The 60,948-nt window shown below is 41.2% G+C and overlaps 2 protein-coding genes across 7 annotated transcripts; one reads left to right on the top strand and one right to left on the bottom strand.

The window, feature by feature from the left end:
- The first annotated feature begins 2,821 nt into the window (after positions 1 to 2,821).
- Positions 2,822 to 22,076, top strand: vrk2 (VRK serine/threonine kinase 2). Of its 6 annotated transcripts, XR_003986989.1 has the most exons (15): positions 2,822 to 3,028; positions 3,769 to 3,903; positions 4,339 to 4,394; positions 5,045 to 5,114; positions 5,892 to 5,979; positions 8,579 to 8,687; positions 8,933 to 9,025; positions 9,257 to 9,389; positions 13,638 to 13,758; positions 14,602 to 14,660; positions 15,775 to 15,953; positions 17,650 to 17,799; positions 18,940 to 19,119; positions 19,454 to 21,239; positions 21,335 to 22,076. XR_003986989.1 is itself a non-coding variant. In XM_030442502.1 (14 exons), the coding sequence occupies exons 2-14, from the start codon at positions 3,774 to 3,776 to the stop codon at positions 19,760 to 19,762; spliced, it is 1,674 nt and encodes a 557-aa protein (XP_030298362.1). In that variant the 5' UTR covers positions 2,822 to 3,028; positions 3,769 to 3,773; the 3' UTR covers positions 19,763 to 22,076. The 6 variants fall into 6 exon arrangements, 5 of the variants coding, with proteins under 5 accessions (XP_030298362.1, XP_030298361.1, XP_030298365.1 ...); XM_030442502.1 differs by having other exon boundaries at positions 17,653 to 17,799; positions 19,454 to 22,076; XM_030442501.1 differs by having other exon boundaries at positions 19,454 to 22,076.
- On the bottom strand, positions 20,201 to 43,807 carry fancl (FA complementation group L). The gene is made up of 15 exons (XM_030442506.1): positions 43,680 to 43,807; positions 43,375 to 43,572; positions 42,812 to 42,870; positions 42,573 to 42,633; positions 41,993 to 42,049; positions 41,560 to 41,657; positions 35,738 to 35,834; positions 32,632 to 32,700; positions 27,027 to 27,177; positions 26,766 to 26,849; positions 24,763 to 24,808; positions 23,134 to 23,215; positions 22,221 to 22,337; positions 21,079 to 21,150; positions 20,201 to 20,671 (listed from the first exon to the last, which is right to left on the bottom strand). Exons 2-15 carry the CDS (start codon positions 43,459 to 43,461, stop codon positions 20,636 to 20,638), a joined length of 1,116 nt encoding a protein of 371 aa, XP_030298366.1. The 5' UTR covers positions 43,462 to 43,572; positions 43,680 to 43,807; the 3' UTR covers positions 20,201 to 20,635.
- Positions 43,808 to 60,948: the final 17,141 nt, after the last annotated feature.

Here is a 60,948-nt window from a genome sequence, read left to right as displayed (position 1 = left end):
CAAAATAAAATACATTAACAGACTCTTCTTATGCAGGGGGCAGAGTTGCCACATTTTGCAAGTGAAAGGACACTTCCAGAGAATATAATGTCACAGATCCATAAACAAAGAAACTGTCTGTGCACTTTAGTTTCGGGTTGGTTTATATTTAAATGAGGTTTGTGAGATTTATTTCAATTATCATGGCATTGAGAAAAACCCTCATGCTGAGAATTGCAGTACTAATGTCAATGATCATGAGGATTTTGCACCAACCACTGAATGGGATCTGATGTCATAAGCAATATTATTGAAGACAGTCTTGGATGCTTGAGAAATAATAAAGCTGAGATATCAGCTGGATGCCTTTTATCATGGATGCTTGGTTGAAGTCCACTGATTTCTCTTTGGCTGGACAGTGAGTTCTTACTGACAGTGGTCACACATATGTTTACCATTACATCCAGTGAGCTGTTTGCATGCTGCTAGACTGGACCACTGACTGTAAAAAAAAAAAGAGCCATGTTGATGTCACTTGTAGGGTTTTGGAGAGCCAATGTGACGCCCAAAGTGGGTGGTACCGACCGTCGTCATCTTAGCAGTGAGGTGGAACATGCATGGGTGAAGCTAAGAGCCGAATGAAGCCTGGCCACTGAAACATACCCATTTGTGTTTACTGAAGTTAGCCGCAGTTTGACCGTGGGTTTATATGCCCAAAATAGCCAGGACACCTCACTGTACATATCCTGTAAACTAACTAGCGAGCAATGGCAGGCACCAAGGGTGTTGCGTATTTGTGTTTAGTTTAGTCTCCGACTCTTTCTTTCTGTTATCTTCCTGCGTCTTTTCTTTTTCCCATATATTTGTACGTTCATTTGGTAAATTACATTTCTCCTCCATTCAGCAGTCAAATAAGACAGAATTACAGTACAGTGCAGCAGATTTTGGCAGCTCCTCACTTGTTGCTGCAGAGGTTGAGAAATGAGAGTGAATATAAATACATTTTAATCCCAAAAGTTTAAAGAATTAACACTGAGCTCTCCTCCCACAAAGGTAAACAGCTCTGGTTGTCTCTTCCAGAGCTTGCCAGCTGTAGCAGCTGTCTGCCAACAGGGTCGCTCGATAATCCAAAACACCAGTGTATGTCCCTTAGTCTGTTAGAACAATTAACCGCACAACAAGCCATTTTATTTGTCCGATATTTGAATGAAAAACTCTCCAAAAGCCTCAAGTGGCCATTCCAGGATTCACAGTTTTTGGCACTTCTGCACTGACTTCATTTTTTAAGCCTTGACAAAAGGATTAATCATCCCTCTGGCTTGGATAAAAAGAAATGTCTCGCCATATCTTGTGTGTCCTGGTCAAGATCAAGATGAAAATTTAGATGCACATTAAAAATTTAGATGCACATTAAATACACCCTAAACATAAACTTATTCATCTTCCAGGGTGCTGAGCTTGAGCAGACCCCATATAGCAATATAAATATAGAAATTTCAGCACTGGCCAAAAATGTCTATTTTGTCCTGATTTATAGTCCAGCCCTATGCAATTACAAATTTATGTGTGAAGAACGCTTTGCATTGTGGGTTCTTAAGGTCTGTTCCTGTGCTTTTGAAGCACGAACATTGACAATTCTTAATACATCCTCTACATAAGGCAGAGGTATCCTTCATGAAGTCTATATACACATAAGATTTATGGATACAGCATCATCAAAATAAAATACAAATATAATGTTATATGAAAACATTTATCCAAGCTTGCCATCTGATAGTCGAAAAGTTTGCTATACGTCACATCTGATTCTGACAGCAAGGGAAGGGAGCCAAAAGAGATTTATTGTCTTTTTTTGTGTGTGCAGATGCTCAGGACAAGTTCCCAGGTGGTCAGTGATGCAGACATAGTAAATGCCAATTAGTTCCCAACTGTATTCAACGACTGAGTGAGAAGAACCCATGATGAATGGAAACCTCTCAAACACAGTTGGATGCAGTTAATTTGCAAATGTTAAATCAACAAACACAGTTTTATGGTCAGAATCCAAGACAAATCATTGGATGCCGCTTTCCTCTTCTTTACAGATGTGCACTTTTTCTGTTCAGATGCGTTTATAAAACTGCAGGTTTGGTGGCATGGGATTATTTAGTTCTTCTCTTGCCTTGAGCTATGGTTTTCCTATACAATATGATATTGGCTTCCGAAAATGTGATGGCTTGTAATCCCTTAATTAATGTTTTACCTTTAACCCCTCATCACAAGTTGGGGCAAGAGAAATTAAAAAATTTCCTTTTAACAGATTGTTTTTCCTTATGTCTCTAATCATCTGTTAATCCCTCTGAGTTATTGCAGTTGGAGATTTCCCAATTCTCACATTTGAAACCACTGCATTCATTCTGGTGTAATGATTTTCCATGAAACCACATAAATCCCCACTGTCTGTCATGGCTGATCTGCTTTTGCCTTTTTCTTCACATCTTTATATGTATGCTGTTAAAGAGCACTTTAAAATCTCTTTTGATAAGGAGTAGTTTTTAACTTTTAATGTAAACAGTTCTTATAAGGTGGTGTTTATGTTGCTCTTGTTTATAGATTACCAGATCTGTATGACAAGAATATTCAATCTCAAATAACAAAGACAAATATATCGATACAAATCATGAAGATATCAGGTTTGAGCCCTGACTGGTTTTAGGGCAAGTCCTCTAATAATAAATTACATTTCCAGCACGTTGATTTGTCGGCATGAGAGTCAATATAGTGCATGTTCCCGCCTCTACAGATTTTCTATTGGATGAAGGAATGTTGAGAAACTTTTTCTTGCGAGCTAATTGGCTGCGTGGCGTTGCCCAATGACGAGTTTCAGGAAGTGAATACCTTCGTGTTTTGGTTTCTCTTTCGCGCCGGGTGCGTGATGACCAGTTTCCCAAGAAGACTTAATATTTCCTGAAAACGATAAAGTATTAACTGCGACATCTTGTTCTATGAAGAACTCAACTGAAGACATACGACTTGGGTTCCCTTCGGAGGACGGTGTACACTCTAGCATGTGAGTCTTCTAATGGAGCTACTCCTCTTGCTACTTGGGTTAACTGTTTATTAGTGCTACTTTAGTTGTTCTTAACTGCCCGAAAATCAGTTAACTGCACTGTGTTTAACCCGTTTCTTTTGTTTTGCGTTCAACTGTAAAGCCATTTCAGATGCTATTCACGTATTCCATCCGGCTACAACAAACAAGCTAGTTACTTGTATTGTATTGTAAATTGCTAGCTTAAATACTAGACATTCATTCACATTCATTTAATACTGAAAAGCAACACTACAAGACGACTGAAACTACACCCAGTGTGATAAAAGGGCTTACACTAACCAACGGCCTACTTTCAAACTAGTGTGTGGCTTTTAACAACAGTTTTGTAGTTGTTCAGATACTGTCAGCCACACTGGACACTAATACTGGATTAATAATCATAACATACAAGGCTGTTAGGCATTGCAGTAAGTACTGTGCTTTTGATAACACCCATATTTATGTCAGTTTCTTAGAGATTATATATTTCAAAATGTTTGCGGATTTTGTCCTCAAATTGCGCAACAGAGAAATTTGATGAGGTAATGACAGAGTTCACTGTTTGCTTGCCTGCAATTAAATTATTATTGCCCTTAGATTGTGTCTCAATAGCCTACAGTTTTGTTGAGCAATTCGGGATCACAGTCATATCAGAAAATGTCATGTCAATCTGTTTTGCATGTTTTGCATGTAATTTACACATACATTCTGATCCTCAGTTCTCATGGCGCCACCAAAAAAGAAGGCATTACCCAAACCTCTGCCAGAGGGCTTTATACTGGCTGACACTGAGAAGAAGAAATGGAAGCTGGGTAAAATAATCGGTCAAGGTGGCTTTGGACTGATCTATCTAGGTACACACCCTGTACATTCACACTCTGTCACATACTGTATGTACGTGCATGCATGCAGACTAGTAGAATAAGTCCCTGTCTTACTCTGACAGATACTCACTTAGTTTCTGGGAGAATCTGATTGATCTGTTTTTCTCTTGGTTGTGAACAACTTTTGAACTCTTCAAGATTGCTGCAGGAATGTCAACACTTCATCTTGTCATGTGCTTTGTAACAGTTCCTTACCCTCTTAATCTATGAAGACCTCTCCAATCAGTTATAACTCCCAACATTTGTTAATTCATTAGTGCCTAATGCAGCATTTTGTAATTTTCTGGCTTGGTTGAATTTGAAAAATCCAGAAGTCATGATCTAGTACAAGACTTCACATAATGTATCACAACTTTATAGGCTGTATTTTTTTTTCATCTTTCCTTATCTCCTGTGGTCCCACAGCCTCCCAGGATGTGGGTGGACCTGTTGCAGCAGACACTGGCTTTGTCATTAAAGTGGTGAGTACATCTGTACTGCGCAGAAAGCCTATCTGTCTCAGTGGACACAATAATTAATGCTTGTTGTAAAGTTAGTAAACTGCAGATAGCACCTGTTATCGTGATTAAGGACAATAATGAATTAGAAAATAGTTTATCTGTATGATATGAGGACTTTTACAAAGGTCCAGTCTATTTTGGCTGATCCAAGCGACTCCCTGTCCAAAGAGTTTATGTTACTTCTGTCAGGCCGCAGATGCATTTTTTCTGTTTCATTTGACTCAGAATTGCGGTCTTCATTTCAGTATTGTACACATGCAACAGGTGGTGCTGCCCACCCGCTCCGCACCTCAGGAAACTGATAGCAGCTCTTCTAAACTAACTTGAGTTTGCATCCCTTTTTTTTTTGCCTCTCTGCCTTGAAAGTGTAAGCCATTTGGTTTCTGGGAATTTCCTCAAAATAACTTTCAGCCCCCTCTAATTAAAAGTACTTGTACTTAACTTGAGTATTTCTATTTTTTGCTCCTTTACTCTGCTACTGCACTGCATTATGCTCCAAATGGTTTTGTTTGCATATTAAAATCACTCCAGTTGTCTTCCGGGGGAAGAATCCCCCTATCTTGCATATCTAGAGTTTTCAGGTGTGAATAAAAATGCCTTTGTCTGTGCAGGAGTACCAGGAGAATGGCCCCCTGTTCTCGGAGCTCAAGTTCTATCAGAGGGCAGCCAAACCAGAGAGCAGTGAGTAGCGCTGCCCGTCCACCATCCCGGCAGGTCGCTGGAACACGAGTGTGTTTGACTGATGAAGTGGCCGCAGACACAGAGGCTTGCTGTCTGCCGCACAGTAATTAATAATAAGCCAAAGCAAACATGCCCCTCAGTGGCAGTTAGCCCCCTCTCTGTGCTTGTCTGAGCTCTCCAACGCCTTCGTTTGGAGAGGGGCTAGAAAGAGGAAGCCACTCAGACGTAATGATGGCTGGGCCTCCGCTGAGCCCCTAACCACCTGCCAGCCTGGTTGAGCGCCAGTCAGGCCAGCCGCCATAGAGCCCTGAGCCAGGCCCACTGCTTTGTCTGGGGCCTGTGTGTGTGTGTGTGTTTGTAGTTGTGTGTTTGTTCCCTTTATACAGTAAGATTGATATTTGCTTGCATGCATTATTACACTTACGAGGACAAATTAGGGTTCTGGACAAAAACATTTTCTCCTGGAAAATAAGAGGTGTTAGCTCTGTTAGTGGGGGTTAGGTCAAGGTTAGAGAATCATAAGACTCTCATCAAAACTTTTTATAATCACAAACCATTCCCTTCAGAATTGTTGTCAGTTCAGCTAAGTGGTCCAAGACTTCAGGCTTTTCTGCTTTCTCAATGTAGATATTGTTTTGGAGTTTTAATTCCGTTGTTGTTAGTTTAATTGAGCTGGTGGTTTGAATCTGTTCATTCATTCTTTTCAGAAACCCAGGATTGTGAAAATGGTGTATGTGCATGCACATACTGAATTTTTTTTGTCCTCTAATCTTCTAGTTGAAAAATGGAAGAGAAGCAGGAAACTGGATTTCCTGGGCATCCCAAGATACTGGGGATTTGGGCTCACTGAATATAATGACCTCAGGTAATGACGTGGCCAGCACATAGTGAACAACATGTTATTGGATCATTAGATAATGAAAATAAACAGCTCAAAAAAATTAATGGAACACTTTAATCACACATCAGACCTTGATGAAAGTATTCAGGTTGAAAACATTTACTGATGTACATTGCATCATTTGTTGAGAACAAAATTACATAACGGTCAATAGAAACCAAAATCATCAACCCACTGAGGGCTGGATGCAAGATCACACAGAAAATCAAAGTACAAACTTGGAGAGAGCAATTGTCTGTGGCCATCACATGCAAAACCAGCCCACCTTTTTGGGGATTGTCTTGCTTTTGCCTCTGCATTGCACCTGTTGTCACTTTCATTCGCACCAAAGCAGGTGAAACTGATTCACGGTCACTTGTGCTTCCTAAATGGACGAACTGATATCCCTGAAGTTTAACTGACTTGGTGTTTTCTCTGCGCTCTACAGTATTATGGAGTATATGGAGTATAACATATATATATATATATATGTATATATATATATATGTGTGTGTATATATGTATATATATATATGTGTGTGTATATATGTATATATATATGTGTGTGTATATATATATATATATATATATATATATATATATATATATATATATATATATATATATATATATATATATATATATATATATATATATATATATATATATAAATATATATATATATATATATATATATATATATATATATATAATTGGAGGATAATTTATTTCTTGTTTTTGTCTTGTTTTGTCATAGACAAGATAAAAAGTCAGCAGGTGCAAATTATAAAAGCAGATTTAGTTCCTTAGACCCCATTTACACTTTGCATTAAAATGTGATTTGTGATCAGAACATGATTGTATTAGCTAGACGCTGTCTGGAAGTGACTAGCCTCGCATTGCTCAAGGTGTAAATGCAGTTTGTACTTCGTGACCACATTCTTCAGGCAGCCAGCTAACAAGAAACACTATGGTAATAAATCTAAACAGTAGCTAAAATGATTTTCTGCAAACATTTTAGGAAAAAAGGGTCAGTGAACAGGCATTGCCTTGTTTTATAGTTTGATCTGAGGTCGGCCTCCATTTTCACAAGACAGGAAACATTATGGTGTCCACTTTCGAGTCAAACATTTTATCTAATCCAGTCAAACAGTACACTGAGATATGTTTCTGGAAAAATTTAAGGTAACAACGGGCAGAAGTTTGGTTTTTAGCTCATTAGCACTGCCTAGTTTAAACAGTTAATTCGAGAGAGAAAAAGAAAGAGGGGCGTCTCTCTCTCGATCCAACTGTTCTCTTTGCGTCCGTGGATGTTGGCATACAAAAATGCAAACGTACTATCTGTAGTTGATACAACAGCCCTGGAATCCACCAAATGATACGTTTTTGTGTCATTTAGAGGATTTTTTCTGGCAAACGAGTTGGGGGGCTATGGATGAAAGAAAAGTTGAAAGTTTATCAGTGTTCATTTGCGTATACTGCCAACACTGTAGTGATATAAAGCTGGTGGAAAATCAGCAAGAAGCTACACATTATGGAAGAACACAAGTGTCACGGAAAAAGTATAAGGAATAAATATTATTTGATATTTTAATATACAACTAAAAGGAATTATAAATGGAATTTGCGTATGAAATATGAATCTATCAATAAATTGTTTAAATCAAAAGGGATTTACAAAAACAACATTTAACATTCAATAAGTATATCATTTGAATAAACATTAATTCATAAATGAATAACTCTATTTGAAATGCAGTTTAAAAAGACAAACAAATAGCTGGATTCACAGATTGAATTAAGAATACAGATTTTAATCAGGCATTTAAAAATTTCCTTTTCTATTTGCTGTTCCTTTTCCTGTTAGCTGTTCGATTTGCTTAGTCATTTAGCTTCTCCTTTAAGCCTCTCAATTTAGCCTTTACATGACATTTTGGTCCTTCAGCTGATAAAACAAGGTAAAACAATACACATTAGCTCTCTGATCGGTTATTATCCTCTGCAGACGTATGACATGCCTGGATGTGCATTTGAAGCGAGCGCACTGGAGACTTCCGCTGACCGAGCCGGCTAACTTCCAGTTTAGTACGTGGCTAACTTGTATGGGGACTGTATTTATGTATTTCATGTTGTAGGTCAGACAAACTGTGGGTCCTAATGTGAAATGTGTGCATCTAGGAACCAATAAAAGTATTATGTTTACCTGTACTCTCTGAAGACTGTGTTTATCGACTTTAAACACAGGCTTCAAAGTCGCATTCCAGCCACAGCTGGGTCAATGGGCTAACTTTCGGGCTAGCTTTTAGTTACTCAACCTTTTGCGTTCCTTTTGACCACTAAGAAGTTCAACTGAAGATCTATCTTATTTGTTAAGTCATTCTATTTCAGTTGACATACATCATTGCCTTTGAAGGAGGGCTTCAAAGGTTGTCCAAACTCTACTGTTTATGTTTTTTTGGCATGAAATTTGTTTCCCCTGTCAAGTTTCATCTTTTTGGGTTTATCCCAAATTATATATTTATTTTTTTATATAGTAATGTAAGTTACATGTCAGGATTTTGACCTCTAACCTTTTCCCTCTTAGGTATCGTTTCATGGCCATGGACCGACTGGGCAGTGACCTTCAGAAAGTCTGCGAGCACAGTGGAGGTCGACTGAAAAAGGCCACCGTGCTCCAGCTTGGTCAAAGACTGGTGAGATTACCTTATTGGAAAAAAGGCAGACACTGGTTCTTTTGTGTTCATTGATTGTTGTTTAAAGAAGCTGAATAGAGCTGGAGCTGGAGCAGCTTAGATAAAAACACAGAGTCAAAGGCCACTTTGACAGATAATGACCCCTCTTTACAATCAGAGCATGCCTATGACACTGTGCCTTCACCTCTATTTTATCACAGTCTGCTCATCATATTTGCCACTCTTGTTTTTTGTGTCTGTGCCAGGTCGATGTACTGGAGTATATTCATGAGAATGAATATGTCCATGCAGACATTAAAGCTGCCAACCTCATGCTGGGTTACAAAGACTATGAACTGGTGAGTCAACTGTGGACATCCACTAATTATCACACATGTGCGTAGAAGACAGGCTGCTCTATTGTACAGATGCACTTGACGTATATAATGCTATTACGGGCTAAACTTATGTTTTATAGTAAAGCAAGTGGTCGGTTATCATTTATCCATTTTAATGAGGATTTTGTTTCTTTAGAAGACAAGCCACTGTTAAGTGGCTGTGTAATTCCTAATGTATATGTATTCTGGTAGGTCTACCTAGCAGACTATGGGCTGTCCTATAGATACTGTCCTGATGGAATCCATAAAGAATACAAGGAAAACCCCAAGAAGGGCCATAACGGAACCATTGAGTACACCAGCGTTGATGCCCACAAAGGAGTTGGTAAGGCTTCCAATTCATAAGAAGATCAATACTAGAGACAAAAGAAGCCCTGATGGTGTGTTCATACAGAAAGTGAAGTGGTTTTCCATGCATGGTGTATACATAAAAAAGTCAATGCAATAACATGAACAGATGCGAATTTCTCTTTTGGGAGATTTAAAAAGCAGCTAGTAGCAGTTAGCTAACTCAAAGAAGATAAACAGCAACTTAAAATGTATGAATACTGGGGGGACCAACAGGTCCAGGAGATCCTTTCCCTCCGAGCAGAGGATGAGTTCAACTACCATGTGACAGGAGCGGCAAATGATTATTTCTAATCTACTGCCATTGTTTGGAAAGTGCTGCCTGTTGCGTAGGTAAAACATTTTTGCTTGTGGAATGCCAGCATGCCACAGTAGCATGCTATCTATAATCATACACTTGGGCATCATTGATTGTTCAGTGTAAAATATAAAACATAGGTTGCATGAAGAGGGGTCTTCATTGCGGCGGTTTTGTGCGATCATTGCAGGCTTCAAACTCCAAATTTTTATGAGTGATCTTAGTACTTCTTTGTGTTACTTGTGGGACGAAGGACATTTATCCACAATTTGCTGTATTCAAGTATTTGTACAGTACCAAAATTACTCTAGGCTCTGCTCTCATTGATTAAATTCTTTGTTTGTCAATACATGTAAAACAGTCTCTCCACCCTGCCACCCTCTACCTCCCTCGGCTGATATTGGGAACACATTAACTGGCAAATTGCCTACATGCTCCCTCTCTTCATTGACCATCGATTCTCTATCCACAGCCACTGCTGAATTCTCCGGTACCATCTCTGTTTAACAATTCCCTAATTAGCTGAAGTCATAACCTGCATCGTGTATTCATCCCCCATTAATTAAGGGCTTTGATGTTTGGTTAGAGCAAGGCCCCAGCCACTGATAACCTCTATGAGCCCCACACCAGCCAACTCCACTACCCTCCGGTTCAATATTGTGAGTTAGCATGGCTCAGACTGCCTAATCGCTATGGTAGTGTTTCTGTCAACTCAATCGATGAGTAAAAGAGAGGCAGAAAATGTCCTGTCAGCAATCCCTATCAAATGGAAGTCATGCTGATTTTACAGTTATTGAAAGGGAAGGGAAAAAACAGGAGAAAGGTGAGCCGGAAAAATTGTGATGCACCGTTTTGCTATTTAAAGTAAAAATAAGCATATTATCACTATGTGCTCCTATTGGAGTTACAACAGTGTTGCAAGTCTGACAGGTAATGGTCATTTAACCACAGATCCATGCCTATATTACACTAGTCAAGACCTGAGGAAACCGCCACATGTGTGAAGAAAACATTTTTAACACCTGCCTAAAAACGGACAAGTGCTGAAGCATTTTCCACTGCGCATGGAGATCAGGGCAGACGACCAGACCCTTATCTGCCCTTCCCTAACCCAATGACATCAATCCCAGTAAAGATGTTGACAAGTTGCCATGGTGAGGTTTGGTGAACACAGCTGCCGACTGGCAGGCCTTTGAACCTAGAGCTAAACGGTGTAATTACCAACATTCAGTGGGCGTCCAGCGGACAGAGGACCGTCTTTAAACGACAAGACTGTGAAGCAGAAGGGTTAAGAGTGTGACACTGCAGCATGCTTTAGGGAATCTGAATAACAATAGGAGATAATTAACAACAACACCATCGCCGCCTCACCTCCCTGTCTAAAGCATGTAGAGAACATGAGTGTGGTGTGTTTGTATGTATTTATGTCGGTGCTCTGTATTTACGTATTGTGCATGCCCAGCCTTCCTTTGAGAGCTGTTTAAGTGTGTGTGTGTGTGCGTGTGCGTGTGTGTGCGCGTGTGTGTGTGTGTGTGCGTGTGTGTGTGCGTGTTTGTGTGTGTGGACGCACATGCATATCTGTCTGCACTATCCTGTGTCATTCCTCATATGAGGGCAAAACGCATTAAGTACAGAAGAGCAGACACACAAAACACTATTATGAGCTTCAATAACGTGCCCAGAGCACGTACAGAGGGCAGCAATACTTAATGTAGTTGTTGATCTTTTTAATTGTTAATCTATTATGGTGATCTGGGAGTTGCAACACTTTCTCCAGTGTCAGTATCACATTTATTTTTCATCTTTATTCTCCTTTAACAGGCTCTCAGTAGCAATGAAGTGTTGTGTAATTATTTAAAAACAATAGTAAGCCACACTGTAATGCTGAGTAAGTGCGTACTTTACACCCACTAGGGCAAACAAACATAACTCTTATTATTATTATTGTTATTATTATTATTATCATTATTGTTATTATTATTGTTATCAGAGTCATTGAGATGTAGTGTGTCAATCACAGTTTCATATTTTAAAATAATGTATAGTTGACACTCAAACTGAATTGACTGAACTATTGGTTCCATGTTCAGGGGAGCATAGTAAAAGAAGTTTAACTTCTGGTTTCAATGTCGTTGCAACATAAAGCACCCTCTATCCTAATGTGGAAATCAGATTACACACTATATTTGAAATGATTTCTAAGCAGATTAGTCCCATTTGGCAATGGTTGGATTCATATACTGCCATAAAGAGGGCATACGACCAATGGACCACCTCCTGATCTTATCATTCTCATTGATCGTCATCATTTTTGATGTGATTTCCTTTCATCTCTTGCACTATTCTCACTTCCTTACATCTTGATATCATGTACCTATGTTAAAAAAAAATGTGATCACTTTTATTTCACGAACTACATATTTGTTAAGGTGTAATCCGATTACTGTTCATTGCCCAACCATTCAGTATAATCTGGTCCTGTGTGGCAGTGACCATGCTCCCTCTTTAGACCAGCCTGTTGGCTGGGAAGGATCAATGCTGGCCGTGGCTCAGGGAGGAGATTTCTTCCCTCTGATGGAGCCAGTCGATAGGTAATTTCTCCAGAGATGTGTGGTGGCCGTTACACTATTGAGTTGCTAAAACTCCCTGGGCTTGACCCCTCCGGATGGACTTGGTCGACAAGTATTGATAGACCTCACACAATAATGCAGAGCCATGCAATCACACACGCTCTCAATAAGATGCAAACACACTTTTGCACTTAGCAAACACACTTCAAGGAAGGCTTAGAAGATGGGGTATCACAACAGTATTATATAAACAATTTTGCATTTCCTTAAATACTAAATGCCCTATATTAAACTTTGTCAGTAGCCCTTTGCTGATCCGATTCCTTAAGTAGTGAAAGTCTTTTGGTTATGATGTGGTGAAAAGCTTTTTTAACTCCAGGAGACATCCAAAGTACAGTTACACAGCTGTTTACAGTTCTCTTAATAATTAAATACTGAGGTGTGAAGCATATTTTGAGTACATGAGTTCTTCAGAGTGCTGTTAAACACTCCACAGTACACAGCTGATCCTTCTGAATGGTGCCCTTCAGCAGTGATATCATTCTTTACAGATGAACGGGCAATAAATAATACATTTGTCATTTTACTTACACTCAATGCACATAGTGACAAAATCATAAACGATTTCAACAAGGCATAAAATAGTTTGAAAATATTGCCCCTTGTAAAGAACTTCAGTGCTATTATGAGAAGTGAGAAATATTTTCCGATAATTGTGAGACTGCTAGGGGAAATTAGACTGGACAAGTTAGATACTGAGACATCGGACAACTGGTAGATTGTTGTATGCTTTCTGAAAAAGACCATAATACACTGAATTGACAAGGCTAAGTGCTTATTTGCTAATGGTAGCATGCTGACACAATAAACATGTTTACTCATAAATACTGAATTAGATGCAAATTGTGTTGTTAATCTTTGAAGTGAAAACATAAAAATGGCTTCAGCTGTTTCAGTAAGTGTCCTGCAAAGACAGAAGTTTGAAGGAGGTCAATAGTGCAGTGTTTAGCTCTGTAAGATGGTAGTGATTTGGCTTCAGACATTTCTATGTTGTACAATATCACTGTAAATTAGTATCTGTACTGCAGACTTTTTGCTCTATTCATCTTTGTGAATCACAAATCGGCTTTGACTTGTGAATGTCCAGCCTTGACTGCTCTGGGGAAAGATCTGTTGTTCGAAAATACTATACAGTTACTCATGTACGAGTGAAACCACTACTGCAGCTTTTTAAATGTTCTTATAGTCTTCGTTGAATTACTCTAGAGATCTGAATCGGATCTGAATATTAACGGCAGCTGAATATTAGGTGTAATATTTATTCTGACCTTCTTCTTCATGTCTTGTGTCTTAATAGCTCCATCCAGACGTAGTGACCTCCAGATTTTGGGTTTCTGTCTTCTTCACTGGTTATGTGGGACTCTGCCTTGGGAAAGAGTTCTCAATAACCCAGTTCAGGTCCAGGAGGCCAAGGTCAGGTAGGTAGTCGCTTTAACTGTTTTCACAGCAGAGAGTTAACCCAATGTGAACTTGTGTAAGTGCATCAGCGCTGCCCTATAACTGTGGCCCTCCAGCAGGACAAAGCTCCCTGCCACACAGCAAAAAACTTCTCAGGAACAGCTCAAGGAATGTGACAAAGACTGTAAGGTGTCAATATGACATCCAAAGATCTGATCCCCGGGTCCCAATGTGATTGAGAATCCATGGGATGAGCCAGAAAAAGTCAGAACCATGGATCGGACCTCTGGTAGTGTCTTGGGATGTCTGGCAGCATGAGCTGGCAGTGGATCCTTTAAGCCATGTGGGTTGCGAGGTATGGCCTCTGTGGATCTTATTTCTTCCATCAGACTCCCGGATGCTGGACTGGATCCAGGGAATTTGGAGCTCAGGTTGACGCCTTGAGCTTTTTGATATGTTTCTTGGGTCATTCCTGAGCAGTTTTTGCAGATTGTCCTCTGGCTGGGGGGCTACTGGTGTTGCAATGAGAAGGTGGGTGGGGATGTCCATGGTTTCTTAGCAGAGCATTGTCACAAGATGGAAAAATAAATCCACTTGGTCTTGCAATACTTTATGAAATTCTTAACCTTCAAAAGACTGTTGGAATGATGTTGATTTGACTCAGTATCTACAAGAATAATACGAACAGCAATATTTTAACTCTGATAATTGCAACAAATAAATGGATGTTATTGTTTTCGTATTAACATAATTTAGGACAGCTTTCTCTGCTGCGTTCTTCCCATCCTGCTTTCTGCTACATCAGTCATGCTGTTTCTGTCCTCACACTCTCACTGTTTTATCTCCCTTTACTCCTCCATCAGCCTGATGGATAATCTACCCGACTCAGTCCAGCATCTGTCGGTGAGCGGAGCCAGCACAGGTAAGCCAGGTCCGCAGGGCATCCTCGGGGTTACAGGACAGGATCATTTACTCCTCAGATTCAACAAGGAAGTTGGAAAGTAAACACTCTAACCAACTATTTTGATAATACAGACTAATTTAAAAATGAATAGCCGACAGGAAATGTATCACTTTTGAAATGTAATCCATAAATTAGACAGTTCATCAGATAGTACAACAGATTAATATACCTTTTTTAAGAGGAATTTTACAGCCCAGTGGTTATTGTGGCTACAATGAGTTTATCCTTCATCTTGATTTTTATAAAACTGAGGTCCAAAATGAGCGATGTACCCTTAAACTGGACACAGGGAAAATTGTGATATGGGCACATGAGACCCTCAATAGTCTCTTCAAGGAGTCTGTGGAAACAAGGTTAAACAACAGTCCAGACTACATGAAGAACAAATCCTTTATCTGCTGGAGCTTTCCACCCAGAATAAACCACTCCATCTCTCCTCAGTTGCCTGAAAGTCCTGAATAACTTTGTACAAATTAAACAGCTGTCCCATTGACATGCCATTCAAAGTTTGTCGTGTTTTATCTCTCCTCTTTATAAGGAGAGGTCATACCTGTGTGAGGGCTTAGTGTGTGATGTATGGTTGGGACCGGGTGCTCCTTTGCTGACAAGCTGCCCGCCTCAGATAAGAGCCAGGGTATGCATCAACTATGTATGTGTGTGTGTATGTGAGATACAAGTGTACCGCAGTATGTGTCATACACGTCGCCTGGCCAGTGTGTGATGCATCGCAGCCGGCTGTGTATGACACTGCCACATACACACACAATGCATGTCCATAGCTGTGCGCATGCCTAATCTACTCTCTGCGGGAAGATACATTGCCATGCAGGGTATTATCTATACTGTGAGACCTTCAGGTTCATCCTGCCTTTGTTGCTGCATGACTCAACTAAGAAATTCACACTGAGGATGCAGCACTGGTGAAGCTAGTGCCTGTCTAAAATAGTATGTCAATTGTAAAATCAAACCAATGTCTGATAATAGCTTGTGCAACAGATGACGCACGGTTCACAAACATATTGACTTAACTCTGGACTTCGTTGTTTGACATTCACTCTGTTCCTGTCATCAGATGAACTGGCTGAATTCCTCCTTTATGTGAAAACAATGGGCTACCAAGATAAGCCAGACTACCAGTATCTCAAAGTGCTGTTGGCCAGCACTGTCACAGGAAGACTTGACTTCTCTGCGCCTCAAGGACCTGCAGGGGCGTCAGCCACCAAAGTACAAGATCCCCAAACAAAGGAGAAGGTGAGAACATGACAGGGTCAGGGGCTGAGTGTCTTAGACTTAGTAAGCTGTCTCAATTTGAAAAAAGTTTTTTTGTGCAAAAGATTGTGTCTTCAAACCATCTAGTTAAACAGAGTTGCCTTAGATTTATACATTTAAAACATTAGACTGCACTGGTCACTGCTCCGACTGACAGAATGTTTTACCCAAAAGACTTCAACAGCTCAAGTTTGGAATCTCCCCTTTTGTGTCTTAGGCTTCCCACTTACAGACCGGTCCAGGCAAAAGTCAAATAGGTGGCACCTCATAATTATCCTGCTGTGAGAATTTCTCGAACACAAATATTCTGAGTGTCTGTTGCAGTGACAGAGGTGCATAGATTCAGTTTGAAGTCATCCAGTTTGTCTGTGATGCCTACACCTGGTCCAATGAACAGTCACTTACTGCTCATCAGTTGTTGTAAATTCAAACAGATTGGCAGCCCGATTTAAAAGTCACATTTACAGTACTGCACGCCACCCTCGACTGCAGATAGTCAGGAAACTAAAGAGATGGCTGAAGGTATACTGGTATAGGACCGGAGCTCCTCTAGCTGTTTGAATTTTTCTTCTCTTGGTATCAGAGAGGTGAACGTGTTTGGAAGTGTTGTTGGACTTATACAATTAGCATTGATAGTATTTCTACCCTGTATTTATTTTTAACTTGATTTCAAAGGCCTCACTTTAGACTTTAAAGTACAATAATCACAGTGTGTAATGTACAGTACATAGATTAGTGGAAAGGGCCAATGTGTTGATGATAATGTGTTTGAAGGTGCATGTGTGCCTTTGCTACAGAAATAGTTTGATAGGATTTCTGCTTTACATCAAAATGGTTCAGTCAGTGTGGAATATTTGACACGAAAAAACATTCAGCATTCAACATTTACATTCAGTGAACATCCAACAACTTAAGTGTTGGTCACAAAGATTCTTGTTCCCTGTGTTGAGTCTCTTAACCCCGGAGTGGAGACACGTGAAGGGGAGGGTTAACCTGCCCCCCACCCCACAAGTATGTCAACCAGGGGTTGGCAGGTCTAAAGCTGGAGGAGGACTTTGATTCTCATCAAATTTACCAGAATCACTTCTTGACCCGTCGGGCCCTGCGAACGCCCTCTCGATGGTCCAATTTGAAGAAGTTGATGACACACACTTTCCAGAGCACAGGGTGTCTCCAATTATGCTCCTGATTTCCTCTCCTCTCCTTGTGTCATTTAATTTCCATGCTAAAGTGCTGGCCAGTTTGATAAACAGAAGTGGCCATTTACTGGCGGCTTAGTGAGGAGAGTAAATGTCAGCCGAGATAAAGGCCACTCAGTGGGCATGTTCTCTAAATCATTTGCCACAAGTACGTATAAATATACGATTACTTTATAGATGATTATTGTTATGCAGTGAGGTGGAATTGACTTAAAGTAGTCAAATATAGTTTAAAATCCTACATTTTGGTTTCATCTGAATTAAGTTGTTATATTTAAAAGCAGCTGTCACTTGTTTAATTTGATGGGGACATTTAAAGAAAGGGTAAGGTACCAGCTGCTAATACAGCTGTACAATGACTTAATAATGCAAGTGAGATTCCTGTAGCTTATGGAGCATGAATGTTGAGAGAAAACTAAGCTCTGACTGCAGTAAGTACATGAAAACATGCAGTTGAAATCATCCAACAATTGTCTCAGCAGAAACCAGGACGAGCCAGAGGGAAGCCCAAAGCCAAGGCTTTGCCCAGAGAGGAGGAGGATGATGAAAAAGGAAAGGAAATGAAGTCTAAACCAGTGCCACCTCGCTACATAAGAGGACCACCCATCACTAAACCCCATACACACCAGGTAAGGTCTGAAATAACACTATGTTAAAGTGACTTTATTTCATTTGTGGTCTGTGGTGCTTTCAAATGACACAGATTAAGGAGTATTTGGCAAAAAATCTTAAGGTGCCCTTCATCATACACATCGTGTGCTCCTAAGCAGCTAAAAGGAAGAAGAAATAAATCACATCAAACATTTACAGTGGTAAGAATGAACAGTGTTCATAGACTTTACTTAACAAAGGAAAAGATCCCTGTTGAAGCTGGCATGTCTGCATTTGGGACTTTTCTACATTGGAAATGGGAACGCCACTCCTGTTTTAGAAACGTGTGGATCCCTGCAGTAAGTGAGGCACTGTTTTAAAAAGGTAATGACTGTTTGTTAGAGGTGGATAAAAAAATCGATTCACATAAGAATTGAAACTTTTATCTTCATCATTTTCTAAATTTTAATTAATACTGTGTCGTGATGTTGATGGGCGGAACTCAACAGCAAGGGCAGTGCAGCACTGGATAGTTTACAGCGCGTACACCCTAGAGTTATCTTGTAGTTCATCTTTAGAAAGGGCCGCAGTTGCATGCATTTCTTGTATTTAATGATTCAATAATTACCATTGTGAAGTACATCATGAGTCTGAATCATTTTTAAGACATTACCATTCAGCAGCTTGTACAAACTCTGTGCTAAAAAATAAACTATGTTCTCTTGAATCGAAGACCCTGCACCAGCTCAGCATTCTGTACAACAGTGGCCCCCTGGAGCTAAGAGTGCAAGAAAGAGGCTGCTCTCCACTGTTGGACTTTTAACATTAATAACACAGAGGAACACACCACCTTATTTTGTTATTCATGTGCAGGCATAACTGTGGGATGCTGTCAGATTCCTTCATTAATTAAGGCCTTTAAAAAAAAAAAGAAAAACGTATATATTTCCAGTTGCATTTCAGTGGATGAAGGAAACCAGTGAATGGTTGCGCAAGACAAAAAATAGTGGACCCTCATCTAGTTATCAAATAGAGAACTGATCGTGTGTCAAAAATCTTATATAAATCAATTCCGAATTGGATTGGACACCCAAGAATTGCAATCGAATCGAATCAAACCCTGTCAAACATCTTTATTAATCAGTTATGAACAGCACATTTTTGTTGATTGCTCCTAGAAAGAAAGAGTTTCGCCTGCTGCCCCAAGATCACTGAGGCCGAGGCCTGGGCATGTAAATTACGAAGAAGATGACAGTGAAGATGATGATGAAGAGGAGCAGGTGGAGTCCAGGTCCAGACTCATTCCTGCATGCAATTTGAGACGCCCTCCAATAGGCCCCAGATCTCAAGCTAAACAGGTGTGAGGCAAAGAGACTCGAGCTGCTGGGCTCCTTATGTACGATTGTCTTTTTTTAATTCATTGTGTAAATTTACATTAATACTCGTTGTCTGGTTTCAAATTGTTTTGCCAAATGGCTCCGGCACAAGTATTTCTTGTAAGCCTCCATAAAGATGTTTGAAGATGCTCAGACTTCTTGTTTTGACTTGAATTCTCAAGGAAGTTACAAAGAAACACACAAGCATTTAGTCGGCAAACAAGATTTTATTTTATGTTTTTTACATCATAGAGTACAATAGTTATATTATTGTCAGTTCTTAAAGTGCCACCACTTGCATTACCTTCTTCAACAGAGACATTCAACATCGAGCGGCAGGAAATCAGACGACCTCATCATGACCTCCGAAAGACGGGAAGGACGACAGAAAAAACATACACAGACACACACACACTTGGTGTACGGGGATAGATGGGGGGATAGGTGGGATGGTGACTGGGAAGCATCTGCTTGCAGAGGTCCTCAACAGACAGCTGGTCCCACACAGGTGATTGGACAGTTCTCCTGGTTTGTCACTGCAGGCGTCTTCCTTTTCCTTGGTGCTGTTCTCGGAGTTAGTGCATTTAAAGCTTCAAATCAGCTGTCAGGATTTGTATGGTTTTGATTTCAAAACTATACAGTCACCACCCTCATGGACCATATTCACACTGCAACCATTTTCCTCTGACATCACGCTTAGAGTGGGGAAGCTCAAATGATGTACAGTTGTTTCAGGTAGTAGGACAACCTGACAAATTATTGATTGATTAGCAACTGAAATAAACAATGGGTGGGAATCCAGAGGGACCTTGGTTTATATTTCCAGGGTTAATAAACATATTTGATAACCCTGTAGCTTCCGTTACACAACAACTAACGTCAGATATATTTGAGCCAGGAAGTGAAATGTTCTGGATGTAATCAAACAGTTAGCTCGGAAGTAGTTGAATGCAAATGTTAGCAGAAGCGTTATCAAATGTCTTGTGTTTACATTGAAATATGGGCCGATATCCCTCCAGATTTCCACTATCTGCATCCATGCATTGACTGATGAATCAGAGAGTAGTGAAATAACAATTTATTTAATACATTTACAAGACATGTAACATCCCAGCATTCAAGCTTCTCACCTGAGCACACTGTCAGAGAAAGATATCTACTGACTATGGTCTATGCCTCCTGCATTGCTCATGCAGACACAGGATGATCAGGCCTGTGAGGGCTGACCAATCAGAGAAGACCGGACTTTTTGGCATAAGACCTTAAAGAGACAGGCACTAAAACAAAGCATTCAGACAACATTCGGGGTATTTTCAACATTTGAGCATGTGAACAATTTGAGTAGACAACCAAAGTAAAATAGAATGTTGGCACTTTTAAACCTTTAAGAAAAAAAAACAGACTTTTGAGTGGATAAGGGACCCACAAGGTTAACATAGTCTTTTGAAGCCGTTTCCCATTGTAGAGATAGGAGATCACAGGAGCACAAAGCCACATCTCAGGACTTCTGGGCTGCCATTTTCACAGTAATGGGCTGAAATAAAAGGAGTTTGTTCTGCTTATTAAATGTTCATTATAGTTATCATTTAATGTCGTATGAAGGCTCACTTTGTGAAAAAATAAACTAGACTCATTTCTTACTGGACTGTAGATGATGGACTCCCAAATGCACTCAGAAATCATACACACAAAGAGTCTTCACTGTATTCACAGATATCGAGTATCACATACTTTACTCACTCCTTTATCACACAAGGAGACGCTTCAGTAAAACTGACTGAATGCAGTATATTGTTGTGAGCAGCCTTTGAGCAAATGGAAGGCTATGTGATGCATAGAGCCATTCTAATTAAGTATGCCGAATGTCTATTGACTCTGCTGTGAAGGCCTTTATGAAGAACCGTGAAGGCGGCTGTCAGTCACTGTGAGGTGCACACGTACCTTGCTGCAGTAAGGACACTCTCCAAAAACAATGTTGAAGCTCTGCCTGCTGGAAGGGAGCGCTCGCAGCCACTGAAGGGAAAAAAAAAGACTACTTCATCAAATCACTACCTTGGATCTGATGTGTCCGTGTCAAGTGATAATAATGCTTGTTTCAATGCGTGAGTATTACTGCACACTTTGAAGGTATATTCAAGTATTATAAGGGCTTTATTTGGACATTTTCCTCCTGACATTTTTTTATATCTATGGTCAGTATGGTCAGTATGCTCTGTCTCAACGAACGCAGAGGATATGAATGACGTCATCCCTGTTCAGGCAGATGGAGCTCATTTCCTGTGTGTTGTCAAGCTACACCAGTCCAATTCAACGATCCCTCCCAGTGCCAAATGGAGAGGCCTGTTAGGACCTGTGACAGTCTTACTTTTCGGTTACCCGCAGCCTGGTTTAAACTGCTACATTCAGACCTTCCATGACCAGGATAACATCAACATTACAGCTGTGACCGTTTTTGAACTGCGGCATTGAATTTTTTACATCTGCAACAGCGATGTTAGCGACATGCGTACGAAAAGGGCTATTAATTTGTTTCACATCTCTTGTGGCTATGAGGAGCGCCTTCAACTCTGAGAAGTAGAGCTGCTACAGTTAGTTGACTAACTGATTTGTCGATCAGTAGATTGAAAAGAACTTCATCACCAACTATTTTGATGATCTATTGTTTGAGTGATCAAAAATGTCAAACATTATCTGGTCCCAGCTTAAATGAAAGCCTGTTTTTGCTGCTTTTCTTTTATAACTTTTAATATCGGTTAATGGAGAGTTCGATGACATGTTGGTTTTTGTTGTCTTTTTTACAAAGAAAATGTGCTTTCAAAGGGTTTTGGAAATCAACAAGACAGGATCCCCTCAACCTCTGCTGTTCTGATTGAATATGTTTTTTCTCTTGTGAACCCCCTAAATTTATTCAATATTAAATCATCAGATCACCCCTTTAACTGCTTCTGTTTTTTTTGACAAATCACATACTGCTGCATTTAAAGCACCCAGGTTTGTTCTGTTTCCCAACTATGGAAGCCCATGCAGGTGTGTGTGTCAGTCAGTCAGTGTGAGAGTGTGTGTGTCTGTGTCTGTTTCCATACCTCGTACAGACATGCTTGATGGAAGGGCTGGCCACAGCGTGGGTCGTTGCACACGTGATCGGGGATCGCAGCTTCGAGACGATAAGAGTAACAGATGCCACACTCAACGCTGAAGGTCTACATGCAAACACAAAAAACATTCAGCACGCTTTCACACGTGCACTGTGTCTGCAGTTGCTTAAGACTTAGGCGGGGCCTCTGTAACCACTTAGTGTTAAACAACCTTCTAGTTACAACTCCCATGCCAACATCATCCTGTACCACACCTCTCCCTCCCCCTCCCCCTCTCCCCAGTCCCATCATCACACACTCAATACACACTTTCCTCTGTGCTCTCGTTTGCATTTTGGCGTAATGAGAAGCTCCTGTTTTTCTGGGGCTATCCATTAAGAGAGAGGCAGGTAAAAAAAAAAAGAAAAAAAAAAATCAACATCTGGTCAACTCAACTTTTTTGCACTCCTCTGAATGTTAATGAAGCTGAGGCATTAATCACCGCGGCGACAGCGAATAAACACGACGCCCTTTTAACCCGTTGGCAGAGAGGGGAGGGGAAACGAACGAGTGTTTAAAAAAAGAGAGATAAATGGTTTTGCGTGATTAAAGCGATTTGATAGTGCAGAGAATTCTGCCATCTTTGTTATTCTAATGATCTTTTCTGTAAACAACCCAATTAAAAGGAGAATTTGTGCCCACCTCATGGAAAAACAAAACACGGAGAAAAAGAAAAAATATGGAAAAATAGGCAATAGCGTATGTCCGCCCCCTTATAACTTGAAGCTCAAACAGACACACAAACAGGAGGATGCATGCATAGATATAAACGCGCACGCACACACACACACATACCACCTTGAGGTAATCATGATGGGAATGGACATGTTTGAAATGGAAAGGGGGCAACTGTGTGACATACAGATTTTTCGTGGGTGGCAGGTGACGGGAATTCGATCTCCAAAACATCCCGGAGGTTGTGCAAGACGCTGGAGTCCGGGTTCCTGCCAGCAGACCACAGACAGCTCCTTCACACACTAATTAACCACATGCAAATGAGACTGCAAAGACACTGGGGGATGAGGAGGACACGGGCACCACGGGAGAGAAAAAGAGGAAAAGAAAAAAAGAAAGGGGAGGGATAGAGAGAGAGAGAGAGACAGAACAGGGAGGGGGGCGGGGCAGAGAGAAAGATAGAGAGAGAGAAAGAGAGAAAGAGAAGAGAGAAAGAGAGGAGAGAGAGAGAGAGATGAAAGAGAGAAGAGATGAGAGATAGACAGATAGAGAAAGAGATGAGGAGAGAGAGAGAGATATAAATATATATATATATATATATAAAAATATAAATATATATATATATATAATAAAAATATTATAAATATATATATATATATATATAAAAATATAAATATTTATATATATTATAATAAAAATATAAATATATATATATATATATATTATATATATATATATATATATATATATATATATATATATATATATATAAATGAAGAGTGTTTGTGCTGCTTCACACTGCAAAGTGGTGGAGGGAAAAGACGTGTCATGCAGCGAGGCTAATGTAAAAACCTGTGGTGAAATTAAAATCTCTACTTTTAAAAATCAAGCGTGATTGCGTGTGGTTTTTTTTTTTTGGTTTTTTTTCCCAGCAGCAGGACCGGTGTGCATGGTTTGTCTCATCTCACACTGATAACTCCACTGCATATAATGGTGGGAAAAAATAGAAATGGTTGATATATATATAAATTCAAATCACTGGAGACAAAACTTGTGAGCCACCACAGTACAAGAAATGGTCTGTTTACTCTGTGTATAGAGGCAAACATAACCTGTCTTTGTAGTGTTGGATTTTGGCTTCACATTAACACCTGTGTATGCCTTTCTGACATATTTGTCTTATTTGTATTTTATTGAGTGAGTTAATTTTCTGTCCTTCTGTCTGAGAGATCAATAAAGTCTTTTGAATTGAACTGACAAATCTTTATACCTACTCTACTAAAACATCAATGAGCCACACACTGTTTCACTAGCTAACATTTTTTCTGCGTTACCATAAACACACACACACATACTGTAATTTACTTGAGCTCAATCCCACATACATAGTCCTGCTGTCACAAACACTCACTAGCTCTTGAAATATGGAAGAAGCCACAGCTTAAAATAATTAGTTTTAATATTGTTTTTGGTTTTGTCTTTTTTGGTGTATTAGCAAAAAAATTTGCTTTTTTTGCACATTGAGCTAATACGGAGCAACATTAGCCTTCACTTCGAGTCATGCTTTTGACCACCACATGAATCCTAAATCCTTATAGACACTGGGGGTGCTTTTTTTTCTACCATTTTTGTGCCTGTACAGGAATATCAGCCGATATATCAATGTCAGAATTTTCTTTACTCTGCAATTTTGGTATCTGTCCCAAAAATCCTGTATTGGTCAGGCTCTATTAGTAACAAATTGGCAAAGAAACAGCAATAAATAATTATATTGTATTTTCACCGAGTGAAACCTTGGTGAGGCAGAGAATCTTACCACAAGTGCATGTTGGCGTTCAGTTTATTCCTCAGTGGGGTCACCGCTGCAACAGCAAAAGAAAGAAATTATTTGGTAAACTGTGCGACTAATAAAAGCTTTAATTTGATTCTAAGTCTCTTTTCATTTGTTTTCAAGCAACCTGCAGATGCACTATTATTGTACGTAAGCCCTCAGAAAATTAGACTGTCTTAAAAAAACATACTCTGCATACCCACAAACCCCGTCTGTTATTTGACAACAGCCCGGTCCAGCACAGACAGCGGCATCACCACTGTCAGATATGAGCCATCATTGCTTCCTCTGTTCCACAGGGGAGCTTTGTCTCCGTGCAGCACTCATCACTTTCACTATTTGTTATTCCTACATGCAAAAAGCAATATTTCTGCGCGACCCCTCGTCTTTGAGGGTCGCCGCCTGCCTCCCGTCTGGGTAGCTGAAGTGTGTATGTGTTTAATATCTTTTGAGTTGCATTGCTAGGCAACAGGCTAGGAGTTGCATGACCTTGGTTTACAGAAACAATGGCCGACAACTGATAGGAACTTAAATAGACAGCTGAAGCTGAAGCTCGACGGCTTGCCCTGGCGTTGGCGTGGTGCGAATGAAAACGTGCCATCGTGGAAGCAAGTCCTTTGACATGACAACAGAAAACAGTCAACACAAGTTGTGTGGTAGAAGTTGAGACGTGGAGATCGGTGAAAAAGCAGCACTGTTCCTTTTTTTTCATGTACACCTGATGGCTTCTCCCTGATCTGATCTAAATAATGCTGGGCACAGGCTCAATCTGTGCTTTAGTGCCTGTGTTGATCCTCGGCTGGCAGATTATTTAGTGACAATGGGCGTCTGACCTCAGCAATACGGGCCTTACCAAGTGGCTCAGCTCAGCCATTCTCACTAGCGATGAAACAATCAATCAATAAATTAATTTCTCAACATTTCTGATAAATTGTTGCATCTGCAGTGGATCTGCTGCTTCTCACGTTTCTCTTTCTCAGGGATTTATGTGGATAAATTAAGGAATTTGAAGATGTTGCTCAGTCACAACAGCGTATCTAAAAGCCACAATTTTATTCGGAATCACCTTATTTAAACGTAATCGCTGCAGTCTGTGGCGTTTCACGAGGTGCTTTTTCAGTTTTGTTAAACTTAAAATACGTTTATCAGTTACAAACTGTCTCGATAGCAAGGGTGTAATGTTCACAGGGTACTGGAGGAACATCACCCCTTCACCTGTAAAATTCCAATTATATCCTCCCCACAGTTTGGTTGATTTTTTCTCACACCTTTAAACTGACAAAATCCAGATGAGGAAATATTCCCCTTCAGTTATCAGCATGTGTTCCAAGCAGTATTGCATTGCCCCTATGAGCAGTGCTTTCTCGTCTTTTTTTGCACTGGGTTTCACCTCTCAGAAAACACAGAGGCCTGAGTGAGGTTATTGAGTCCGTACACAGCCTGAGAGGAAGATTTGCATACAGGTTGTTCAGTTTTTGGGTTAGATTAACTCACTCAGATATGATAGAACTATATTATTACTACACTGAATCAAATTTGGTTGCAACAAAGTGCAAACTTGAGGAAATTATTTGTTGTAATTCATTTGATGACTGTTAACATTCTACGAAAATGATTTTCTTTAGGACAAATTTCGACCCAATCCAGTGAAAAATAATTGGTGATTCTAGAATAACATCAAAAGTATCACCAAAATTCAGAAATTCAGTTCAGTGTGTCAAAGAGACACGTCCCTCCTTCACTTGCTCACTGCTATTTGTCAGTTAAGTCAACCTTTCATTGGTGACCGTCACCTGTGAATCCTGAAACGACCTCAAAAAACAATTTACTTGCAAACCTCATAGGCACCAGATGACTCCATTATAATGAGAGGATTTCAGAGAGTGTGTCAGTTCTGAGTGTGTATTAGTTCAGATATACTTATCATGCCCTTGCACTGCCTGAAAACACACTTTCAAGTGTTGCCATGTCTCTGGGGTGCTACCCACCGTGCTCGGCTCCCAGTAGGCAGCACTCTGGCAGCATCTCAGGGTGTCTGGGATCCACCTCCACTTTGATGGATACGTTGTTTCCTGCACACACGGATGGGAATGTATTGCTTTGTTATCATATGCTTTGATTACTGTTATGTGGAGATAATCATCTGTGAAGTCCATTGAGTTACCATAGTATATATTTTCTGGGCTATATATTTAAATTGTGTGGCTTGTTTTTGACAATGCTGAGATCTCTCTTCATGTGTACTGTACCAACAGCGATCCGCCTCATGGTGTCGGACCGGCTGGGTTTTTCCGGCTCCAGAATCCAGGTCTTGCTGTCAATCTCGTCCAGGACGTCCCAAAACTTGGTCAGGGACTCCAAAACCAGCAGGAACTGGTTGTAAAGTTGGTCCAGAGTACTCTAACAGACAAGAAGACAACAAAAACTGAAACACTAGAGAATTCCAAGGTGCTCCCACAGCATCCTCTTCATTGTTACTGAACATGACCTGCAAATTTAATTTCTTTTCATTGCAAGCTAGTAGCAGTCCAGCTTCCAACAACGAAAATGAAACTGAGTTTACGTCCCTTTATGCTACATAACAAACTATATTTTATAATGGTAGTAGGGCGGATACTTCTGTATCTTTTACCAAATGGCAGCAGGAGGAGCAGACTTTGGTTGGGGTGGGTGTTATCTTTTAGTATCCTTTGGGTTTTGTGTAACAATAATTGCTCCAGAATTTAGCCTTCTCAAAAGTTTCCATCGGGAAGTAATTGGGATTCATCATCTGGGATTATGATTGCGTTAGTCTTGAAGCCTGCATGGAAGGTGTTGAACTCCTTGGCTGGAGACATCAGCAGTCAGTCTCCTGGAGGAGCTCGCTTTCTAGTCTGTAATGCTCCACAGTCGCTGCAAAAAGTGTCTGGATTCAGTCTGTTGTAATTGTTATTTACTGTTCTATAGACGTTATGTGATTCAGCTTTGTATTCATCCATGTTTACAGTTGTAAGCGGCTAGGCTGGCCTTCAGAGCATCACAGACATGTGATAGACAAATGTCTTCAGATTCTGAGAGGTCCTAACTGCAACCTTAGGAACAGTATCGTTCACAAATTTGCCAATAAATCCAACAACAAAGTCTGTAAACAATTAATGATATTGTTAGAGCTGGACCTGTAGATTTCCCAGTTTACATCACATAAAACTTCCTGCAGAGCTGTCTCTACTTGGTCAGTCAAGCAGCTTAACCAGAAAGTCTAATTTCAGGCGTTTAAACCGCCAGAGTGCCAGATTTGCTGAAAGCTGGAAGAGACTGCGGTTCGTATGCAACCTTGATCGATGTGCACACCCTTCGAATTTAGCACTGTTGAAATCCTCAGTCACAATGAGGGCTGCATCTCCATTGTTAGCTTGGTAGCTAAAAAGGACATCATTCAACTCAGACAAAGCAGGTAGTCTGCACTGAAGATCACTGAGACTAATTCCAAGGAAAAAGAGAACTGGTCGCATTCGATTGTCTGGAGCTTCAATCTGGGTGAACCTGAGAGACACCATCTCCCAGTCCCCTTGATTTTTATGTCCCCATCCTTATGTCTTATGCCCAGTTGTTTCTCTTAGTGCCTTCTTTGTGTCTTCACACCAGCATTTTCTCTCTCTTTAGGATTGTGCTGGGCAAAATACATGATGAAAACCTTTTTTATTGCATGAATCCATTCCAAATATCAAGTGTGTATTGTGTGTGACGAAAGCTGAAGTGATCGGTTCTATCCTTTGATTTCATCAGTTTGTAGTTGAGATAACATTGAAACACCGCATTGAACTGTAAATTCGTGTTTTTTTATACAACCAAATGAAGAGTGCTACTACAGCTACCTTTCATTTGAGACAACGAAAGTGAACTGAAAGTACAGACAGCAGCTGACCGATTGGTAAAAACTAAGAACTTAAGGCACACACACACACACACACGCACACACAGAGAAGAGAAAGGGAGGCTGATAGAGGTGTCAGAGAGCAATACAGATGGAATGAGAGGGAAAAAATTAGGGGAAAAAATGAACCAAAAATTATGGGTCATTGTGCCAGCACAGTGCACACAATTAAGCATCGTCCAGGTGCTGAGAGCCTCAGCAATTACAGCCCAATTAATGCCAGTGGCATGATTATGGTTATAGCTCAGTATAACTACGCTAGTCCCAGTTCAGAAAGAAGAAAAAAAAAAAAGAATAAGAGCTGGTAATTGAATTCTTGCTGTATCTGTGAGAAGAACATGAGTGAGAGCAGAAGTCTGTAAGAAAGTATAAAAGAGCCTGAATCTGAGCTGAGATATTATCTATTTATGCTATCTCCCACTGACCTCAATTTAGTTCTTTAAAGCAGCCAGACCGAAAGAATTCACTCCTCTTTGAATGGATCCTATTAAACTGTACTGTTTTAACCTCTTTTCAGTAAGTTATGTCTCACTGAGCAGCTTCTGATTTGTAAAGTGATTAAGACAAAAAAAAAACACAGATGAATCCCCAAAGCCTCAGACTGCTCTCAACCTATAGGTGTCTTTAAAATCACAAGTCAACATTTAATCTGACATGTTCTGATGAAAAACATATTTGGCTTATTTATGTACAATAAGTGTTTAAATCTACTGTGAACTGGACACCATTACTGTATTCTCTCTGGCAATACAAGTACAATACAAATTATGGTAGGTAGTTATTAATTGTAGTATGTGTGAGGTGAATACAACGTGTGATTGTAGACCTTAAAAAGACTTACTGGTCGGATCCTTAAACTATATTGGGACTGCATCTAACGATAATTGTATTCATCTGATCGACTGCTTGTTTTAATATAAAATAAAATATGCAAAAAGGGCTGGGTTTTGGACTACTGGATAAAATTAAAAAATGTGAAGGAGTCACTTTTGGCTCTGAGTATTGTGATGAGCATTTTTACCTCTGTCAAGGACTTGTTTCTTCCATGTTGTTGGTCGGTTGGTTTGTGAGCAGAATAACAGGACAGCTACTGAAAAGATTTCCTCAAGATTTGGATGGAGGATGGTTCTCTGTCTTCAATAGACCCCATTCATTTTGGTGCTGGGCCAGATAAAGGGACGGATACAGGAATTATTTCTCAATTCACTGCAAGATAGGGACATTTTCAATAATTTCTCAGGGAATAATGCAAGGATGTTGATGGGAAAAATCTACAAGTGAGTACAATTTAATGCAGATCCTAGATCTGGTGATCTTAAATTATGGTTAAGAAGTTATGGGAGGTTTCAATTTATAAACAATTTTTTTTTTTTTTATATTTTAGAGTGATACAGGGCTTTCGGGTTTGATATTGAATTAGGCATGATTGCGTTTTACTGACAGCCCTTCTACTTCAGTTTTGCTTGAAAAATGACTGAAATTGTAATAATCAAAAGAGATATCTTTATATTATATGATCATTATCTTTCTTTAGATTGACGACTAATCGATTTATTAACTAGTCATTGCAGCTTTTCACTATATGGTGCTAAGATACAAGACAAAACAAACTGTTTCTGGTGTTTACACTCACATTCACCTTTTTTATTCACACTGAAACCTCCTGGACGTCTTAATTCATGCAGGATTTGGTTGTTAAAAATCACCCTTGTGTAGTCTGCGAGCACAAAGGACACAAACTACACACACAGGTTTATTTCTCTTCCCATTCTAGTTCCACACAAATGCACAGAGTGGCATGTCTTGGCCCTGCAACAGAGCAGGCAATAATTACTCATTCAAATGAACATGTCAGGACTGTCGACAGACAGGCCCTTCCCCCCGCCACACACACACACACACACACACACACACACACACACACACACACACACACACATCAGACAAAACACACTTGGCACAGATGCAAGCACACACACACACACACACACACACACACACACACACTTCATGTTGCAGTGTAGGAGAGATCCATCAACGACCCAGCAGGCAGACAGGCTCCATACGGTAGCGCTGTTCTAAGCTGGTCCTCACTGTACGCCTGCCATGTATCAGCTCAACAGTGCACACACACATGCACACTCGCTCACACACACACACACACACACACACACAAACACACATTTGCATCTCTCTGCTCAAATTCTCTTTCTCACTGTTCTATGCTCTCTGATTTTTGTCTACACTTTCACGCACACACATACACACATACACACACACGCATGCAAACTATATTTGAAACACTAGGCAGAACAATCCAGTGCTCAGATATGGAGCAGTAGTTTTCGCGATGGAAAAAGAAACTGCTGGTGTTACACACACCACCCCCCAAGACATATATCTGTATGTGTGTGTGTGTGTGTTTTTGTTGAGTGAGTACAGACAGACACACAGACTGAGAGGCAGTGACAGAGATGACAAGCGGAGTCGTGGGTGAAAGAAGCAAGACGGCAAACAACAGTAACGAGGAAGCAAAGAGATACAAAGAGCGCACAGCTGGTTTTACATCAAAACAGTTTCATGCCAATTATAGTGGACTACATTTGAGGGGCTGAAAGAAAACATCTTCATACAGCAGGTGGAGAAGTGTTTTGTCAAATTATGCAATAGGTAGCACAGGATGAGTCAAGTTTTATTTGTGTAGCCCTTAATCACAGTTTGAGTCTCAGAGGGCCTCAAATTGTCACATTACAAAACATCAAACACGCCTGTCCACATTTGAGGCTCTGAGGTTTAGCAAAAAAAGAACTTAAAAAATATCAAAAACATCTGACAAAGAAATAATGTGACAGACTTGGCACAATAGAGTCTCACAATATAACAGCTGGAAATTTGTGGCCTTGAAATGTCTATTAGATGTCTTTCCACCGTGACCTTTTAAAAATGCTGCATGTCATGGCGATTGAATTTGGCACCAGTTTTTACCGACATTAAACATACAGCAAATAAAGGATAATGAAGGACAAGTTGTGTGAATATTTAAAAAATAAATCACAGAGCAGACTAGAGTTATGGTCTATGTCACCCGTGCAAGGGCACAATTTGTACTGTGGAGAGTTGGGGGTTGTCCTACCTCCAGATTTTACAGTCTCAGTTTCATTCTCTCGCTTAGTGTCCTCTCGACTGTTCAGCTGCCAAACTACAGATGAGAGAGGTGAGTTGAAAAAAGTATTGATTCGCTTATCTGAATAAGCCTACAGTGAGGTTTGTAGCAAAAATGCTTCAGCAGCAGCAGTAAAGGCACTGTGAAAGTTCCACCTCTCGGGCTACACAGCTGCCTTTCTCTCTTATAGGTGGAGACCACTGACATATATAAAGATGGAAGACGCCAGGTGCGGATTGGCCGTCAGGATCACCGGGAGAATTCCCAGGAGCCTAGCAGGCTGATTGGCCTGGAGTGTCTGGCCAGTGTTATAAAATGCTAAATTAAAAATGGGTAAATCTGAGAGAAAACACCACAGGGCAGCTACAGTCCCTCAGAACTGTACACCGTCCACCTCCCATGTTGTAATCGCATCAGCCAGTGTGGAGAGTGCGTGGGGCCATGATGTGACGAGAAAATCAACAGCACAGTCTCAACAAGAGAAAGTGGGAAAAAAGTGCAGAGAGAAAAGTCTGGGTGGAAAATGCCACGAAAAGCTGTGAAATTACAGATATCTTCACAGGCAAGGGGTATGGTTGGCTTTTAAAAAAAAAAAAAAAAAGAGTCCAAATATGTAACCTCAGAAAGGATTCATGTTTATTTCACTGTTCAACGCTAAAGTCTAATTTTTCACTGACAGAACAACACCTTTTAAACGCCTTTCAAATATCCTCCAACAACTTAACTTAGAAATTACAAATACTTCTGGTAGACACAGTTTGTGTGTACATGTACATACCTGGGGTGTCCAGGTTATGAGCAGAGGGATTGGCAGGTCAGCTGAACATTCAGGAGCCTCTGCAGGGTGCTATAGGTGTAGAAGATGAGCTTAAATTAATATATCATTACACGTAAAAAAGAATAAACCTCAAAAATTGATCTTCTGAAACCCTGCAAGTTTCCAAAAGCACCAACTGCTTTAATGTGATAACATGGGGATTCGTCACCAAATATGAAGTTTCCTGACAGCTCTCTTTAGTTGCCTCTCCTCATACTTCCATCTCAGTGATCAGTGATCTACAGTCTCTCTCTGTTCACCTTCAACATCAAGCTACTTCCAGTCCTTTCCCTGTGCTACTCCTCTCTCACTCCCCTTCCATCCAAGCCCTCATGTGTCCATGCCAGTGCTGCCTCCTCCCTAACTGTGCCTGGCGAGGGATGACCTGTCTCTGGATCTGGCGGAAGCAGCTGGGATGCGGGGAGGACTCCATGCTATTTTTACCTGGTGCCAGAGGGGTGAGGGGGGCCAGGTGGGCCAGGTGGGCAGGTGGGCACAGAGTGGGGTCCAACCACCCTCCCTTGTCCCTGGTGGATGTCATCTGGGCTTAGGTAAGCACCACCGCACTATGCCTCTCACCCACACCACCTACGATATGCAACCCCGCTGTGAGATGTTTACACTGCCAGCTACTAGATAGTCCATTCTGACTGAGCTTTACTGAACTGTACTTTATACTTCTGCTACTCATACAACAGTAAATTTGACTTTGAAGTATTTTTTAAAAACGTATATATTACCCACAATTCATTAGAAATGTTTTTACATTTTTCAGTTATAATACAAGGTACATTTATTCATTAACACGTCAGTATGTCAGAAATCACACATTTTGTTGGGGACACACTACATTTTCCAAGGGCCCACTCAAATGACCACATGTGGGTCCCGGGGACTCGTGATACTGACAACCTAGCAACATCAATATGTTATTATAGGGATAATTGTAAATTGAGATAATTGTGAATGTCCTCTTGAAAGCATTGAAAAAGCTGTCTAGTTATAATACAAAGAGTAAAACTTGACCTTTTAAAGCGAAACTCTCGCCAAAATGCAACCTTTTTGTGAATGTACCTGAGTCAAACCTTTGAGTAAAAGCATAATTACGATGACAGAGGCCCTTTTAAGATTTACAGTATTTTCGTTTTTGGGTCAAACTAATTTTCAATGGGAGAGCTACGGGCACTTTACGATAGCATCAAAATACTGATTGACTAAGAAGGCTCGACACAACATGTTATCACCAGGGTCTTTACACATGAACACAAGCATTGAGAACATTGTTTGTGTGTACACAGAGTTTGCTAAAAATAAAGTTTTTGAACAACTCACCTTAGCAGTAGCTTGTTCCACTAGCAGCCGTCATGGCAGCCGAGAAGTATCTATCTCAGAATGCAGTGTAACATGGATGAGAGTTAGGGTGGAATGCTCCTGTCTTCTGGCAACAATGCGACGCGATATCTCGCATGACTTTTTCCGGCTTTTTGAGGCTCCTTTTTCAACTTTAAGGTCAATATTGTTTTTCACGAACGACAAAACAACGAATTATCCATGCATTTATATGGAACTAAGCTTTAGGAGCTTTCCACCTTAACTCTCCTCCAGGTTACAACATTCTGAGATAGATACTTCTCCACTGGGAGGACGGCGGCTAGCGGAACAAGCAACTGCTAATGTGAGTTGTTCAAAAAACAACTCTAAAAACTAAAACTTTTTAGGAAACTCTGTATACACAAACAATGTTCTAAATGCTCGTGTTCATGTGTAGAGACCCTGGTGATACTACGAGCAAAGTTTCATGTTGTGTCGAGCCATCTTAGTGTTTTAAAAATAGGGATTTTAATGCAATCGCAAAAGTCCCCCAGCACTCCATTGAAAATGAGTTTGACCTGAAAACGAAAATACGGTAAATCTTAAAAGTGCCTCTTTCGTCGTAATTATGCGTTTACGTTAAGGTTTGACTTGGGTACATTCACAAAAAAAGCCTAGGTTGCATTTTGGCGAGAGTTTTGCTTTAAGCAGTTCGATATGTGGAGTCAACAGTTTGACTGATGTCTCTTTTTATGGCAGTCCACCATGGATGTATTAAGAGAACTGGATACACCACAACTAAGCAAGACCCGCAGGAAGACCCCAGACATTTTTTTCAGTTTTCATTACACATCATTTCTTATACCTCCAAATAAAAGTAATAATAAATAAAAGTTTAAATAATCAGACTGCCCTGTTGGCTTTTTTACAACCTGTCTGACTGCTACTGTTTCTTGTTCCATACTTTATTGTTGCAATGTTACTGTGTTATCGATGTTAAACATTCTTTTTGGTTCTTATAATGGGGTCCAGGGAGTCATGGGGATCACTGAGTCTATTAGAGGAAGCTACCAGCAACATGAGGGGCATTCTGATGTCACCATTAATTGAGACTGCAGATGTAGAAATATAATAAACTGACTAGTAGAGAGTCTCATCTGGATGCAACTACAACTCAATATTAAAATCAACCATAACTATTGCGTGTTCCTGGGAAGAAATATCGTTATCATATCATAACTCTGTCACCTCTTGTCTGACAATTTGGAGAAATGTGACATGCAAGCATTTCAAACTCAGTGTAATACACTGCCATTTCAGCGACCTACATTTACCTTTACCTACAGTGGGCAAAGGTTTTGTGTACTTCTCTCAATAGCAGTGAGCAGAAACAGCGGCTATGCAGATGAGTGTGGGTGTATTGGTTTATCTCTATGCATAGAGGAAGATTTTCTATCATGCCGGGGTCTATGTGGAGATTTTATCTGTACTACATCTCAGTCACAGCGGGTTATCATGTCTCTCCACACCCTCTCCAGTTTGACCTAGATTTTGGGGCGCAGATGTAAATCACTGATTTGCTATCAGCAATTTGAGCATCCAATATGCGTTTGGTGAAGTTGGCCTGTTTGGATTTGGATTGGCTATAGGTCAACATCAAGCTGTAGAGTATTCCATTTGATGATGAATAATATTCAGTGTGGAAATTATCCAGTCCTCACAGTAAACTGTGTGTGTTTCTGTATGTGTGTCTTACCTTTGACTTGAGTTTTATAGTGAGAATGTGCTCCCGCCCAGAGGAGTCCTCTGCCTTCAGTCTCAATGTTTGGAACTCTGTGTTTATGAAGAGCAGCCTAGAGATGGACGCACACAATACATATGCAATAAATCAACATCCATTCACGGAGAAGGGTACACATAACTCTGTAAACTGACATCAGCCATCATCCACCGTTAATCACTGCTGCAGAGAGCAATATTGAGACATCAACTCTGCCTTTAGATTTATCGCTGCAGGTTCCAACACCGTGATATTAAATCAGGGTACAGCTATGCAATCACGCCCCAAAACACACAGGACATAACTATAGGCTTTTCTTTTCCAAATTCCAATTTGCATTCTTCTCCGGCAAGTGTCTTCTGGATGCTCTAATGGAAAAATGCCAGGAATCATGCATAAAGAGATCCAACTGCACAGAAGCTGAGAGCATTATTTCCATGCTGAGTAACCATCGAAACATCCTGAATTCTTTGCTTTCTAATAAATTGTAAGCGGACACACTGACGTTTGCCCTTCAGCTCATACACATCTTTACCTGCCACCTACTAGATACTGTGTACGCACACATGTTCTAAGGTGAGATTGCTCACTTTTTTTAGCTACTTTCATCCTCGGCTCCGGGAGAAACTATGTGTTAACTCCTTTTTGACCACTTGCCCAAACACTTTAAAGTGAGGTGCTAGATTCACTACCCCTACGTGGCATTTAACTTCCCCGGGCAAGGCTGCTGAAAAGCGAGGCTACAACAGTAGTCTCTCCCAGTCACTTGACCCTTACATTGCACATCGCAGCAGTCCCTTCACAGTATCCTATATAGCCGCAAACCTAAGTCAGGGCCCGCAGGCCGGAGGGCCAAATGTCTTGCCCACGCGGACCCAGAGTGACTATGCACTTGACATAACGTGAAATAAAAGTTTGTGTGCCTCCACTTCATTTTGACCTTGTCCCCGGTGGTATGCTTGACCCTTGCTCTATTGCTTTTACTGCTCGCTTTCTTAGTCCTTGGCTCTGCCTCGAATACACAGCACCACTCACCAGCTAGCCGGCTGCCTGTCATCAGAGGCAATGATCAACAATAGTTCTCCCATAATCAGTAAAACAAGGCCCTTTCGAGGTGCAAGGTCGACTAGGAGAACCAGTCAGTTCAGTTGCTGACAAGTGGCTAAATGACAATACAGAAGTTGTCATGGATATTAAACGCCATCATGCTGAACAGAGGGACTCTCACTTTAGTTGCAAATTAGTCTTACTTACTTTAAAATGTTTACAGAAAATGTGCATAATATTTGTGTAGTGGGACGCTTCATGGTTGTTTCGGACGGAACCAGGGCGGTGCCAAATTCGGGGTTAGCCTACAAAAATATGTCATCCAATCACAATTCATCATCAATGGTGAAAGTGGGACATTAATGTTGAAGTAATTTTGTCAGGGCTAGGCGAAGTATTGGTTAAGAGTTTGCTTAAAGACACTTTGGTGGGACACATGACTAAACAATAAAGACAGGAACAAGCTTCAGCCAACATCAATCTGCCACTTTTGAGTGTAAAAATTTAATACTAACACTACAAGGACTTTAGCAGATACAGGAGACCGATTCAAGCTCTCATAGAATGATGTGTCTCACAGTGACCTTAGGAAGGGTTCATATTTTCAAGCTTTAGTCAACCTGTAAATCAGACCCCATCCTTCCTGGGCTAATTATAACCTATTGAAGCTGAGGACAAAACACAGTCAGATTTACTGCTGCTCGAGCAGTCACTTCCTCCCCCCTCGAGTCCCTCTCCGGTCTACTGAGACCTGAAGACTAAAGACTGGTCTAAGACAAAGGACTGGGACAGTCGTCCCCCTAGATTTACAGTACAGCAGGATGGATGCTCTATGCTGAGGCTGACATGGCTGTATATCTGCTGAGGATTTATGGAGTGTGTTAGAGAGGAGTGATGTGAGCAGTGTGCTCAGGAATGACACACACACACTTAGGGAAGTGATGGAATGATGTGAGACAGTGTCGGATGTGCCCGATTCATAAAAGTGTCTGCTCGTTCAAACACTTGCAATCAAACGCAGGCAAAGGGCAGCAGTGCTGAGGTAACATACACACACTAACATCTGCACACACAAACACACAACATCATAATCACACCAGTTCAACTCTGTGTCCCCATCATGCTGACCTCATACATTTCTGCACCCAAGTTTACTTACATTCACCGCCCTCCACTTCCCTCTCTCTCTCACTCTAAACCATCACATATTAATTTACATTCCACATTTTAGGATGGTGTCAACACTGATATGGGATAAACACAGGCCAAAACAATCTAGCAGCACTTCAGAAATGAGTCCCAGGTTACTTCGTATTCTCAGGTACACATTTAAAGAGAGTCCAGGCACATAAAATACCCCTTACTGCTTACAGCAATAAATACACTATACATATCTGTCAAGTAGGACTCGGTTAATAGACCTCTCCAAGTGAGGGAAGTGACAAGCATCTAAATGAACAAATCAATAAATATGAAGTTGAATGGTTGAAATAAAGTGCTGGTGATCATGATTACACGAATCAAAAGAATGGTGGTTCTCTAAAAAGGAAAATATGTTTCCCTTTAATCCTATTTAACTTGTGATACCCAAGTACGTCAACACATATCCTTTGTTTGATTTCTGCAGTTACCGGTCTATAAAACATGGCTGCGAAAATCATACCGCATGATTTTGAAAAGCCACATATTTGACATGAATCTTTACTAACAGTGTTCTACCAGAGGGACAAATAGCACTTTGCACATCCTGCTATAACTGTGAAAGGTTACATGAATATGACCATTCAGTTTCAATACTGTATGTTTAAATATGGTGAATTAATGGAGTCCTAAGCAGAGTCCTCCCCCTTTTTCAACACCTTTTACAACATGGTGGCTTGTCAAGAAACTCTCTCATATTACAGATAAACAGTACACTTACACGTGGTTCTGAAAACATTTTAAGCCAGATATAGGCTGACAGAATATTGACCTATATCAGAACTGCCCACTTTTTACCTCTTGATCTGAAATAAGTCAGCCTCCATTTAAAAGCAGGACACAAAATGGCACCAGACTCGTCATAAACACTCATTTAACAGCTAACGCGTAAAAAAAAAAAAAAAAAAAAAGTTGGTCTTACAATTTGATCAAGTTGTTGTTGTGGATCATTTCTCACTCATAATTTGTGTGGATATGCACCGTATCAGTTCAAACATGGACTTGGTATACTTCACGAGGACATATACTATCCTAAGATACCAGACACATCTTATTTTTGTCATATATGTGGTCCAAATATGACCTCATTTCTACAGTACCTGGGATGACATGAACTGGTGATTTAAGCGCTATAAAAGTGGTCCCATACTGGGAGTTGGCTATCTCCAAACATGTAACCTGTGGCTCTCTCTCTGATCGGAGAGTATCACCATGGAGATCATCATATTTGGATCATATCTGTGAGTACTCAAGCTAGAATATCTCTGGGTTCTTGTTTTTTTTTTTTAAAGCACAGTTAGGAAATACTAAAAGCAGGACTGACATAATAGTTGTTTTCCAAGTGGATATTAAAACTGCAAAACAATAAATGTGCAGAATGCCAAAAAAATAAAAAATAAATGATATGACACGGTATTCAGCTATATTTCGTAGAGCAGATACAATGTAAGTTAGATCACTTATTTAATAGAGGACAAGTCGGAGCTCAGTACCAACCAACTTTTAAGGTTTAGTGCAGATTCAGAAGTGATTACGCTGGTGCATTACTAACACATATTTTCCATCTCCTCTCCTCCGAGGTCTCACACCCAGGATAGCAGGGACTAGCTACTTGGCCATGATGGAAACAGCGTGACAGTCAGATGTCCTGCTGGGAAGACTGATGAGAGCATCCCATTTGCAACTCCACAGCCAAGTGAGCTGCTTCCAGACAGTGCACACCATGCACATTTGTGCTTATGTGTGTGTGTGTGTGTGTGTGTGTGTGTGTGTGTGTGCACATGTGTCTGATTTTTGTGTGTGTGTCGACAAAGTGATTAATGAACAGTGATATCAACACATATGTAGTGCTAATGTGTGTTGCATGAGAACTACGGTCGAGGAATATTGAGGATGCTGTAAGTCACATGCACACAAACAATGTATGTGCATATCAAGTGCACAAGAACACCAAACTCATAAGGAAAAGACACATCTATATATTAATTAGCTTGGTTTTCAGCCTAACGGTGCTAACCAGGACATTTCCATTACTTACAGGACGTAACTGCGTAAATCCCAACACTATTTGTCATTGAATTTACATCACATGATTAACCCATTAAGACCAGATCCAACATTTGTGTTTAAAGGAGTCATTTATTAGCTGGCCTAATACTGTAACAAAACAAATAAGAAAAAAAGATCCACTTTAAAAAGCATCTAATCCCTCAGCCCTGGGCCTGGTCGGCCCAGCAGAGCCCTGCAGTCATAGAGCCGATAGAAGTGGCCTCACAAGATCAGCAACACGGTGTGACAGGGTGCTAACACTGTGAGAAGAGACGACTCGCTGTACGTACACCGAGAGGCTGCGAACAAGTAGTGCCAGCTGTGCCAGTAATGAGCCCAGGAGCTTCTAAGCTCCAAGTGATCGCCACTGAGTGATGGCGGCTGACCTACTTGACCTCATTTTCCATTAATTAACACGTGCTACGCCATCTCCAGCCAATTAAGATGACCACACTCTCAAAAGCAGAAATTGAGACATACGGAGAGAGAGAGGAGAGAGAGAGGGAGAAAGACTCACTTACCTGGCCCAATCAGCAGACAGAATTACAGCTGAAAACCCCTGGTGGCTATTAGCACGGCCCATACCAATTAAGACGCTAAGCGAATCTCGAGTGCTTTGGAGATAGAGGCCCACTGTGTATAATGCCTCCTAACCGTAACACGACACTGAAAATGATGTTGGTCCCATTTCCAGCATAAAGCATACCTTCACCCACCACCCCACCCCCCTTCTCCTATTACAACCTGAGAGTCTTCAATTAGAGCCATTTGCATTTTGCTAATATCATAATTGTAGCCATGGTCATTAATAGGAAAGTGGAAAATGAGTGTAGTAGTCAAGGCTTAATCCGAGCTGGGGGAGAATAGATATCTTTCTACTAACTACCCCCTCCCCCTTCTCTCCTGACGAGTGGAGAGAGGGTATTAGCCGGGCCTGTCACCACACATGGGCTGAGAGTTATTAAATGTGACCTGGATTTAACTATAACTCAATAACTAAAAATAAGGAAGTCATTAAGAGCCATTCGTTAATGTGGAGCTGTGTTGTTGCAGGGCTCTCCAATCACTTTAGCCTGCTGAGGGAACAAAAACAAGTGCTGCTCCATATACTAAGCTGTTCAGAGCAGCGGAGGTTTATAGCCATACATTCACCTCGGTTTGTTAATCTTACCTCTGGGGAAAATACACATGTCGAGAAAACCTACATAAATAACTTACAGTTTCAATAACAACTTTCCTTGTGTATTGCTTGTGAGCTGCATTTGGCCTACAAACTCAGAGGTGTACGTACGTACGAAGGCATCTACAGGTATAAGAAACTAACATTTTATGCATTTAAGACATGCTCAAGATAATTTAGAAGAAGAAACATTACCCAACTTTCCAGGGGCATGGGTTGCATGTCTGAATTTTTGAGTGAACTTTTTCTTATAGCTCCAGTGGCTTATGTCTTTTAAAACCTGGTCCGAGATACACTGATAGTGCTCCTAGTAGTCACTTACTTGGCCCATCCAAGGGTCTCCATCTCAGAGATGAGCTGAGAGTAATACTGTGGAGGTGGGATGGAGCGGCACTCAGGAAAGCTCTTCAGACCCACTTCCTGCAACGACAGAGAGAATGCTTTGTATGTAAAGCCCAGTTCATTATGCCCATGATCACAGCTACCCCACTTCACCATTATCTTCTACTGCAAGCAAACAACATGAATACAGCTAGAAGACTGAATCAGAGCCATTATGTTTTATGGCATTGTTTGGTGGCAAGCATGTAGACCGGTACACTACTCATTAATCTAATGTAATTTTAATATACACACACATATGTGCCTCACAATCAAGGCTATTGATAGTGCCTGTAGGTTCCCATTTACTCCCTATTCATAAAGCAACCATGTCAAAGTGACCGTGCTAACCACTGTGTCATTCTCCTCCTTACCAGGACAGTCTTCAGCTCCAGAATGAAACTGACAAGATCAGGCGACTGTTGCAGCCTCTGTGAGAAGGCAAACAAGAGAGAAAAGACATCCTTGAATGGGAGGATAATGAAGTGACAGTGTCTATTTTTTTTTTTTCCTCTAGCCAGCCATTCAAATCAAACACAGTGTTTGTGATTAATGGGGGCTGCCACCAGCTTTAATAATTAATGATAGCTTAAAGGCTGTGAAAATAATGAACTTTGCAGCCCGGGGTGAAATATCAATCTCATCCAAATAACCCTGAGGGGCCACATAACAAATAGGGACATTTTCCAGGCGATGTTAATTAAACAGTGAAAAATATTTTTCTCTACTTGTGAGCGAGGCGAGCCTGATGGGTGACAGTGAGTACAAGAAAGACACCAGGCACGATGCACAGAACACAAAGGAGCCAAAGTGACATGACAAATAACATGGATCACAGAACAGTCAACCTGATCTCAGAAAGAGCTGGCAGCCACAGAGCAACAAAAAAAAAATATCATGACGCAATTTGCAGCAAAATGTAACACAAGGTTTTGTGCTGGATGCAGAGTTTACCTGCTTCACTATGTGCTCATACCCACGCAACAGGTGCTTTAACCGCCAGCAGCAATGCAACCTACAAGAACGAAGATATACACAGTTGCAACACGTGAAACAGTGTATAAAACACATGTTCTGTTCACGTAGCAGCACACTGCAAAATGCCACACTTTCTTGAACTTTGGGACATAAAATTCTGGCAACATCGATATACTGTAGATCTTATAAAGAGAAGGCGTGATCACAGTTTATACCTGCTCCGTGCAACCTGACGATCTGGTGGAAGATGTATTCTTATCCTGAAGTCTCGTTCCTGTGAGAATCATTACATTACTGTAGGTGACATGACAGGCACACAACAAGAGAAGAGAACACATGGTATGCCAATATCCACTAGGAAAATTACAGAGAGTTACTGTAGCTATTGGCAAACTAGATAGAACATAAGGTTGCACCAGTAGCAACTTCTCACGTCAGCGCACACATAGACGGTAACATTCAATGTAAATGTGGCTTTTTACGATCTCCAGCAAGTCTGACATTATCATCAACTCGTGACTGTTAGCTATGTGGCATCGTAATGCAACCATTAATGTGTGTGCACATTAATGAAAAATAATGGTAGTGAGTATTAGACATAAGCCGAATTGACCACAGGTTCGTATACTTTTGTGAAAGGTTTAATGTTATATTGTACTACTTATCTAAATTTGTCCATGGCGAGCAATCATTATATTGACAAAATGTTGAATGTAGTTTGGCAAATCGTTGGTTTAGCTAGGTAGAATACAAGACTCACGCATCAACTTAACGTTACCTGGACTGTTATGAATCCGTCATAGATAGTTTTCTCTTTGTTGAGGGGTAAAAGCAGCGGGTTGTCTTTAACCAGTGAAGTTTCCATCGCACCAACTGTTAATCTTGAAGTTAACTTGAGTTCATCAGTCAACCTCTTAGTCAGTCAGCTGTCGGACCATGAGCGCTGCTTCCTTGGCTAACGTTAACGTTAGCAAGCCTGGCGGGACCAACAGTTGTTATAAGATTTCTCCATAACCGGAACGCCTGAACACAACACTTGAGCTTCCAGAATTCAGTTAGGGGCTATTCAATCGCAGAATTTACCAAGAAGTCACTTTGAGTGGAGGACTTTTCGCCGGGTCACAGTTTTGGACCTGTAACCAGGTCACAGTTTGCAACGTTGACGGAGAGAGAGCCTCGCGCCAGGAAAAACAAAACAGACAACGTCACAGCGTGAGTCACACAGCTGCATTCAATGACTTCAGAAAGTGTCGGAACTACACTTGCGGTGAGACGTTCAAAGTGTGCAAACAATGTGCGTCATCATCTGGTTGTATGGTCACTGAGTAACTGTTGTTTGCAATGGTTGCAATGTCCTTTTAGTAATTATTTGTTATTAACAAAAGTGCTTTCATGCAGCGCCTGATGCAGAACATCTGAAGAATTTTGTGTTGCTGTTATGGGGTATTGGAAATTGGCATTAGCTGTCAGCTATAGAGCAGTTACACTCACGGGGAGAGCAGTAATGCTTCCTTTACCCTCTTGTCTTTTACCTTGCCTGATATCACCCTTTTCTTCTGGTCTTTCATTGCCGCCCTGCTCAGGTTATTACAGCATGGGTTGATTTACAGGTTGTTCTTTGAAGGGGAAGTTGTGACTGTGACTGAAAACTGACTGAGAGATTAATCATAGCGGCACAGTCCAATTTTTCTGCTAAAAAGTGCCATAAAATATATTATCAGGTAAGAGCAGAGTGAGCTGACTTGTCTTGGCCTAAAGTTATGAGATTGCAATAGGATAATGACCATTTTTTCTTTCTCATAACAAGTGATATAGATTTATGCAAATTCCAAATACTCGTGTTGAGGTGTTTAAACTGTCATCTTCACTTTATAAATGTCTCTCATTAAATGTCTCTCTCATTTCTGTCTCACTTGAACTTTTCTTATTTTTTGGAATAATGAAGGAAAGTTGACAACGCACTTTAGTGTGTGCATAAAGGCAGATGTGGGGGAATGACTCCGATTCTTATACACTATTTTAATTCCATTCATTAACTCAACTCAAGAGATGACTTGAGAAGATTTGTTCAGCAGACACTATGAGCAGCTGCTATACACCTGCTCTAATCTCCCCATTTAACTGTGTATGTAGCTTTAAATACAGTCAATGGTTAGTAATATATCTTATAGAGATAGTTATAGATTAGATAATATAGAAAGTTTATATAACATATGAAATGATGTTGCTCCTTATATGTTTGTTTACTGGTGATGAGATGTAAATGTCATTCTTGAAACTAAACTTGGAGAGCTGCCACCAACCTCATATTTGGTGTATTTGACAACCAAGCTTCCAGTCTTGGGAGGCTGTGAAGCCAATTTCTACACATTTTTTACATTGTGGCCAAAGACTTTTTCCCCAAAAGCTTACAGTGTGCAAGAAAGGGCTTTAAAACAGTTGATTAATATTTTTAAAGCATTACAACCCCTCGTTTCACTATCAGAAGTTGATCCATTTATTTCGATAACATTTGGAAAGTGTGGAAGAGCTGCACAATTATTTGATCCTTTATCCTTATTCAAGTTAGCGGGGGGCTAAAACAGAAGGTAAATGGCTCAGTCAGCAGAAGTCTAAAGTGTGTACCGTTTTTGGGGGCCCCATACTATATTATATATAGTAAATTACTATAGTAATTTTCATCTATTTATATCGAAGAACTAGACATAAGACGCGAAGATGCTGCCCATTCAAATTCAATTAACACTGCTTGCTTAGCGCATACGGCATTAACGTTTTCTAGCTTCCCGTTTTACTTTCTGGTTGTGCATCCCATTGAATATGTGCAGTAGAGTCTGCCCGTGAGTTCTGGCTCGGCCCGTTGGCTTTACATTATGACAATGTTGCAGATCTTTAAATAGTTTCTCTCAACCTCTAGGAAAGTGTTTCAAATATAAAACCTTCATGGATCAAAAATTCAAGTATCGACCTTGTTTGCAGTTCAAGGTGCCCTGTCAGCAGTTTAACAGACTTCTCTTTTGGTGCTCCATGGAGAAAATGTTTTCAGGCTGCAAGAGGATTTTTTTTGCTGCAATACCACATGTGGCCACTGGGCAGGATTGTAGGCAGTACCGTGCTATCCTACCTAGGTTCTATTAAAATGTTTGGATATTTTACATTCGGGATATCAAACTTTTTCGACTTCATGTGCCAATGAGCAACTTTCACTGACCGGGGAGCTGCCTCCCTCGCTGCATCCACATGTCATTATATGTCCGTGGAAGCAACTGGTCACTGTCTTAAAGCTGAATTAATAACATTTGGGTCAGTTGTGGGCAGTGCAACTCTGTCTTGTCTGTTGTGTGGTTCTGGGCAGGTAGTCTACAGGCGGTTCATCAAAGTTTTATTGTAAAATGCAGCCTTAAGACAATGGTATGAACAATACTGAATAGGCACTCTGCTTTTTTGGTCTCTGATATATTGCATCACCAGTAGATTCTTGTTTGGGCCGAGGAGAAGCTTAGAATACATAATCCATCTTATAAATTGATTTAAAGGGAAAAATAATCAGATGGACACCTTCTGATCTGGGCACATGGTTGCTGTCTGTTACTAACTAACATCCATCAGCCAAAGTCCCCCCCGCCATTAACAAGTGTGCATAAGATTGCCTCAACATATGGCAAATGGAACTCTGGAGATATAGCGAATTCCCATTCTAATCCAATCAAAACATGATTACAACAAAAGTACACTCCAACAATGCACACTTGTCCTTCAGTTTCCTTTTGAGCCCATATTCATCCGTGAAGCCGCGAGCAGAGAATAGGAATGTGTGATTATACTGTATAGAGCTGGTGAGGGGAGTGTGTCAAAGTGTGCATGCCACACAATGTGCCTGGAGAGATTGATGTTTTTGTCATCCACCTGCTTCAAAGCTGTAAAAAAAAAAAAAAAAAAAAAAAAAAAGCCGGCTGATGCAAATAGAGAAACCTAGCCAGGCAGGCTCACAAACAAAAGAGGGAGAACCTCACTGCTCCTCTTTGCACATCTGTTTTGGAGGAATATCTGAGGTTTTCTGTTGTGACGCACAGTGGGCTCAAATGAACACTGAATCTGAGTCTTGTGTCTGGGAGTGGGTAAGTGTTGAATGCCTTTTTTTTTGTTCTCTTCGGGAAATGGGAACAATTTAACGCTTTTTTGGGGGGGTGTTGCTTTTTTTTTTTGAATACGATGCGTCGGCACAGTGGCAGTAGGAGAAGGAGGCAGCAGCAGTAGCAGCAGCAGCTTCCCTCCCTCTTTTCTCTCTCTTGTCTTTTTCTCTTTGGCTCGCTCTCTCTCGTTCTCGTCGCGGAGAGCAAATCTGCAGGCGTTTTGCGGCTCGGCCGGCTTTAATGGCATTCCAGTTGCAAAAAGGGCGTCAAAATGTAGCATCAGAGGATGGCAGAGGGGCAGATGCATATAGGCGGTGAGCTCTCTGTCGTCTTCTGTCTCTGTCTGCTTCTCCTGCTCTCTCTCTCTCTCTCTCTCTCTCTCTCTCTCTCTCTCTCTCTGTCTGACCGCTCTGCCTTCTGCTGCCTCCAGCGCCGGGCTCCGTCTGGGAGAGGAATGATCTATGGTGCTTTGTTTATCACTGGCCATGGTCACTTCTCTGGAATGCAATTGGCTGGAACTACACCGTGTGGGTCCTGCACCCTGCGTCTCTCTCTCTCTCTCTCTCTCTCTCTCTCTCTCTCTCTCTCTCTCTCTCTCCCTCCCTCTCTTGCTCTCTCTCTCTCTCTTTGAAGCAAGACATGAGCAGGGGTGCCTTGTCCGACGTGTCTTTTTATCTCTCGTTTCGTTCTCTCTTTCTTTTTTCCCCCCTCTCTCCCTCCTTCGTGGTGTTTTGCATGTATCTGAATGATAATGGGACATATTGTTCCCCGGACGGGTGATTGATTGAATGGCTTGACAGCAAAAATCTGTGGAAGACATTCAGGAATTTGTCGTGCATGCCTGCTTGTAGATTATTTTGTGTTTTGGTGCTTTTCTGAGCACCATTTTGAACTGTGTACTTTGTGTCTTTATCTTAATTTTGTTCTGATTTTGGTGCGTTTTAATGTGTAACACCGCACGATTTCTACACACAGCCGTGGTGGGTTTGCATCCTTTTTTTGCTTTCAGTCTCGAGAAATTAATTTCCACAAGCCATGTATTTCTGTACTTAATAGACAAAGCTTTTTGTTTTCCTTTTTTTTTTGTTTTTATGGGGAAACATCTGCAATATGTCAGCACATTTAGACTGCAAATAGCCAAGTGTATCAAAGTCAGATGTCTTGTACAAAATCGTAACCTTTCATTCATTCATTCTTTCTTTCTTTCTTTCTGCTACATTGCCTTAAGATTAAGTTACATCGACACAGTTAAAAATACTTCCCCTTTCTTTTTTAATCCCTGTTTTTTAAATTTTAGAGTCCATTTCAAGTCTTTTTTTTTGTTTAATGCATATAAAGCTCGTATCAGTGTGTATTTATACCTTGAGCTGAAACATGCTTGAAAGCATGCTTAATACTCGGCACACACACACACACACACACACACCGCCGTGACAACGGTTTCATGTTTATGCGGATTCTCAAGTTATTTATACTACAGTAGAATATCATGTCTTCCTACAGAGACAGATTGAGTGAAGCAGCCACCAACTATCATTTTTCTGTTTGAGTATGTTTTGGAGTGTGTGTGTGCGCGTGTGTGTGTTTCCAGATAAGTGGGAGCGCGGTGTGTGAAGTCTTAGCCGTGGATTACAGGCCTCACAGATAGGCTTGTATCCAGACTAGCTGTCTGACATGAGTTGATGGGATTACAGGAGGCGGGTGTCTGTCCTGCCATCATCACCTCATCCCTCCACGGGTGGAGGCGACACTAGGTGGAACTGGGGGGTCACTGTGTGTGTGTGTGTGTGTGTGTGTGTGTGTGTGTGTGTGTAGTTGTGTTTATGTGTAGACCACTGCAGGCTGTACTACAGGTAGATGCTTATGTTTTTCTATCGAACTTGTGAATAACTGATGTAGTATAATGTATGAAGTCACTTGACTACAGTTTCAGTACAACAGTAGTCACATTGTGTATGACACTTTAATTGAATTTGGACAGAGGACAATAAAAAAAACACTAACACTTTGTATGACGCCAAGGTTTATCATGCATTACAAAACATAATGAATCTACTGATGACGCGCCTGCAATGCTGTATAATCATATTTATAAGCACTCATGAATATTCATAATGCTTTATAACAATTATCATAACTGATTAGGACACCAGTGTCTACACCATATTTCGAATGCATTATGATTTGCCTTATAGTTGGTAGTACAGTTTATAGTTATAGTTACAAGCAATCAGAAATATACTGACTGCTTTATAACAATCATCATAACAAATACATGTGATGAATATTCACTGGTCCCTCCCTGCAGTATTATTGCATGGATCATAATGCATTACAATATTCATTGTTGTAATACATGTTATAATACATTACAGTCACTTTTATAAAGCATTGTACTGTGATTAGTGGGCGCTTTGAGTAAAGTAATAAAATCTCACTGAAATACACTATAAGTGAATGTTTGTTTAAGTAAAGTGATAAAAAATATAGTCAACACCAGAAGAGCACATGAAAGGCAGTGAAAACATTTTTAAACAGGTCTTAACAATGTTGTGTAAAATTGGAGCAACCCAGTATACCAGTGTTCAGATTGCATTATAGACACTGGTGTGATTATAAGTTCTGATTGTTGTTATAAAGTATAATGCATATCCACGAGTTCTTATAACTATGATAATGCGGCTATACAGGCACGCAATAATGCATTACAAGTACGCTTGTAATGTGTTATGATGGATTATGGACATGGGCTTCATGGCAAGTGTTGCCAAATGTTTTGTCTATTTTAGTATTTCTTTGCTATTCATTTCTGATATTATTTGATGTTCATTTCAACTTAACAGGTTTAACTGCAACTTGTACAGTAAGCTTTTTTCCCACTTTTTTTGCAGCTTGTAGTTAACCAACAGAAAATGTACGGAATTTGTTTTAATTGGTCAGCTGCTGTTTAGTCAACAAATTTGGCATTTCTTTGCAGGTTCGAGCCACAGTGGTGTTTTGCTGCTTCCGTGTATGTTATATTATCTTAAATTGAATATTTGTGGGGTTTCGGATTGTTGGTCAGACAAAGTCAGATATTTTTAAAGACGTCACATCGATCCCTCAAAACTTTTTTCAGTATTTTCGACACATTATAGATTAAAGAATACAATTGGAACCAATCAGTTGATCCATGGGAAAAGGAAGGAAATCGTTGGGTGCAGCCTTCATGTTGAGCCTGATTATTTATAGCCCATCGGTTTCTGCATCATTTGTGTGTATAACATGTTGATATGGCAGCGTGGCGAGGGTGAGGGAAGCATTTAGAAGCAGATCATGGAGGCAGCGTTGGTGTTCGCTGTGTGTACTCCCCTCTCTGACCCACACTTTGCACGAACACTTAATTTTATCACCTAACACCACCGGAACCATCCCTCCTCACTGCACCTTGATGCGCTCATTACACTGAGGGGTAAATCACAGATAACCTTATCTATTGATACCATTCAGATGATTTCATAATCTAAGTCAGGCTCGCCTTTGTGAGCCAAAACGCAAGGATGTGGATGCAACGCAAGTCCACTCTAGCTGATTAGTGTGTGAAGTGCGCTTGTTAGGCATACTGTGAAGTGTGCTTGTTATATATCCAGCCCTCACGCCTGATTACTGCTGGCGCTTTACTACCGACGGCTGTGTACAGAGACACTGCTGGGATCCGATGTGTCCGGTGACTAATGGAAATCGAGACGTATTAGCAGCTCCTGTTTTGCAAACAAGAAAAATCTCAGAGAAAAAAAAAAATTGGATGAAATTAAATTGCACGACAGCCAAAGTGAAATGTCTGAATTGCCCTAAAAATGTCCTCCAGTTATCTTATATATATATATTTTCTCAGGAAAAAAAAAAAAAAACCTTCTACCTAACATATCCTTCTGTTCTTTTTTTTTCTCACCCTCTTTTGTAGTTGGCAAAGCTTAAGTACTGCCAATTAAATATGTTATTCCATATGCTGTATTATTGGACATGCTCCTCCATAATGCATGATTTCCCAAAGAATCTCTCAGTAACTGTGCGACTGAGTCTAATACTGGTTTTGAAATATAACGTGAATATTTGGGGGGGGGGGGGGGGGGGGTGAGATATCCTGCTGTGATTCTCCATCTGGCCTGTGCAGTATTGGAATGGACCATCCTCCTTTACCATGCCGGCCCAGAATAAGCTTCACTTTAAAGGATCAATGCTTTTATTATTGAAGTCGGTCTCTGTAGTGCAGGCTAATACATTCTGCATTGATCTCTCCCGCCTCCCTCCCCCCCTCCCCAAAACCTTTATTGCCATTCCTTCCAGCGAGGCTCGCATTTAAAAAGATATCTTCGGCCGAATAAAGATTTTACAAAGTGACTGGAGGACAAATAAGCCTATAAACTGGGGTATTCACATCTTAGTGGGAAGGAAAGACAGGGGAGAAGAAGGAGTCGGAGTTGCCAGCAGGCATTTTGAATATCATTACCAGCTTTGCAGGGAGAAATTGAAATCATAAGCATAAGGAAAGTACCTGGTAATTAAAACTGTCTCGCTGCGCCAAGGCTTTGATACCTGCTCGAGAAAAGTATACGCCAGTGTGTTTCTGCCCGCATGTAGATACTGCAGCTGCAAGAAATTTGGGTGAGGTTTTGACATAAAGCAGAGGATGTGAGAGTGTGTTTTTGCGCTTTTTTTCCTCCCCACCCCTCCGTTGATGACAAGCTGAATGGTGCGTGTGTGTGTGTGAGAAAGCAGCCATGGATTACTGTGGGTAGTGGCTCTGGGTTATGGTAGGGGCTAATGTGTGTTCAAATTCATCAATCATTTTGCCACTTTTCTGAAATCACATGCATCAGCACTGTTTATTAAATGGAATTTATTGTCGGACTCAAACGGGGAGAAACACATGCCACCGCCATGTTGTAACCAAATGTGTCTCGGCTCTGTGGCCTGTGGAGCCGCCACACACAGTCTGATGTGGCTGTATCAAAATCAAACCCCTGAAGCATGCGTGCCAGACCCTTATTGAACAAATTTGCGCCAGTGAAGCCAGCAGTTGAGGACATTAATGATCTGGGCCCACTTGGGTCTGGTGCTCCGCGCCCACAGGCTAGCTGCTCGATCCCCAATCAATAGCTTTTTATTAAAATTGTTTGCGAGGCAACACAAATCCATATTGTTTTGCCTCAGACAGGGGCCGCCTATGTGAAATATGTCGGACATATTTATATATTTCTTTCCAGATGAACGCGGAAAATGACTGGTTGATATGCATGAGAAAAAAAACAGAGGGCCAGTGGTTTGGCATTATTGGAATATCCATTTCAACATTGATTTTCATAAGAGATGCATTTGTGATTATCTTATTTTCTCTTCCCTCTACAGGGTTGAATTACATATCATATTATCCCTGGTATTAAGGCAAAATTAATAACACAAGTAATTATAATACTTATGTCTAATGATATGCTGCGAGGGCCCTATTGATTCAGTCTAGATGCATCTCAGGGAGATGGCTTGGAGCTTTGCCTGACGACAGGCGCTGCCAGCGTGCTCGGGCTTCTGTGTGCGGAGTGACAAAATAAGATCAACAGCAGAACATGAGCTCGAAGCCACAAACCGCGTTCAGGCGTCGCCTCATACTTAAAATCCAATCTGTGGCCGATGATTAAGCTCTCGGTACAGTATCTGTTTTCACCTGTTTTCTCATAATGTAACCCCTCTGACGCTGCTGAGTCCAGGCACTGATTGCGTTTGAAGTTTTGATTTTTTTTTTTCAGCAGTGTGTCACCTGCTTTTTTTCCCCTCTCTCTTCATTTTCAGTTCGAAAACCGACTTGAATTTATGTTTTTTTTTCTTTTTTCTTTTGCAAGATTGCAGAGTGACAGAAAAATGCACAAAAGCGAAGACATCACAATCAGTTGCAGAGCATCCTTTTAAAGCTTTCTTCATTTTTTTTTTTTATTAGATTACAGTGATGTGCTCTTCATCAATACACCTGCCCAGTGTTGGAAAAAACATTTTATAAGAGCTGTGGGTTTTCTGAGCTGCTGTTATTGCTGAGTGGCCATCACAGCTGTATGTGCCCAGTGGTTGACTTTCATATATAGATCTCTCCATTGGCTGGTTTCTTCTTACTGTTATCTTATATGGCTTGTGTTCTCACGGTGAGTCCGAAACAAAGTAGGCTGCAGAGGGACTGGACATTGACAGAAGCAATGACTTTTGGTGAATTCAACCCTCACCCTGAGGACACATAAAATGCAGTAGCACTTTTTTTCAGATTTCTTTTGTTTTTACTTTTTTGACGGTTTCAAACTGAATATCATTTATTCTCTGTTATCATTTGTGGCACTCATCTTATGGTCAGTTTTATGTTGTCTGTGTTATTTTCAACAGTCTTCTTGGTTCTGTCTGGCTTGATTGAAAAGACATTTTAATGAGCCTTGGACCTGGTCGAGCAGAAACGATGGTTACACAAAAATATGTTGGCAGAGACAAAACGAAGAGAAAAAACGTTTTTTGCACATTTTGTCTAGATTTCATCCACTTTGGCCTACCGTGGCTCTTCGTGCTGTACATTCATTATTTATTTGTGCATTTAATATGAAAACCTTTGAATGTTTTTGCCAACTTACTGGCGGCTGCTCCACCGTTGAGCCTTTTTCGTGCACAAAAAAAAAAGATTAGACAGTCTTGAGTTGCTGTCTCTGAGGTGAGAGGACAGTGAGGCGCAGTTGCAAGCGCCCACCAAAAGAGGGCAACATGATGTCAGAATTGCTCCCCCCCACTGCCGCCACTGCCTCCCTCCATGGCCGACTGCAAGCCAGTGAACACGGAAGAGGGTGGGGTGAGGTGTGTGTGAGTGTGTGAGGGTGTGTACGGGGGGGTTGTAGGTGCTGGGTTAAACGTGTAAGTAATAGTAATTTACATTTACGCCTGGAACGGCTTCCCCTGCGCTGTCAGTCTGCTGTTCAAAGCTCTCTTCCACTCTCCTGGCAACAAAGCCCGGCGTCTTGTTACGCAGGAGCCCAGATAGTGCGGCAGGAGTGGATGAAGTTCTTCACAGTCAAGGTGTCATTATGGAAGACCTTGCCTCGGCGCGGCGGCCTGCTTCACAAAAAAAAAAAAAACAACAAAAAAACAAAAGGGGATGGTGGTGTGACGGGGTAGAGAGGGGGGGAAATTAAATATGCCACTCTCCCTTCACTCAGTCTTCGTCCTCGCCTGGAAGCTGGGAGGACTTCCAGGGCCCCCTGAACGAGGCTTCAGCCAAGGACGTCCGGATTGCACAGTGGCTCGGCGATGCCGAGATGATTGTGAAATTTGTATTTTGATTTGACACGTGTGCGTTTCGCTCTCTCACTTTGTAGCCATTTCCATCCTCCTTTTTTTTCCTTCCTCACCCTTTGATGAGGTGGAGCACGGTGGCTGATACTCATTGGAAAAGAGCAGTAGTAGATCACATACCAACCGATACCTTTGCCATCCCTTGTTTTTAGACTGTAAAAAAAAAAAAACGGCAGCCCATTTGTCCTATGATGTGTCAGCATTGATGATAGGATGACAGATGTCTTACCAGCCCACCCTTCAGTGCCAACAACCGCCACCCACCCCACCTCCTTACCCCCTCCTTACCCCCTTCTCTCTTTCTCTCTCTCTTTCTCACACACACACACACACACACACACACACACACACACACACACACACGCTGAAACAGTTTGCCCCCATTCGGCTGGGAGTCAACCGAAGCGCACAGCTGCATTGCTCAAGCGTGGCGGAGCCCCCTTCACCCTGCCCCCCCCTATGGAAACCTTCCCTCCTCTTCCTCCCTCTCCTCCCCTTCTGAAGGAGAGAGTGATAGGCCTCTTTGGCACAGCGCTGCCTCTTTGTTCCCTGCCAGGTCGGCTGCAGGAGGCAGGGTCAGCTGTAATTCAGGCGCCGACCAGTAGAGGACGACGTGGCCTGCGCAACAACAGGGGGGCAGCGGGCCTGCAGGAGAAGCAGGAGAGCCTTGACTTGGTGACAGTTATTCTTCTTCTGGAAACCAGCTGCTTGCACCCAACACCAGTAGCCTATTGGTTAGCAGTTATTAATAGGCACAAGGCCTAATTAGATGTATTGTAATTGGTTTCGCACACATACACAAGCGTGCGGTGGTAACAACTGTAATCCTTAATACTGTAGCACCGAACTGTAGAATGTTTTCAATTACATCGGACATGATGTACAGTTAGACTTGTGGAGTTCAGCAGGGGGTATGCAGAGATCCTGAGCTGAAGCAATTGGCTCAATGGTTGAAAGGTGAAAACGTCAAACATCAGCTATTGTAACAGTGGATTATTCGTTCATGTCATTCTTAAAGCAAAAATGTGTAGACTTTATTTGATTATTCCTCTTACATTTGCTGCTCCTCGCGCTTTTGTATCGTTAGAAATGGAATGTTTCTCAGGTTTTGAACTTTTGAGCGGATAAAAAAAAGCACTTTAAACATATTTAAATCCACAAGGTCCTGATTTTTATTTGGATCTGCTTCAACTTCTACTCACTGGTAGATGAATATCTAAATGTGCAAGTTTTTTTTGCAGTTTTTTCCCTTGTGTTGTTACCCAAGGAATTAATGAAATAAGGACCTACCTCACGATGCTAAAGAAAGTGAGAGAAAGTCTGTTCCTTTATCCGGACCCGCACTAAAAGTTCATGGGCTCTTGTCTTGTCATCCAACAAACCAAACAAGGGACACAGGTGAAAACATAACCTCCTTCGTGGAGGTTATTCGTTTAAGACGGAAAGTGAATTAGCAAATACCATAATAGTGGATTCATCGTTGTAGTAATTTTCTTGGCAAAAGCGCAGAATTTCTTTGCTTTCCGTTTCTCCTGTTAGAACATTTGTGCCTCTCACTGATTTATATGTTTATAAATGAAAATATTCTCTGGTTTCGGACTCTTGGACAGATAAAACATGCACTTTGACAGCTATAGGCCACACGATAGATCAATTAATCAATAAAATAACTGGTGAGATTATTCAATAATGACAACTGTTGTAGTCCCACTGAGGTCATTTTTCTTTCTGTGAGTCTGCATGATTGTGAAGTCCATAAAGTGCAGGGCTGAAATATTAAACATTATTCATTCAATACTGACAGGTTTTGGACTGAAAAAACATGCACTTTGGCCTCTTTTATCGCTTTCTGACGTTTTTCTGACCAAACATTCAATCAATAGATTAGGGTATTTGTCAGAGTACTAGGTGATGAGTTGCAGCCCCACAGAGATGATTTTCCACTCAAGGCCGCCGAATCCAGGGCTCAAACATTTAACCAACGCTGTGATTTGGTGCTATTTCAATTTGTTGCTGGGAAAAAAAAAAACACAACCCAAAATGGACTTTCAGTACTGTGCCAGGTCTCATCGTGACTCTCCGCTGACCTCCTCCACTGTCACACACACACAAATGCTGCTGTTTGTGCAGCTCTCCATCCCATCTGCACCGTCTCCTCCTGTAATATTCTTAATCCCACGCACGCTACAACAGGCAGCAGCAGCAGCAGCAGCAGCAGCAGCAGCAGGTGCGTTTAGGCACATTCTATGTAAAACAAACTCTTTCCTATTGTACGAACACTTGAAACAAACAAACTCATTAGAAATACACAACCTGCTGCCTTTTTGTTCTTTGTGATATTTTATCTAGGCTAATGTGGGATGGATATTCAGCGCAGACTTCTGCTGAAGTCGTCATTTCGCTTCACCAATGTACACTTTGTGATTGTGTGCGTGTGTGTGCATGTGCGCATATTTATTATTATTGCCTTGATTCCCTTTTTTGCCAGGTTTTTGTAGAACATTTAGCTAATTGATTATCACATACCTTGGCCTTATCAGCAAACCGTTATTTTGTAAATGAATATTCAGCAGAGATTTCTCCTCTCTTTGCCTTTGTAGTACATTATTTGTGGACAAAATATGCAAACATAGAGAAAGGCATCTCGCTTTTTTCTGCCTCGCCGCCTAATTACATTTTGCGCATGCACCTATACAGAGACACGGCGTGTATTTATAGCGGAGGAGAATGAATTCACACACTCCCCCGGCTGCAATCGTATGCCAGGCATCTGCTTATGAAGTGGCTCTTTCTCCGGTATCTGCAACCGGCTCTCCCCCCCCCCCCCCCCCCTTCTTCCACACGAAGAGAAGGGGAGAGATCGAGCCTGGTAGGAGAAGAGAAAGAAGAGAGGGAGAATAAGGAGCTTAATCGCTCCTGTCTGTTTCATGCCCCCCCCCATCACCACCACCACCACCACCCTAAACTGGCTCATCTTCCACGGGATCAATTTGACTTGTTTATGTTTATGCGCCGTCGTTTTCTTGTCGCCGTCGCCATCTTTGTGAGAAGCCTCGTCGTTGGAGGGTGGGGGGGGGGTGGCAGTGACAGAGGGGAAGAGAGAGAGGGGAAAAAAAGAAGAGAGGAGAAGGAGGGAAGGATGGACTGACAGGTGGAGGAGACGGAGGGGGGGAGCAGAGAGTAGAGGGATCGAGTGACGGAGGGGATTTGACAGACAGAAAGCAAGAAGGGATGGGGGGATGCTGGTGATGGTGGTGGTGGTGGGGGTTTATCTGCGACATCCCCTTGTCATCATATATGTAGATGCTTTTTGAAGTTTTGCAGTTGTGTTCCCCCCGCCGCCTGGTAATGCAGCGTGCACCCCGGCGCACTAAGATTTGACTAAAAAACCCTGAGCACCTTACTGCGCCCAGTTAGGCTGCGGCGGCTAATCGTTCTTGGCAGAACATACTCCGCTTTAATTTTAGCCATAATGACGATGAGAGGGGCAAAACGATACTTTAAAGAGCAAGAGAAGAGTGGAGGCAAAAAAAAAAGAAAAAAAAAAAGAGAGGTGGATGAAAAGAGTGAAGAAAGGACATGGAGAGGGAAGAGAGGAGAGAGGGAGAGAGAGGGAGAGAGAAGCTGTGAAGGTGATTAGTTGTACTGGCGGATCTTGGCGGTGGAGGAGGTTGGAACACTAATCCTTGCTTTGGTTGGAGACATTTTCGCGCAGTAGGTCCCTTCTTCCCGCCCCCTCTCAATTTTAAGCCCCGTGTCAAGCTCAAGCCCTTCTTTTCCAGCGCTCACTTGCTCTCATTTCCTCTGCCTTCTGGCAAGCCCTGCTATTTATAAGAAAAATCATTTTTCTTTCTCTCTCCCCTTCTCTCCCTCTCTTTCTCCTTTAATTCTTTCCTGGCGTGTTTGATTTTCTGCCCTGCTTAGAGAAGGTGCCCAGATGAGTGGCAGCCAGCCAGGGCTCGTCTCTCTTTTCTCTCCGCTCTTCCTACCTCTCCTCTCCTCTCCTCGTCCTCCCCTCCTCTTCCTCGTCCTCCCTCACATGTGGCTTTTTTAACAGGGGCCGCCGCCGTCAGCACACAAACACATATCAAATTTACATTGAATAACAGTATCGGGGCTGCTGCCGCCGCCGCTGCTGCCATTGTATATTGATGACTAGCTCACGTTTCGAAAGCATTCCTGCCGTTTTGCATAACCAGTGTAGCAATGTGAATTGGCCCTCTGCCCAGACAATAAGCCATAGATTTTTACAGTATGACATCATTTATCCAGTGCATTATTTGATTGTTATGGCTGGTTTCTAATTTGATGGATCTCACTGTTGTCTCTTAAAAATCATCAGCATCAGCTGCTTAATCCGTTCGGTTGGAAAAAAAAAAAAAAAAAACAGAAAAAAAAAGAAAAAGAAAAATAGGAGAGAAATATATGTATTTAGCACATGGCAGCCGCTGGAAGCTTTACCACTGCTGCTTTAACTGCTTCAAATGCACGTATTGAGCCACGTTAATCAGGACAAAATAGCATATATTGGCGCTTTGGCCTGCCTCACTGCACATAAAGAAAACTGCACTTTTCACATTTACATTCATGCCAAACACTCCGGGGCCTGTCAATGCTTGGGGCCAGATATCATCCAAACTGCCATTGATTTGTTTGTCCTTTGGCCCTTTTTCATGGTTTGGGAAATGAATCATGGCTTCTTCTTCTTTTTTTTTTTTTTTTTGGTTGTTTGTCTTGGCATCATCTGTTTAATCCATACACTCCTCGTTTTCCATAAATAACAGGGCAGAACTCGGGCTTGGACCGGCTTGTAACACCGAGTGCCTTTGTTCTCAAAAGGATGACAGCTGTGCTCGAGGTGCTTCTCACACACACACACACACACACACACACATCTTTAAGCACTCTTTTAGAGGTAAATTGAATTTTAGGGAGCACCGAAAAAAGATACACTTCCATATCTGCGATGCTACAAATTCAGGTGTAACAATGTATGCACGGCCATAACTGAGGAGCACACGGCCGCTGGAATCAACGGAACTAACTCATCAGCTGTTGAATAACGCAGTTTAAAAAAAGGTTCAAGCTTCGCTGGATGTCTCACTGTATTGGTAACCTTTCTGCGACTCTCAGTTTCCGACTCCTTTTCTCCATCTTTCCCCTGCAACAGTGGGCAAAATTAATTTCCCTGACCTTTGCATGGCCCCGAACAGCATGGGGTCAAATTCCGTCGTTCATTACTCTGCCGTTTTATTTCGCTGTAAAATATGTGCAAACTGGATAACGAGAGCTCTGGGAATCCGAATATAGATTTTTGTGTCATGATCCTGGGAAAAAAAAACAGAAGAAGAAAATAATTAAAGGAGAATAAACAGCCACCTGATCCGATGAGGGGGGTTGAGACGGGAACTTTAAAACAATGACAGAAGTGGTCGGGCTTTCTTCAGTTGTGTGTGTGTGTGGGCGGAGATGATAGCGCAACATATGGAGTTCATGCGATGGTAAACGATCTGTGGCCTTTTGTCTTTTTTGTGTACGTGCTGGAATGTGGATGCAGATGCAGACATATGCAAACGGTATACACGCGCTCCGGATTTTTTTTTCCAAATCTCATTACCTGTAAGCTTTGAGGCCGTTTCAGCGGCCGGGTTTAAACGTTTTTCTCTCTGTAATCTCTTTTTAATTTGGAGCTAGCTGCCATAGATCTTACATTTATAAACTTAAATCGTTCCACACACTCAGATTCAGAGAAGGGGGGGAGTCGGTGCCTTGTGTGCGTTATCTGGAGGTTGCTTCATTCGGTAATGCACACCAAGGCAATTGTGCCAGGTGTGTGCCATGGACGTAAACACTGTGTAAGCATGATAATTGTGCCACTTAGCAAGCAAAGCTGTGTGGGTTTACCTCCAAATAACCTTCCCTAGCCATGGAACCTATGGGCCAACAGCTGCCACGTAGCAGTGTCAGGACTCAGAGCTCTGTATTTAATACTCTATAGGTGAGGAACATCCAGTCGTGTGATGTTTGGGCTCCTAAATAAGAGAAGATAGATTTGATCTTTGTATAACTCAGCACATGCGTTTTCTATGAGACGGAGCTGCTCTTAAAGCGGAATAATGTAACTGCTAACTGTGGAGCCTGTTAGCTAAGAGATCCGCCCGAATAGCACAGGAGGAACAATTTTTTCTTTTTCGTTTACCATCAGCAGCTGATCGTTTTACTCTGACAGTTACAGGCTATTTGCCGCTGGTTTGAACCATGGATCCATTGAGGGAAAATCTGGATGCAGGGAGCCACAAAAGTTCAACTTCCCGCCTACGAAATTAGCATATGTGGATTGAATAATTTAACTGTACAGCTCTTTTAGACTCTCTGGATGTTATCAGACTTGAATGGATCAAATTCTGATTGCGTAACAAGTCATTACACAGGGGGTAGCCGCCGTTTTAAAGTCGCTACATTACAATGAGAGTCTTTTTGGGCCCCTGTGCAAACTTCATTTACAGGGTTTGGCCACTATGTCAAGCTAACTAGCTAACATTACATGGCTTGTATTGTTTTTTTAAGTACTAGCACAAAAAGTTTTTTTGCTACTATTTACCAGCTCGATCACGTATTAGCATAATAGCAGTTTATTAGAACCTTTGAGTTATTGCTGTCATTTTGCTCACCGACACCTTATTGAGATCGGGGGGCACAAAGACATCGCTGGACAGGAAACTGGACGGCAGAAGAAACACGAGATGTCAAACCATTAGAGATGGAAAACAGTTTTGCCAGATTATCTAGGCTAATACACTTTTTGGGAGGTAAAAACAAAAGTAATGCTTTTACTAGTAATAACTAAAGTAATAACTCTCCGTTGC

The sequence above is a fragment of the Sparus aurata genome, chromosome 15 (assembly GCF_900880675.1).
Source record: "Sparus aurata chromosome 15, fSpaAur1.1, whole genome shotgun sequence".
NCBI lineage: Eukaryota > Metazoa > Chordata > Actinopteri > Spariformes > Sparidae > Sparus > Sparus aurata.
Note: the sequence above shows the minus strand (reverse complement) of the source record. Positions and strands in the feature narration are given on the sequence as shown.

What these genes read in the sequence shown, in the direction of transcription:
- vrk2 (XM_030442501.1), top strand. Translation starts at nt 3,774, where the DNA reads ATGGCGCCACCAAAAAAGAAGGCATTACCCAAACCTCTGCCAGAGGGC. An exon ending in ACTGAATATAATGACCTCAG is followed by an intron (nt 5,980 to 8,578) that starts GTAATGACGTGG and finishes TTTCCCTCTTAG; the next exon opens with GTATCGTTTCATGGCCATGG. An exon ending in TGATGCCCACAAAGGAGTTG is followed by an intron (nt 9,390 to 13,637) that starts GTAAGGCTTCCA and finishes GTGTCTTAATAG; the next exon opens with CTCCATCCAGACGTAGTGAC.
- fancl (XM_030442506.1), bottom strand. Translation starts at nt 43,461, where the DNA reads ATGGAAACTTCACTGGTTAAAGACAACCCGCTGCTTTTACCCCTCAAC. An exon ending in TCATAACCTGGACACCCCAG is followed by an intron (nt 27,178 to 32,631) that starts GTATGTACATGT and finishes CTTGTCTGTTAG; the next exon opens with AGTACTCTGGACCAACTTTA. An exon ending in CTGCCACCCACGAAAAATCT is followed by an intron (nt 22,338 to 23,133) that starts GTATGTCACACA and finishes GTTTGCATGTAG; the next exon opens with ACCTTCAGCGTTGAGTGTGG.